Here is a 72,089-nt window from a genome sequence, read left to right on the forward strand (position 1 = left end):
ACCTTAGCTCCAAAATCATGTCTTCGCACAGGTCTGTTCAAAGCAGAAAGGACAGAGCAATGTAAAAAGAGCCTTTTTTCCTGTACTTTTACCATGTAAAAAGAGCCTTTTTTCCTGTACTTTAGCTCAATTGAGATGCATCCTTTACAACTGGATATAAGGCCTTCTTCCACTGGGAACTTGCTGCCTACGAAGTACACCAACTGTTTTCTTTTGATAAGGAAGGAGCAGGAAGAAGGAGGAAGAAAGGAAGATAACTCGGGCAATAATGATAATAAGTGGAATACAGTAACATTTACCATGAGCCAGACATTGGTCTGAGGACTTATATTACAATACATTAATTAATGTTGTACCCATAACATATGTTATGTTATACCCATAACAGTCTCATAAGGTAGGTTTTATTTTTATTCTCATTCTACATATGAGGAAACTGAGACATTTGTAACTTACAAAGTCATGCAGGTAGTATGTGGTGAGGCTTGGATTTAAACTTTAGTAAGTATATAGTACAGCAGAGTTAACAGTAGTCACCAGGCTGTCCATTATATCCCCAGAACTTATTCATCTCAAAACTGGAGGTTTATGCCCTTTGACCATTTTCATCCTTTCTCCCCATGTGACTAGTGGCTATCGTCTCAGAGAATGGAGACAGAACCAATCTATAATTACAGAAAATTCTATAGGCAGCACTGCCCTCAATCCCGCCTGCATGTTGATGTCTCCTTTTCTTCCCCTTTTCAGGGACAAGAAAGAGAAAATAGAAAAGTGAATAGAACTACTAGCATTTAGAAAGAGAAAAGTATTTTTCTAATGTCACATACTTAAGTCAACTAGCATTGAGGCAAGTTAGATGCATTTGTTTATGTCAGAAGTTCAACAGAATACATTTGTTATACATGAATATTCATGACAGTATTTTGGGGCAGACAATATAGTCTAATGTTTAAGAAATTATGCTATGAAGTTACGCTTCGTATTTGTATTCTACCTCAAAACAGATTTAAGGAATACTTGTTATCATCTTTTTCTTCAAAAATATTACAGGGATATGTTTTAAGTATGTATTGTTATGAAAATAAGGAAATAAAGCTTATAACAATTTCTAGCACATCTGAAATGCTTACTGCATCACAGAGAGATATTTATGAAAACAGGTTATAAATAAATGAACAGATAGATGATACCATGATTTTATTATACAGCTCAATTTCATTATGCCTGCTTTAAACTCTGAGGAATATTCACAGATTTAATATGAAGTTTATTAAAGGTGGCTTTCCTTGGGTATTCTGAACATTCTATATTTGATGCTATTTCTACATTTCACTTAAAGCAATTACTGAATGAAAAAGCTGCAAAGACCCAAAGGTAAGCAATTACTCTCAGGGAGCTGCTAGTATATGAGCAGAAGTCATGTTCATAAAGTATTATATGTATTAAACACTGCAGGGATAAGATCTATAATCTTCTGTTTCTTCATAAACACAACGAGGTTTGTGTTGTTTTTTTTTTTTAGTATTTGGTTTGTTATGAAAATAAACATAAAAATGGTGTGGTTTTGGTTACAAGGGTATTGTCATCAGAAAAACCTATAAATGCATCTTGCCTGAAGAAACTCTTGTGTTTTTTTTTTATTATAATGAAGAGCATATTTTACTTAAAACTAAGGCGGCCATGAAAGCAAACTAAAAATCATCATTACATAAAATGAAAAAAGATCACTAACCTATTTATTTACTTCTATGTACTCGAAACAGCAATATTTTCAGGTATCAAATATTTCAGAGGTCCTTTCGAGATCATTCTGTGATCATTGTGGAAATGAAAGTTGAAAGGATGTATCAAGTTAATTTTTCATACATAATATGAACAAAAATAGGTTACCAAAAAGGCGTCTTTCTTCAAAATCCAGCTATGTAAGTGATGACTTCTTGCTCAATATAACTGTCTATTCATATGTTTTGCACATTTTCTACTGAACTCTTCCTTATTGATATATAGTGCTTTTTATAAATTAGGCATGTTTGTCTTTTTATATGCGCTGTGAATTCTGATTTTGTTCAGTTTGTTCTGTCTTTTGCCTTTGGTTACCATGATTGGGAAGGGGGGTGGTTAAACACACATTCTTATTTATATCAACTAAAAAGAAATATTTTATTGAGTAAAGTTGAAACAACATTTTCTTCTATACTTTTGCTGGAGTACACACACACATATATGTATATATAATATATGTATATATATAGTGTGAATATATGTATCTTTAACTGATTTGAATTTATTTTAGTGTGTATCAATTGAATCCCATTATTTTTCAAATAACTACCCAGTTTGTCACAAAACCATTGATTTTAAAATTCCAAGACTCCCTGATATATTTGAAATGCTACCTCTAGGATATAGTACATTTCTTCTTCTTCTTCTTTTAAAGATGTACTTATTTTAGAGAGAGAGAGAGCATAAACAGGCAAGGGAGAGGGAGAGAGAGAATTTCAAGCAGATCCCATGATAATCACAGAACCTGACGATGGGCTCAGTCTCAGAACCCAGAGATCACCATGGGATATAATAAATTTATGTACAGATTTGGTCTATTTCTGAAACTTTATTTTGTTGGTCTGTGTATCCAGAAGTCATTAACTTAATTTTAAATTGAGTTTTGTTTTATAATAGCCCTAATCTAATCACTCTTGTCATCATTGTCACTCTTCTTTCCAAAGTTTTCTTGGATATTTATGCCTATTTGTTTTTCCCATATAGCCTGTCCATGACACCTTTATGAAACTGTCCTTCTGTGGTATATATCTCCATGTATTTCATTTTATGTTTGTGATTAAGAATGTTGAAAATATTTTCTCACAAAGATTTTTCTCAACTTTTTTTCCCCTAAACTTTTATTTTTGCAGAGGCCTTCTTTTACCTTTTATCTTCAATTGGTCATTGTGTGTATTGATGAAGGCTATTGATGTCTGTATTTTAATTTCACACCACACCACTAACTGAATTACTTTGTCGTCTGTAGAATCTTTCCACTGAAGTCTAGTGGAATTGCTGGGTTTAAACCATATCATCTGCAAATATTGATATTTTTAGTGTTCTTTTTCTGGTATTTATACTTCTAATTTCTCTCTTTTGACCAGTTACATGAGTGAGAACATCTAGTGCTGTGTTAGACAGTAGAGCTAACCATAGGACTTCCATCTTCTTGACTTAGCAATAAAGCTTTCAGTATTAGCCTGTGATGCTTACTTTTCACATATATATGATACACCTGATATATATCTAGTGTACATATATATACATACATATTTCATATTTCTATACGCATTTTACGTATGTGTGTACAATACACACCCGTACACACACAAACACTCAATTCTCATTTTTCCTGCTAATAATGTCTAAAAAATCACCACAAAAATCTATTATTAGTAAACACTGAACCATTGCTCCTAGGGGTATTATGTGTACACGTATTTTTGTGTGTGTTGTGGGTGTGGATAGAGAAATACCTCACTTATAATCTTAATTCCTAAAGTATTTCATCCTGAGGGATTATACTTGCTTTGTTTTACAGAGAAAAAAGTAGGTTTAGAAGTGTTAAGTGACCATCCCCATAACATTATCAGAGTTTACATTCAAACCCTACCTAACTGGCCATACAGCCTGTGTCTTGTACTACACGGTGCTGCCCCCTGCTGTCTCCATCCAATGGTCCTCTCCCTGCAATTGCTGAATAGGACAAGGCAGAGCCGCCCCTTGGACCCCAGCAGGGGATGTGCGCATATGGACAAATCTAATTTTTCACTGCTCTGTGTGTGTACGTGCCCTGGAATGATGGTGAAAAAGCCCAAGGTATTAATTTTAGGGTTACAAGTAGATTTTAGCCAGTAGGTGAAACTGCAGATACAAATTAGCAAATAACAGGGATCATGGTTATAAGCATTTGTAAGTTATGTTAGTGAACTCCTCATCAATTTCTATTAAGGTCAGTGTTTTTTTAAAACCAGTAATTAGTGTTGTAGACATTACTTAAAAATAAACTCTTAAAAATGTATATTTCTTATTTATCAATAACACAAATAATTCTGCAAATGAGAAAGCTGACTTGGGACAAAGTACCAGGTAACAAGAAGATGTTGATTATTTTATCTTGTCTTTTCTCATTAAACCCACAGATTCTCTGGCAAGATATATTAGTGTGCAGAGTTTGCAAGATACACTGGCTGTGCGCCTTCACGCTTCTTTCATTGGACAGCATTTTATCCCTTTTTTTCTTCTAGTTATTTCCTTTCTGTTCATAGGTCAACCCAAATTTCTTCAAAGAAACTTTCCTTCATCTCTCAAATTTTGAAATTCTCCCCATTTCATTCTCTCTCATAGCCCTCTCTGTGGCATGTATAATACTTTTGCTAGAAATATTAATTTCATAGAATTTAATATCCATACCCCCAGATAAAATGTAAGCTTCATGAGGGCAGGGAGTCTGTCCTATTAGTTCACCATGTATCCTCAGCACCGAGCAAAGTCCAGGCAGAGAAGGCAAGCACGTAATGCCTCCATGAGTGGACATGAAAACGAACGGGTGGGTGGATGAGCACACAAAGTCTTTCTCACACTGTTATGACACGTCATTCATTGAGTGGTCGTGTCTGATTTTATGGGACGGGCAGCCTCAGACTCTGCTGTGGAGCTACTTCGTTCTCAGGAGTTAGGCAGGAGCCTGGTGTGTTTGAGTCTTCCTTCATGAATTATATTCACCAAAGTTGATAACCCGCCAAATCAGAAATGACTGATTTGTGTGATTTGCATCTCCTGGTGATTTAAAGTCTCAGAGGGCAGCTTTGGTTGTGGCGAAGTAAACAGCCCATTCTCCCATGTCACCTTTGATTTTAACTGAAGTGGAAGTACTTGTGGCCAAACTGATTCCAGGTCAGATTCGAGGGTTATCAGCTCATAGCGCCTTCAGCTAGTCTTTTTGGGCGATTCTATTCACAAGCAAATTAATTTTTTAGAGAGTCTCCTAACTCTATCATTCCTTCCTTTCTTCTTTCAATTCTTTTCTAAATTTGGCTGGATTGGGAGCCCAAGTCTAGCTTTTAATGTTTTCTATAAAGGATAGTTGCAAATGCAGTTTTTCAAATATTTTGTATAAATTATATCTGTATGTGTATATACAGATATAGATATAGATATATATTTAAAGACAGTATTTATTTATTTGAGAGAAAGAGTGAGAGGGGGAGCCCGATGTGAGGCTCGATCCCAGGACCCTGGGACCACAACCCAAGCCAAAGGCAGAGGCTTTAACCCACTGAGCCAACCCTGGTATATGTCACATGCACCAGGCACCCCTGGTATATTTAATATATGTTATCATTTACAATTATAACTGTTACAAAATATAATGGTTACATTTGATCTGTGTTTTCACACAGCAAGGCTCTTGTGTTTTTCTGGTTCTCAGCTTTTTGGTTGTCCCATTTCTCTCTCCTTACTGCGCCACACTAGCTCTATCTCACCCTCTAATCTTTTGCACAGAATGCAGACTGATAATACTAACGTCTTCCCAGATAGATCACTGGCTCAAATAAAATTTCCAAAATATTTGGAAAGGACCATATATGCAAGTATTACGTTAACCATGATATAAAGATTCCTGATTCCTGAAACAAGCAAGTTAAGATTCATGCTTGTGAGAGACATCTAAAAGGGGGGCTGGGGGGAGTCACAGAATACCCATACAAAATTAAAACAGGAAAAAAACCAAAACTTGGATCATTAGGTTCTTTGACTGACAACTGAGTGGGAAGGAGCTTCATTTCCCAGAATCTGCCCGAATACCATTAAAGTTTACCTTGAAATTGCTTGAACATTTTATCAGAAATGCTAATTTCTTCTGAGAAGAAGGTTATGAATTACATTTCAAGCAAAAAGGAACTACAGATATGGGACATCATTTATTCTTCATAAATCTTCATTTTCTTCTGTAGACACTCCAAATACAGTATCTTATAATTTAATTCATCATTTTGTCTCATTCACCAAGTCAAATCTATACCAAATGTGTTTCCATTAACGGTTATAGCTCACCATTCACCAGGACATACACAGTTGAAATCTCAGAATCATTCTAGGCAATTTTTTGTTCATCTTCGACACCTGTATAATGTCCATGCCTGTCACCTCACATGTTAATTTTGTTTAATGCATTCACTTCACTCTGACCACTTCGGCTCTCCCCAAGCTCTCTTCAGGTACCTGCCAGGCCAGAGCAGCAGCCTCGTACATAAGCGTGGTACCTCCCGCAAATCTATCCTCTAAACTGCAGCCAGAACAACCTTGCACAGTTGAAATCTGACCCCTGAACCCTCCTTGTAACCAAGCAGAAGTATCTCCATGATCCACAAAATGAAGCCCATGTTTCCTTTAAAAGCTTCAGAAGATTCACAAAATCCTATCTACCTCTCTTATATCTAGTTTCTTTTAGTTTCATGTTTTATGATCTCTACGAATGTAGTAGCTTCTACTGGTACCTAAGTTACCAAAGCTGGCTGCATAAAACAGCAGAGACTGACTATCTTTGGGTCAGGAATCTGGGTCCTCTGGTCAACTTGTCACAAGATTGAAATTGAGGTGTTGGTTCGCCTGTGTGTTTCTTCTGCAGGTCGGTGTCCTCTCTCAAGCTCACAGGGCTGCTGACAGTATTCAGTTTCTTGCAATGGTAGCACTGAGGTCTCGTTCTCTTGCTGGCTCGTGGCCGGGGATGGCTCTGAGCTCTTTCAGGCTCTTCTCAGTTCCCTCCCCGGGGACCTCCTCCATAGGCCCTCTCACACCTCAGTCTCTCTTCAGGATGTCTCTGGATCCTGCTAAGGGCTTTTCTGGTTAGTCAGATATGCCCAGATGAACTCAAAGTCAATTGACTAATCACCTCATCATAGCACTGATATCTCATCATGCTTACATTTCTTTCTGGAACGAAGAGAATAAAGTGAAAATCTTAGAGAGGTCGTCTTAGACTCCTGCCCATCACAGGTACCGGTCACCAGTGTGGATTTACCGCCAATACTCACATTCGTGCTTATGCTATTTCTCCTGATGAAACGTTCCTTCCTAACTTTTGGTCCTGGTTGATCCTTGTTCACCATTTGAGATTTTGCTTAGGCATAATATTCTACAGAATATGTATTTCCCCTGAATTCACGACCTCAGCTAAGTTTTCCTCTCATAAGCTGTGATAGTGATGCCATGTGTGAATGTCTCCTAGCATAAGTCCTATTCACCTAAGACTGTGTTAACTGGTTTGTTTCCCAAGGGCAGATTATTAGGCACTGACGCCACCATAACAAAATACCATAGACAAGCGGCTTCAACAACAGACACTTAGGTTTTCAGTATTCTGGAAACCAGATGTTCAGGTTGCCAACATGGTCAGGATGCCAACATGTCAGTTTCTGAAGAGATTTCTCTTCCTGGCTGCTACAGGTTGCCTCCAACCTGCTGTGTGTTCTCATGACCTCTTCTATGTGAGCAGAGAGAGAGAGAGAGAGAGCACTCGCGCGTGTGCTCTGTTGCCTCTTCTGAATGAGGGCACTAATCCCATCACGAGGACACCAACCTTCATGATCTCGTTTAACCCTAATTACATTTTATAAAGGACCTGTCCCCAACATACAGGCACATTAGAGGGTAGAGTTTCAATATATGAACTTGGGGGACACAAACATTCAGTCCATAGCAGGTAGGGATGGTGACTACTTCACCTTTGTAATAAAAATGCACAGTAGCCTTTCAACAATATTTTTAACTGAACTGGTCTTGTACGGCCAAACTCATCATATTTGCTGTCTTTTGTCATTGATTACCTCTATCATCCAATTAGTTACCACTTCTTATGCTCTAATATTGCGATATACCCTTGTAAATAATTTAATGCCTCGAGGTCCAGCTTTGACCATACCACTCCATTAACTAATTAGTATACAAAAATAAATCCAATATTCCTTAACCTAATCTGGCTCCTGAGGTCCAGAGAGAGATGAAAATACTGAGATAAATATCTTCCTTTTAACTGCAACAGTATATCCTAAATCCAAAATAAAAAGACATAAATGTTCTATGATAGGGGATTGGTCATGCTAATTACATGTTAACAACAGTAAATAATGTATTCATTGAAATGATATTATAGAAAATACTAGTATCAGATAATAATCATGCTGGATTATTAAGTACAAAATCAATTTAAGCAAACTATGTGTTGTTATTGTATTACTTGTTTTCCTATCTAATTCCCTGGCCCCTTCACATAAACTGTATGATCCTTCAGGAAAAGGGCTGTATTTTATATATCATTATGTCTCTAAACAGTAAACAGACAGTAAACACTGAAAAATGTTTATTGCTTTGACTGAGTTGGCTGAAACCAAGTGGGAGAGATATAAAATGTGAACATATTCTTAGTAACACAGAGATACACATACAGAATACTGCCACGTCTTAGTGTGGAACAGTAAATATCAAATATGTCACATACACTTTGGAGCAAAATTAAAACTATCAGTGTAGTTATAAAAATAAATACACCTTTGGAGATGGAAGGCATTAAACGATTTCCTATGCCCCTTCTAAGTACAGGCAGCAAGTTTTATCATTTTAAAAGATTTCTTTACCTGGTATAGTTATAATATTATTTCAGTTTTACAAATAGGCTAAATGTATTCTTTTCAAAAATCTTTTAACTGTTAAAAAAAATTCTTTGACTGTTTTCCTTACTCTATATAGTTTATATTGAACCCAAACGCATTCTGATAGACCTCTATGAGCATCTGCAGGTGAACAGTTCTTTAAAGCCTGCAGCTCTAACGGTCCGAAGTAGCTAGAGAAACAGTTCAGTTAGTCAGAATGAACCATTCCAGTCCTGAAACTGGGCGATCATTTAGTTATGGATTGTATTGCCTGGATGTTCTTCCTTTTCCTACATAAAGAGGTTAGTTTTTTTCTTGCTGTGGGCACTCTGCATTTCCTGAAACAACTATCTTTTGACATGAAAAATAATGTCCTACACTACGTCAGCAGGACCTGCACGAAGAACAAAAATAAGTGATTGTATGTGACTTATTTCCCCAAAGTTCAGGGTGTGTGTGTGTTTGAAATTATCTATGTGTGCATGTTTGTACTTAGTAGACAACGGTAATTTTTATAGATGGAACAAACAAGACATAGCATCTTGCTTTATTTTGAGATCAACACAGAACTATCAGGTACAAATATTCATTTATCTATTTAACAAATATTTGTTGAATAGTCACTATTTGCTATCATATTATGTCAGAAAGTAACTTTAAAGTAGTGAGTGAGAAAGACATATAACATCTTCTCCAAAGCTTATTCTTTTTTTTTTTTTTTTTTGGTGCTTATGTGGCTAGAAGTCAGTGGTGAGAGGAGGTAAATCGTATTCTCTTAGCAAATTTCAGTTACATGATATTGTCACCAACGATAATCGCCTTGGTATCCATTAGACCTTCCAACTCGATCCTATAATTGAAAGTTTGTATCCTTTGACCAAACTCTCCCTATTTCTCTCATCTCCCAACTCCTGGCACTCACACAGGCTCACTAGCATTCTCCCAAGGCCCACTTTCTGTTTCTGGAAGAAGAATCTGTTTTTTTTCTTTTAATTCTTTATCCATAAGCTTTCGAAGTTATCCTTTCCCATTCCCTCTCCCCAGTTTTACCTAAGGTTTTCCCCCAAAGGCACAGGGGACTGGCACAGTAGCTGTTCCCCACCACGGCAATGGCACAGAGGTCACCCTTCTGTACCTGAGGCAGACCAGCAGTGGCACCACGAGGCCGGGCAGCAACAAATCTGTGGGAAACAAGACAAAAGCATCACAACACACATTCTGCCTCTAAGCAATTCCAAGTTTGACTTCAACATTAATTCATTCACTCAACCAACAAACACTTATTAAGTATCAACTAGGTTATTCATAATGAAAATTAGGAAATGCAACCTGAGTATCAGACCTTTTCCGGGGCTAGTGGTCAAACTGAAGGACCAAGCTGAGGGTCAGTTTCCATGATCTCTTATTCTGCTTTTCCTAACTTTAGCTTATTGATGTAAAGCAGAGCGTATGGTCGCTCACAGAGTACTTTCTGCTGTAAGTACAAAGTACAAAGCTTATCGAAGCCTTTCAAATGGGGTCGTAGAGGCTCAGGGACCTTATGGAAGCAGCCAGGTGAGGGAGGAAACAAACATGCATGAAAAATTTCATTTTTCAATGGTATGAACACAGTAAATGGGTGCATTTATTCAAGCAGCTGGCCCTTACTAAGTTTCAGCCAATAGCCAGAATACAGAAAAACCTCTTATCTGCTCCTCCCATCAGTTTTTCGAGCACCAGAGGCCATGTTGTGAACGTTGGGAGATCAGGATAGGACCACAGGTGTACACGGCCCACAAAGAGACACAGGAAGACTTATTACCAAAAGGTCAATCTCTGAGGGAACTGGACAAACCAAACACTAAGGTCACTTTAATTAAGAAACAGAGAAGAACATAAACTCAAAGCTAGAGAGGAGGCTGTGAGGCCCCTGTGATTCCACCTGGATACAGCAATGGCCACGGCACAGGAGATAAAAGTGGGGAGACCCAACGAGGATTCCATCTGGGACCTCAGAAGCAAGTAAGCAAAGAATGGGGCGCCAGCCTGTAGGACATGTTGAAACTTCCCCATGTTTACTACTTTTATTCCCCCTGTGCTCCCAGTGACTAACAGTAAAACCTTAGATTGAAAAGGGCCTGTCTCTGCATAGCCGCAAAGTGGGCTGGGGGCAGAGGTAACCTAAGGAGACCCCACTGCACTGCTGCAGCCAAGCTGGGGGAAGAAGAGCCCCAAGTGACAAAGACAGAAAGCAAAGATCGCGAGAGCCAGGTAGAGCCTAAGAAAAAATCCCGGTGAGTTATCTGCACTGAAGGACATCACGGGACAGCTGGGTATGTAGTTCCATTAACCCAGCTTCCTTCCTATTCAGTTTCTTAAGAAAATCCTGCTACTGATAATTTTAAAAATATTTTTTACATATCCTGAAATTTCACCCTTTTCGAGACCTCTCCTCCATCCCTACTTAACCCACGATGAACTATTATTCCTTTTTCTTAGAACATCCCTTGCCAACTACCCTCTTCCTGAGTTAGATCTTTTATTCTCCCACCTACAGCAGTTTTTGATCTTCAAAGACCCAATTCTAGGGACACTGGGTCCAAAAAGATCTGTAGGGATGACATTGGGAGATTCTGTACTTCCCGTTTTAAGTAAGGCAGGTTAATGAAAGAAAGGAGGAGAAACAGAGGTTAGGCAAGGATTACAGTAACGGTCCTCTCCATCCTACTGGCATACCTGTTGGGTATAGATTTTTCTCCAGTCCAAACAGGATGGGGTTACCAGCACACACATACACAGTCACCACATCCCCCCTGTGAGCATATAACTTCACAACGTTGAGCTCTTCCTTTCCAGGTACTAAGGCAGAGACCTGATCTGTTCCAAGAGTCGGGAAAGCAGCCACCACATCAGTCCGAAGCTTTCTCTGGCGGAAAGCAAACCAATACTTGGCATGAATCCTGCCTGGATGGATTTTAATAAATTCAAAGGACTCCGGAGGAACTACTGTAAAATCACAAGGGCCAAGGAAAACTGGTTTATGATGCCCTATATATGGTATATGATGCTCTACTCTTCCAAAACATCCTATCCTCTTTCTCATCAATGTCTCATGTAGTTTCACATATTCCTGGGGGCAGGTCTTTCCATTTCACAAAGGAAAAGGAAAACTGAGATCTAGTTGATGAAGTTCTAGAACCTAGGTGAGGTTCGGTGGCTGAGGTCTGGAGCTGATGACCAAGAAAGAATTCTTGAGACATCTTTGGTGCAAAATGGTGGTTTATTAAAGCACGGGGACAGGACCCCTGGGCAGGAAGAGCTGCTGCCTTCGGTTGGGGAAGGTGAGGGGAAGGGAGGTTTCAAAGAAGTTTTCATATGTTAAAGAGGGCCTACAAGGGGAGGGGGTTGCCCTTGTGGCTTGATCAATGTCGTCTTTAGGCCAGCCATTAACATCAAGATAATTGGGAGATTCTTGGTGGGGTGTTATGATCCTGCTATCATTTTACCTTCCCTTCCACCTCAGCCTCCTCCAGTTTCGTTTATGATGGGGAGGGAGACATTAGGGCTTGAGGAACTGAGAGAGTTATTTGTCTCTGGAAATTTGTGCTGTTGATAAGGTAACTTCTTTGTTTGTAGATCTCTAGGACATTTGTAGAGCAATGGAGATTCCTGTCTTGCAGGGTTGTGATCTCTGCAAGTTAACTGTTTATCATTTATGGCGGTCAGGAGTGCCTGAGGAATGCTACACATATTATGGAGGGGAGCAGGTGGAGGGGGGGGTGCAAGGCGCCAGCTTTTGCTTTGTCTTCAGCCAGCCTCCTGGTCCCTCATCATAGTGAGTAACCAAGTTAGCCTGACTAGAAACTCAGCCTTGCCCTCCGACCCACTCCTTTCTCTTATCTGCCTGGCAAGTCTGTCAGCTTGTGGTCAAAAAGCTATAGGAAGGTACCAGGAGTGACAACTAGGGAACACTGGTCCCAAACTTCGCAACGTGGTACCAGCATCAGCAACACTGTGTAGACACAGCAACACTGTGTAACAGACGCAGTTCTTAAAACGCGTCCCTTGGTTCTCGCCCACCTCACCCTCCATCCGTCTCTCCTGCGAGGAGTAGATCCCTTTTCTCCTGTAGTCGTAGTTTTCGGTGTCCCATCGGATTTTTGTGGAGGGCGGGCCCTGTCATTGTTCGTGTCTGCACCGCCCACACCTTATCTAGCCGCAGTCAGGAAGCGCTGACTGGATTACGTCTTCCTTTACTAGCCTGGGAGACACACTAAGCCTGTGCTCCGTCTTCGCCCTCAAAATGTGTCTAACCCACCCTGGCTCTCCGGGGTCCCATCCTGGCTGGACTTTCCCCGGCCTCCACCCAGGGCGGCGGACCCAGCTCAGAGAGGGCTGTGGGCCAGCCTGCACTGGGAGATGTCTGGGTGCCTGGTGGGCGGGGCGGGCCCCTTCTCTCCCTCACCTGTCCGACCCCTTGATGGCCGTGTTGGACTTGACCCGAAAGGCCTTGGCAAACATGTCTGCTGGAGTGACCTGGGGAAGGCAAGGCGCGCACAGAAGCCGGGGACTATCATGAAAACGAAAACGCAGCGACTTCCAGACTCGCAGCCCTGTGCGCAGCCATGTTGCGGCCCAGCTGGAAAATAGGCTCGGCTGGAAACCCGGACCACTCAGGTTCTGATCTACAGGCGCTGCGGGGACCTCGGCCGCCCCTAGTGGCAACGCCGGGAACTGAACCTGGGTGGGCGGGGCCTGGGGAAGGTGGGGCGGATTCCCGCGCTATCGCCGTACCTTGGCAGGCTCTGCGCCTGCGCGAATTGCAGGCGCCCCCGGGGTCCCGGTGACTTAGCGGTGGCGACCAAGATGACTTAGTTTCCACTCCGTCCGTATTGTGTTCCGTGAGAGTTTGCCCCGCATGTTATAAGGAGAAAACTACAAATGATCTTCAAGTCTATTTTAAAATATTTTTGGCCACTTTCATATAAATTTTTCAAAGCTTTATTGCTTTTTGAGTTCAGGCGTTATTTGGAGGGGGAAGTTTCCAAAACTAATGAAATAACGTTGCTTATTTAAAAAAAAAAATCTGTGAGGCAGATTAGTTTCAAATTATGGTTTGTCTTCTCCCTATGGATGTCATGTACACTTGGGTGGGGAATGATGCCAGACTGTGTTGTGGACTAGGTCGATTGAAACACAGCTACTTCGGCAGCCTCTGCCCAGGCAGAAGACAAAGGTTATTCAAGGGAATATTAGAAATAGATACAAAAATTAAATAAACCATAAGTAAATACGAAAATGGCAACTACAAAGGTGTAACATAATCTCCATTCTCTATTAAAAGAGATTAATGAACACTGGAAAGATGTCAGAAACCAATAAAAATGTAACTTTATGAAATGAGGGAACAGATATGATGAAAGTAAGATTACTCTGCATACTTCTCATATTACCTTGACTTTTGAAGCATGCAGGTGTTTAGGGCGCCTGGTGCCTCAGTGGATGAAGCGTCTGACTCTTGGTTTTCAGCTCACACCATACTCTCCCGGTGGTGAGATCCTGCCCCACATCAGGACCGTGCTTGGCTTGCTGTCTGCTTGAGTTTCTCTTTCTCTCTCTCTGCCCCTCCCTCCTTTCTCTCTCTCGCAAATAAATAAAGAAAATATTTTTAAAAAATGTGAATGTTTTTTATATATATATTTTTAAAAAGTTTAGCGTAAAAGAGGAAGAAATGAAATCTAAAATCGAAAAAAATACTAATGCAAATAAGTGTAAAACTCTATTAATTTGGTAGATGAACCAATCAGAGGTAAGGATTATTTCAATTCATTTTTTAAAAAGATTTTATGTCTTTATTTGACAGAGAGAGGGAGACCACAAGTAGGCAGAGAGGCAGGCAGAGAGAGAGGGAAACAGGCTTTCTTCTGAGCAGAGCGCCTGATACAGGGTTCAATCCCAGGACCCTGAGATCATGACCTGAGCCTAAGACAGAGGCTTAACCCATTGAGCCACCCAGGCGCCCCTACTTCAAGTAATTTTTGAGGAGAATACTTAAACTCAAGAGTCAAACCTCCTGGGACAAAATAAAGGCAAAGGCATTTTAACATTCATTCAGTAGTTTAACTGCTAATAGTAATGTTTGCATTATTATTTTTAAAAATATTGAAATATAAGGATATGTGAATAAATAGAAAAGACAGAAAATGTATTTAAAAGTTTCTTATCCCTGTATTATTTAAAACACTGAATGATAAGATCCAATAGGAGCCAATGAATTTTAAATTTCATTTCTACTTCAGCTTTCCCACAAGCAAAGACATTTAAATGTCCCAAAGACATTTAAAGACATTTCAACAGTATTGAACATTCCCATGTAGTACCAATAACACAATTCTTGTATTTTAAACAATATTTCCCAATAAAAAGATTCAGAACTTTTTGGAAAGCTATATGATTATGGGTATTAGTCAGGGAGGTGTACACTGAGCCTAGAGCATTGTGTTGTGCTAAAAAGAAATGAAACACTCAAAGACGAGTGGGTATAACAAAGCAATCAGGACAAGGTTCAAGAGGCACTCACTAGCCAGATTTGGGATAATTTGAGCTTCAAAGAATAATGACTATAATTATTTGTGACAAACTGAATAAATAAAAATTCCATGCTGATACATGTTGAAAAAAAGAAAAAAGAAAAAATCTTTAAAGCCATCACTGGTCACTTTCATCAAGTTCTTACTCTAAATATTGGAAATTAAAAAGCATAAATTAACACTCATCTTCACACCAGAATGACAATTAGTAAGTAAAGAAAAAGAATAGAATTCATTTTAAAAATCGCCAACAATGAAAATGATTAATTATACGCTATATTGATTACAGGTTAAGAGTCATAAATAGATTCCACAAACATTAGGTGAAAAGTTTTGGAGAAATAGTATATATAAACCAATATTAACAGCAAAGATAACTTGCCAATTGTAACAATGTTCCTTTCAATGTGAGAAAACTGGCTGTCGCTTGTGTTTTAGATTTAGATAAATTGACTCCATTGGAGACAACCAGTTTCTCATTCTAAGAATGCCACTGGATTTGATGCAAAATGAAGTAATAAGATATCACCTTTACCTTAATTATATCTTTATTTTCATCTTAAAGTTTTCATGGTTTTGTAGAAGTCAACTGATTTCAACCAATTATGTTGTTTGAAATGTATGAACATAAAAATCATATTTCAGACTCTTGTGGTTGAATGATTCCAAAACCCCCGTGAGCAGCAAAATCATGAGGATGTCATTAGACTTGAAGATCATTATCAAAAAGGTCCTCATAATTTTCCACATATACCATCTTACTTTTAATATATTCTTATTTTATTTTAATTTTAAAATGATTTATTTACATATTTAAGTAATCTCTACAGCCAATGTGGGGCTCAAACTCACGACCCTGAGAGTGAGGGCATACTCCACTGGGTGAGCCAGCCAGGCACCCAAATAAAATAACCATCTTTATTGTAGTTCAAAGGTGATACAAAGACAGAAAACATGGAAAATACAGGTGAGCATTAAGGACTTAAACACTAACTCTTTTTTTTTTAATTTTTATTTATTTTAAAAATTTCTTTTCAATGTTCCAGAATTCGTTTATGCACCATACCCAATGCTCCATGTAATAGGTGCCTTCCTTAATACCCACCACCAGGCTCACCCAACCCCCCATCTCCCTCCCCTCCCAACCCTCAGTTTGTTTCTCAGAGTCCACAGTCTCTCCCACTTCTAGTTGCCCCAACTCACTTCTCCTATCCATTTCCCAATGTCCTCCATGTTATTACTCATGCTCCACAAATAAGCGAAACCATATGATAATTCTCTCTCTGCTTGACTTATTTCACTCAGCATAATCTCCTCCAGCCCCATCCATGTTGCTACAAAAGTTGGGTATTCATTCTTTCTGATGGAGGCATAATACTCCATAATATATATGGACCATATCTTCTTTATCCATTCATCTGTTGTAGGGTATCTTGGCTCTTTCCATAGTTTGGCGGCTGTGGCCATTGCTGCTATGAACATTCAGGTACAGATGGCCTTTCTTTTCACTACATCAGTCTCTTCGGGGTAAATACCCAGTAGTGCAATTGCAGTGTCATAGGGAAGCTCTATTTTGAATTTCTTAAGGACTCTCCACACTGATTTCCAAAGTGGTTGCACCAACTTGCATTCCCACCAACAGTGGAAGAGCGTTCCCCTTTCTCTAAGTCCTATCCAACACATGTTGTTTACTGTCTTGTTAATTCTGGCCGTTCTACTGTGTAAGGCGGTATCTCAGTGTGGTTTTGATTTGAATCTCCCTGACGGCTAGTGATGATGAACATTTGTCATGTGTCTGTTAGCCATCTGTATGTCTTCTTTGGAGAAGTGTCTGTTCATGCCTTCTGCCCATTTTTTGATGTGATTATCTGTTTTATATGTGTTAAGTTTGAGGAATTCTTGATAGATCTTGGATATCAGCCCTTTGTATGTCTTCATTGGAGAAGTGTCTGTTCATGTCTTCTGCCCAATTTTTGGCATGATTATCTGTTTTGTGTGTGTTGAATTTGAAGAGTTCCTTATAGATCTTGGACATCAGCCCTTTGTACTGTCACTTGTGAATATTTTCTCCCCTTCTGTGGTTAACCACAAACTCTTAGCCCGGCATTTCTGAATTCAAGTATAATTATTATAAATATTTTATTGTACTTCCCGACAATCTTTGTTTTATAAACATTTATGTGGGATCAAGTTATACTCTGTGTATGTGTGTGTGTTTATACTTGGTATAGGATTTTTTGGTCACTTTTCATGTTATAGTATGCCAGTTATGTACCCAATTAGATTCTAATTTCTCTTTATGATGTGTTCAAATTTTTATGTGTGCTAGATAGCCATCTTGTAGAAGATCTTGCATTTCATCATTTGGTAGATAAGCAAAAGTAGATAATAACTACTGACATCTTATTACTTACAGGTAGGTACGTCATAGTTAGGCTTTTATGTATTTTTGAAGTGAAATTACCTTAAAGATGGAGAAAAGCATTTTCTCCCATTTCCTCTGAGCAGAGAGTCTCAGTCCCAGAAGTAATGGAAGAAGCTTTGAGAAAGTTAGAAGGAAAGATGGATGGAAGTATGCACTGGAGTGACTGAATCTAGTTTCTTGCTGTAAGTATTTTATGAGTAGAGCACAAAGCATTTTGGTTGGCCAAGTTTTAATGAGGTGCTTTTAAGAAGTGATTTATTCATCCCTCTTATTATCATATCATGCATATAATATTCAATACAAATTCTGATTTATGAATATAAGTGAGTTACACAATACTTGAAAAAATAAACTGAGAATTGGATTGATAATGAAAAATTCTGAGTAAATGTACATATTTTAATTTTAGGACTGCATCTTAATCATTGTTTTATTCACATTCAGGATATAACAGTTTCCCATCCTGACATATGGCTCGGAATGTATGCTCTGGTGTCTTTTTGCGATATCCATGAAGACAGACAAATTCAATCATATCCCCTGTCATAGAATATATTTTTTTCTCATAAGACCATCGAAATCTTATTTTATGTCTTCTCAAGATTTCTTCTGATACTGCACAGGGCACTAATATAAAAAAAAAAAAGAACATAAAACATTGAAAACAGAATTTCAGACTTTCAGGTAGAATCTTCTACACTGGTCCAGAGCTTCATTTCCAAAACCTTTTTCAAACCAACTCACTGAAAGACCATTGTGTCCATTTTAAACACTTTAAATGGTGAGTGATGCAAAATGAGGTGCTATCTTTAAGCTGTGATAATTAAATGTTATAATCAAAGATTCATAGTATCAATGAAATCAAGTTCTTTCATTAAAGGATCTTTTGCTTGAAACAGAGGTTTTTCTTCCCACTTTATTTTGTTACACATTAGTACTTGGTAGTCAGCATTCAATGAATGTTTGTTAACCCATGACAAGTCTACTAATAACAGCAAAGCTTCTATTATACTGATTTTCCCAGGATCCATGAGAATATTGAAATATTTACCTAAGCATTTTGGTGGTGATGACCACTTTCCATTTCTGCATGTTACGGTCCTGGGTCCCTGAAGTACATAGAAGGCCTGACATTTGTACTCTACTGACCATCCTGGAGCATATGCTGGTAGTGGGAATGAGGTAATGTCTCCATTGTCAATAGATGGAGGAGACACACATTTTCCACTAGGTTCTTAAAAAAAAAATTTTGATTTATTGAAAGACCAAAGAAAAACAGGTTAAAATAAAGCAAATAAAAAAAGCAATATCAAAACTTGTGATTTCTGCTGACAGAAATGATTCATTTAAGAAATTTTATTTTATTTAAAAAAAAGATTTTATGCATTTATTGAGAGAGAGAGAGAGTCAGGGAGACAGAGAGAGCACAGGCCAAGTAGCGGGAGGCAGAGGGAGAATCAGCCTCCCTTCTGGGCAGGGAGCCTGATGTGGGGCTCCATCCCAGGACCCCAAGATCATGACCTGAGTAGAAGGCATACCCTTAAACAATAAACAATGGTTAAGATGCAGTCCTAACGTTAAGATAGGTCACATTACATATGTTACAAAAATATGTAACATTAAAATAACCAACTGAGCCACACCGGCACCCCTACTGAAGAAATTTTAATCACTTAAACTGAGAATCACACTTTTAAACCTTTCCTTTCATACCACATAAAAGCATACATAAAGCATTAACAAATATGTTTTCTTTACCATATACTGGTGTTAAAAAGTGTTTTTCCTCCTGAATCAGTACTGGGCAGATGGATAGCTAATAGGAATAAAGAAACTTTCTTGTTACATATAACATACTGCAGTTTCTATTGGATCTCTAGTCATTGTTTATTGATTGTCATTTCTATTATAAAAGGAACATCAACTTTGTTAATTAAAGTGAAAGAATTACACATTTGTGTCATGGAAAAGGGAATTGATGGCTTGCTGTTCTGGACAGAATGAGGTAGGAAAATTTGTGCTTATTCCTTCTGCTCAGTATCACTAAAAATCCTGAACATATTATAAAGACCAACAAAAGAGATTGTGAAGGATGCAGAGAAGATGTCGATCTGATTTCAGGCTTTGGTATTCAAGGAATCATACTGCAGTGAGTTGTTTGGGTTTTCATGTTGTCGCCTATGGATCCTGGACTGGGCACTGAGGAAGACTGGAACCAGAGATGATATCAAGTTTAGGGGAAAAAGGTCCCAAGAATTGCCTAATTGCCTGCTGTCTTTAGTCAAAGGCTTAGGAAAGGAGTATTCTAGCAAGAGAGATTTTTTTTTTTTTTACAAAACTTGAATTACTCCTGAAGAATCTCCTAGAAGAAACCTCGACCAGCCCTCTCCCCATGTGGATCAGCAATCAAGAGTGGAGCCTTGACTTCCAGCCACCAGGGAACAAGACACCTCACTACTTTCCACGGTGTCAGTGGAGGCCAAGTGGGAAGCCTGGACTTGCACTCTGCAGTAATGGAGGCTTGATAAATAAGAAATTTCAATAAATCTAGAGTCTTAAAATATAACACCCGAAATTCTAAAATACAATTGAAAACCATTCATCATAGCACAGACCTGGAAAAATTTCAGAAGAGAAAAGATAATCAATAGATCACAACACTGAGATGATGTAGATATTGGCATCATTTGATGATGGTTTTTAAAAATATAGTTGGAATTATATTACTGAAAAATATAATAGTGGAATTAATAAAAAAAACTCACTGGATGGACTCAATTATGGATTACGGATGACAGAAGGCTAAATAAACTTGACTATAGAATATAAATGACTCACTTTGAAAATAGATTGAAAACAAAACCAAAAAAACTCTCAAAAATATGGACTGAAAGTTTCCCAAATTTTTACAAGGCATAAACATTCATATTGAAAAAGCCAAACAAGACAAACCCCCCAAAATTCATACCAACATACACCATAATTAAACTGAGGAAAAGGAAAGGAAAAGAAAAAATATCAAAAGCAGCAACATTGAAACTATGCAAACTAATAAGGGAGAAAGGATTCAAATGTCAGTGGGGCCCTCTTCTGTGACCTTCAAAGCAGAAAGAAGTGACAACATTTTTCAAGTGCTAGAAGACAAGAACTGTCAGCCCTGAATGCTTTCTCCCATCGTAGTATCCTTTGGGGTTTAAGGGAGAGAAGAAGATATTCTGAGACAAAGGGAAATGGAGTATTTATCTCCAGCAGATCTGTCTTTAAAGAATTGCTAAAGGGATTCTTCAGATATCAGGAAAAAGATAACACAGCAAGGACTGAGACTTCACTAAGGAATCAAAAACAAGGGACTGAAGAAATAAGGGTAAATATGATGAACTTTCTTTTTCCTAAGGAGTTTGTCAGGTTTGGTGTTTGTGGAACATTATATCATTTGATATGGTGCTCCATATATGTAGAAGAAATATTTCAGACATTTATGTTTGAACTGTGGGGATCTCATGGGTGCCTGGGAGGCTCAGTCAGTTGGTTAAGCTTCCACTCTTGACTTTAGCTCAGGTCATGACGTCAGGGTTGTGAAACTGAGCCCTGTTTCGGGATCCAAACTGGGCATGGAATCTCCTGAAGATTTTCTCTCTCCTCCTTCTAAAACTCCAATCCCCCCCTTTCTATCTCGATAAATAAGTAATAAATAAAATAAAATAAAATAAAATGTGGGGTGAGTAAATGGACCCTAAGTGGAAGTAAGTTTTCCTCATCACTCGAAGTGGTAAAATGTCAAAACCAAGGGGAGAAGTGCCAAGCTATATATGTGCATCTTAATACCTTGAGCAACCATGGATAAAACTATACAAAGAAATATGCACCAATACAATAAAGACACATGAAAATGAGATTATTTTAAAATATTCCCCCCAAAATCCACAGAATTGGCAAAAAAGGAAACGAGAGTGAGAAACATAGGAAAGAAACACAAGGCAAATAACAAAATCACTGACACAGCCATTAATCTATCAATAATTACTCCAACTGTAAATGGTTTAAATTCTTCAGTTAAAAGACTGAGCGTGGCAGAGTGGACACACAAACAAGAGCTGACTATATGGCAACTAAAAGAAACTAACTTCATTGTGAAAACATACGTGGGCTCAAGTAAAAGACTGGAAACTATATATGCCAGGCAAAATTTGATTTGAAAAACAACCAGCTATAATATCTCCTCTTTATAATACTTCTATCTCCTTATAATATCTCCTCCTATAATATTTCCAAAACTCTAAATACTGGAGTGTGTTATGACCAGGTTTTCAGAGTTTTTTCCTATATATATGAATTATCTGGTTGACCTCAGCTAGAAACCTACCTTTTTATAGTCCACATGCTGAAGAAGCCCAAATTTATATCACATTCCATGATATGCCCCAGCTGCTGATCGATTGTGTGTCTCAAAGTGAAGTAGCCCCCACCCCCAACATATGTTTAGTACATTTATTCCTCAGGAAATAACTGAGCTTCTTAACACTTAAGATAGAGAATTTTCTTGGCACCTGAGTGGCTCAGTCGATTAAACGTCTGACTCTTGATTTCTGCTCTTGTCATACTCTCAGGGTCGTAAGATCGAGTGTTGGGCTCCACACTCAGTGTGGCATCTGCTAAAGATTCTCTCTCTCCCTCCCCTTATTCCTCCCTTCACTGCTTACACTCATGTGCTCTCTCTCTTAAAAAAAAAAAAAAGAGAGAGGGATAAAGAGAGAGAGAGAACTTTCCATGACTCCAACTGTCCTAATGTGTTCAAATCTTCCATAAAATAAATATATATTATCACTATGCAGTCCACAAAAAGAAAAAAAATTGTATTTTAAGCACCACCATTTTATTTGAGATGAAAAAAAGATTCCATAAGAACTATGTCACTATATTTATTTATATTGACATATTTATTCCCTAATATATTCTCTAAAACCCGAGGGGAAATAAGATACTTTACCTGCACACCGAGGCGGTTGTGACCAATACCCATCTAAACATGTCACTTCTACTTCCCCAAGCAATTCAAAAGGTTTGATGCATTCATAACGTGCAGTCTGACCAGGTAGATACCTAGGCTTCTCATTTAGTATAATAGCATTTTCCACTTTGGGTGGATTCTCACAGGAAATAGCTGAATAGAAAGAAAAAAATAGCATCTCTAACGTAATGATCATTTTGAGTAGCAAATCAATGAACGGGATAAGGGAGATTTAAAATCAACACTTAATCTGTCATGAAAGAGTGCCAATTTAGGAAATTTACATATAAGATTGAAGAAAAGGAGATAAATATCTTTTGATAAGATTTAAGCTCCTATGAAAATGAGAATTTTTCTGGACATTTCCCATTTTTAGTAAAATCAATATTAAAAATTATATAAATTCAATATGAATTTGTACACCACAAGAAAATAATAGTGAAAAAAATCATTTGATGTCAAATTTTGGCTTGCAGTCATCCTGTTTATGAATGTGATTTTAGGCCCTTAGAAAAACAAACACAGTAGGCACTTCCTTAGACAATAAATGAAGAATTAACACACTTTGAAGAGTACTAGAGTTGAAAGGAGAAGATGATTAACTGAAGATCCAAACAGGAGATGAGGACACCCAAGTTATTCTGTATGAAGAACAGAGATCAAAGGGTCAGGTATAGATACAGTGTAAAAATTGAAAAGTGCAATCAAATACCACTTGGGGTTTTAAAATAAGGATAACTTGGACAAATTAGATACTGAAAAACTGAAAAACATTTGAAACTTGCAAGCATATATATCTCCATAAAATCTGTGCTATTATCTACTTGTTTGCTATGCCCCTTTCATTCTTGTCCTGTTCATTATGAGGAGTAAAATAGGCGGAAGCAGAAATTTTCTATGGTATTTTCACAACAACCCAAAGCTGTTGTCTGTTCATTTCACAGCAGAAGTGAAAGAATACTGATTGATTTACATGCTTAGTTTGTAATTTACTGCTTCGAGGTAAAGTGAAACAGATCTAGAGAAAGGCCTTCATGTTGTTCCTTTACACAAAGCACAGAGGAGCGTTAACCTCATTTGGAAGAAATGTTATAAAGCAAGTTATGGGCTACTGACCAGCACAGCGTGGTATTGACTGCCATCTTCCATTTCGGCACACAATTTCTTCTGCACCCTGAATTATATAATTGTCTTGACAGACAACAGATACTTTTTCTCCATCCTGATAATTCACCGTCGTTGCCATATTTTGAGCATTGGGAATCTGAGGTGGAGGGGGACACGGCTGCGTGATAACTTCTAAAAATATTAAAATTAGATTTCTTGATTAAAAGTCATAAGTTAAACATATTACAAAGATAATTAAACAGGAAACTCAGTAGTAATGTACCATTAGTGATCAAATAATGACATTATGGTCTATATCTAAACATGTTATGCTCATCAGCTTGTAGAGCACTTTCATATATCACATGTGGCTTATAGTCTCACCGTCTTGTAGTAACTGTTTTATTCTTTCTGTGATAAATCTTGCATAATTTATGTAAAACTTATTTTAATGATTTCTAACCATTTGGAGGTTCTAACTGAATTGTCCACTCAGTAAGAGGCACTAAATAAATACTGATATCCATAATCAAATGTATTGTGCTTGGATTAAAACCTTCACAAGATGTGGAATGGAAGCTAATTAGTCAGAGGAAGAATTACATATAGTTAACGATCAATTATCAATTGATATAAATTGAAATAATGACAATTATCAGTTACAGATTCTTGGCTAAGAAAAAAATTAAGAAAAAGAAAAAATCCTTAATGATTTATAGTGTTTTTGGTTTTGGTTTTTTAAGATTTTATGTATTTATTTGACAGAGAGGGACACAGCGTGAGAGAGAGGGAACACAAGCAGGGGGATCAGGAGAAGGAGAAGCAGGCTTCCTGCTGAGCAGGGAGCCGGATGTGGGGCCTGGATCCCAGGACCCTGAGATCATGACCTGAGCCGAAGGCAGACGCTTAACAATTATGCCACCCAGGCACCCTTAAACTGTGTTTTTAAAGTTACAAAACTCTCTGGAGATACTGTTTCCTAGCTTGCCTACACTGTTGAGAGATAGGAAGGTTAATGAAACGCACCCTCTTGAACAGATCAGACAGGCTGGCTTCAGTTGCATGACCAGCAGGGACACATGATTCCTCTGTAAACTTGTGTTTGAGCTCCCAAAGAACTGAGATACCACACATATATCGTGGCAGCTCTTAATCTGAAGACAAAGCATGTTTGTTCAAAACTGAGGGAAGACTCTCGATGGCTCTACTTGGAGGCTTTTGGACCTCTTTATGAGTCCTTGGTTTTGCTTTCTCCTATAGTGTGTTTATTTCATCAAAGGCCTTATGTGATTGTACACGGGGAAGTCTTGTCAGTCCCTTCAATTACCCGAGATTTTGTAGTCAATGCAGAGAAATATTTGACTGAATACAATTCATTCATGTAACTAATATTTTCTATTTCTATCTTATATTTTCTCTTTCTCATATTTTCTAAGTGTAGAAGTATTTTATATTTAATTAGAAACCTTTTTCTTATTTGTTCTAAATATCTTGGCATATTTTTTCAATGCAGTATCAAGGACAGAGTTTCTTCTGTATCTGATGTTTAACCACTTCTGCACTAATAATCTTTATTAGTACTTCCTCTGATACATTTGCCAGACTTTGGTCTAGCAACTAAATTTTCCTAAAGGCAAAATTACTAATCTGCTAATCATCTGTTTATGCTTTTTTTTTTTTAAAAAAAAGCTTCTTTATATTTTTGTATCTTAATTAATTATTTATATTTATTTTATTTCTAGTTTTTAAAATTATTATTATTATTGTCATTATTTTTTGCAGTACTTTGTACAGCAATCACTCCACCAAAAAAAGTCTTAAAGGAGAATGAATCTATTTAGAAAAAAAAAAATCTGGAAATTAAGAAAAAAAAAAAAAAACCCTGTAAATAACTGACAGATTAAAGAAGAAATCACAAGGAATATTAGGAAACATTTCAGATAGAATTAAATGAAAATGAAGTGCATGTAAAATTTTTGAGACTGCTACAGTAGTACTTGGAGGGAAAAATGGAGTTTCTCTTTAAAAAGTAGGATGGTTTAAATCCATGTTTCAATTTTCTACCTTAAGAAATGAAATATAAAATTAAAACCAATGTAATTAGAATTTAAAAAAAAAACAGTTAAGTCACAGAAGAGAGAGAATTGAGAAAGACAAATAGAAAAAAGAAAACAGAAAAGACCATGAATGTTAGTAAGGCTAAAAAATAGATGAGAGAGTAAATGAAGAAAACTAAGTGTTAAAATTGGTTATTTGGAAATATTAATAAAACTGAAGAAAAAAAAAAACCCAGGAAGAGTAATCAAGTATAAGAGAGAAACAAATATCAATGTCAAGAATGAAAGAAGTGGTACCAACAAATAAACTATTTAAAGGAAGATAGAATATTAAGTGACTATTAAAATATTTGTACACCAATCAACTTCATAAATTAGATAAAAGAAAGATATTCTTCAAAAATACAACTTCCTTGCACTGACAAAAGACAAGAAGAAAATCTGAATATTTCACTACTTACTAAACAAATTGAATTCTTCATCAAGAAAAACTTCCCCCCAAAAAGCAAATTATGTATCAGATGACTTTGTGGGTGAAGTCTATCAAACATTTAAGGTAAAAATAATAAAATAATAATGTGTTATAATAAAATTACATAAATACCTTCAGAAAACAGAGGAGCAGAAAGCAGTTCTCATTTTGTTTTATGAGGCCATGATAATCCTAATAAGAAAACTTGGGAGATGCATTTAAAGAAAAAGTAACTATAGATTTATATTCCCCATGACTATAGATGTAAAACTTAAAAATATATCAGCAAATTGAGTACATGAAAATGTAGAAAGAATAACATGTCACCATCTAGTAGAGTTAACTCTAGGGAAGAGAGATTTGTTCAACAACCCAAGATTCATGTCTATACCTCACTGTATTAACAGAATTAAGGAAGTCATATTATCATATCAAGAGATACATAAGAAGCATTTAAAAACATTCAACATTGGTGATCATAAAATTTCTCAGTTAAGTGAGAATAGAAGGCAATTTCCTTAAACTGATAAGGGCATTTACAGAAATCCTAAACTGACATTATATTTGTGGTAAAATGTTGAATACCCTCTCCCAGTGATCAGGAATGGGACAAAGATGTGTATGTTTTCGTCGCTTTGTTTCAACAGTTTACCAGAGGTCCTAGTCTGTAAATAAATATGAACCGGCAAAAATAAAATCTTGTATTTTCAGTGATATAATTGCTTATAGAAATTGCAACAGATCTACAAAATAGTACCTAAAATGAATAATGCAACTGGTATAGTGTCAGAGTATAAAATCAATGTGCACGATTCGAGTGGGAGGACAAATGCATAGGAAGAAACTGACCTCACTCCTCCCAGAGACTCACAGGTGTATATGGAACAATTTCCTCTAGCTGAATAGCTCCCTCACAATAAACAGTGAAAAGGCCACTTCCAGATGGGTATGAGAGTCAGAGACCCAATAGGGACAGAAACCCCACCCCTGGCAGGGCCACACACAGTCAGGTGTTCTCCCACACAAACTTCTCCCTGAGCAGAGAGAGGTCCGTGTTGCACATCAGCACCCCAAACTCTGGGACTGGCAAAAGCAAGATGAGCTCCCCCCAAACACCTGGCTTTGAAAACCAAAGGGTCTCACATCCAGGAGACCCAATGGGCTGCAGAGAACTGAGATTTCTTTTTTTTTAAGATTTTATTTATTTATTTGACAGAGAGCACAAGCCACACAAGCAAGGGGAGCAACAGGCAGAGGGAGAAGGAGAAGCAGACTTCCAGTTCAGCAGAAAGCCTGATGTGGGGCTCGATCCCCCCGACCTTGAGATCATGATCGCATTGGAAGGCAGTCACTTAACCCACTGAGCCACCCATGCGCTGTGAGTCAGGAACCTCAGGGGACCACGTGAAAGGAGGAGTTGGAAGAACACCTAGACACATGAGAAGGAGATTCATTTGCTAATCTTAAAACTACCTGAGGGGCAGGGGTCTGTTGGGACTCTTTCAGCCATGGAGATGCTGACACTTTTTCTCCTCCTTGGTACCACCCGTGGGTGCACTCCAGCCCAGGGCTCTCCTGGAGCCCGAGCCCTGTCTTCTCCTGCTGCCTCGCTAAAGCTGGCAAGCATGCTCAGCCCACAGAGGGGACGCTCCTTGATCTCCTGGCTCTCCTGGCCAGATGGGCTTGCCTTTCTGGGTCCCACAGGACTGTAACCCTGGGGAGGTCATTCATGACAGGCTACCACCTCCAGGGCATTCCTACCACCTCCAGGGCATTCCACAGACAGCGGACTGAAACACACCCCCAGGCTTGCTGTGACAAAGGCCTATTTACCTGTCCTGGAATGTCAGCTCCAGGGACAGACTTCAGATTTGCAGCACATTTGGAGGCTTCTCTGGGAACGGAAACTTGAAGGGGAGGAGGGGGACACCAACTTTGTGCCCTCTTCAGCCTCAAAGAAAACCCAAACGCTAATTCTTACAGCTACCTGACCGGATGTTAATTTAAGGCCACCACGTTTCTGGGTTTTGTTTTATAGCCGACTAAGGCACTGATGCAATTAATACTTAGGAATAGTGTTTGGGCTAGTTTCTGAATTTCCTCCCAGCTGAAAAATTATGTGTAGTGATACATAAGCAAAAAATTTTAAAAGACACAAAAGTACTAAAATTACAAGTTAGGAAGAAATAGAGTAAGTTTTTGAAAACAAGAGCTTATCTATGCAGCTTAGTTCGGAGTTCCATCGCCCATTTATGCATGTTGAGAGTTTCAGCTTTGTTGCTTCTCTGCATTTATAACTTACTTTCTCGTTATGATCATATACAGTCTTACTTAATGGTTATACCTCTTTTCTATTCAAGCTGTATTTATATTTTTCAAGTTCATCAGTTGCTATAAAATGAAAATATTCCCTTGAAAAGACTAATAAGAATCAAAAAAATAGCTTAGAGTCAATAGTATAATGAAATAAACATCTGAGCCCATAAATCCCACCAACCAGCCTACTACTGACCATATGGCATGAGATGGGCTCTTATGTATGAACGTAAGTCTTATGTTCAGTCCTGGAGATTTCTGGGACAATGTCCATCATAAATACCTCCTGCACTTTGGGGATTAGAAAAGAGGCTCACTTTTTAGGATGATCTATATACTGAACAGTCATCACCTTGACTACATTTGGTCCCACATTTATCTGTGGAAGTAGAATATATGAAATTGCTAGCTTAAATATATTTTTTCAATAAAGGTGATGTAATACAATATGAAAAGTACAGCTAAGATGTCTCTTACAGAATGTGAATATTTAAGTAGATCTTCTGCATGATGGCTAAAAAATAGGAACAGATTTTTGAATAAGTAATTGAGTGCTAAAAGCCCCAACCTGTTTCCTGTTTATATTCTTATAATCTTTGAAAAGCTATTTTATATACTGGATCACGTTATAATTCAACATTATAATGCTACAATAGTACATTTTTACTGACTCTGAGTTAAATATACCAACTTTTTATGTAAATACATATTTCCAAAATTCAGTGCAGATCGAAGTACATTTTGCATTTGATAAAATATGAGTTGATGTAGGTCTTTGTTAATGATTTGTTAATGGTTAGCCAAAGAAGTAATGATTTTGTAATAAAAAAATAAAACAAAGGAGACCAATTCAAAACACTCTAGAGGCTGAGAATTAGTCCTATTTTTAAGGCTTGTCCACAATGTTGAGGGAGATAAAACAAGATGTTCAGGTGATGGTAACTGAGGGACAAAAGGAGTGGTGGTGGTTGTTCTCATTGCGCGATGACTGATTGGTTTCTGAAAGAATTTCTTTGTTTATTAGGAGAAAATAAACATTGGGAGAAGAGTGAACAGCTAGACTAGCTGGAGGTACGATATTAATACTGAATGAAGAAAATTGGAGTAAGGGCTATGATAGGTGTAAGGGGATTATGTTAAGCTGAATATAGGTAGAAGATTAACCATTGGAAGGCAAACTCTGAGATCAGAAAAGAAGAATAATTGAAGCAGATAATTTAGAATAAGAGTGAAAAGTTGAACGTTTTCATGCCTGTTATAACTTTGGGTTTTTCCCTGATGTGAAGCAAGGGGTGATCATTTGTGGAGATAGAAGAGGACAAAGATGAGGTTTGGTCTTGAAGGACTGACAGTACGTCCAATGGGAATGTGTTTAGCAAAAATGTAAGGATTAATAAACAACCAAACTTATAATTCCTTCAACAAACTCCTGTTTAACGTGTGCTCTATGTCTGCCAGTCTTTTGGGTATTGGGAATACATCATGAACAAAAGAGGAGTAAATCTCTGCTCTCATGGACCGTGTGCCTAAGCCCTGCCTTCTCCTTGGAACAATTAATGCCTAGAAATCTGATGAATAAGTAAGATGGGACACTCAGAGCTCTCTTTGAATGTAGGACTTAGGAAAACTCTGGGAAAGAGCTCATTCCAAGAGAAAAATGAAAAGGGTCCCCAATATTTTCCATGTTAGTCATAAAAGACTTGGTTATCCAAAGGTCAGGATGATTTACATACATCAACCTGAGTGAAGTCATCCATCAGATTGGTTTCCTGGTCTAAGGCTGACTTCCTCTTTTGACGGAGTTCTCCTACTGATTGAGAGGGCCTGCAGCCCATCCACCCTCAGCACATTAACTTGTTGCTTTTGAAACAGATTGGGAAATTGTTAGAGACTTGGAGAGAGGCAAGATTCCTCTAGGAAGGTAGCAAGTGGGTATTAACTTCCTTTTTCCAGGGCCTGAAATTAAGAGTACCACCTAAAAACAAAAGTGGTATTTATGCAAATACAGTTCTATTTTCCTGGAAATTAGTACTCCTATTTAAATCATATGAATAACCATAAGTAAAATTTAGCTTCGTACTTAAAAACAGTGTTACTATCAGGGACAGAAACACTGATTAAATTCTATTGCTAATTTGTAGACATATAATGAGCTATAAGCAATGTCTGCTTTCATTATAATTGAAGAACTGACTTTTTTAAAATAAGATTTTATTTCCGTATTTGAGAGAAAGAGAGAGAGCATGAGAAGGAAGGTCAGAGGGAGAGGGAGAAGCAGATTCCCGGCTGAGCAGGGAGCTTGATGTGGGGGTCCAATCCCAGGACCCTGAGATCATGAGGTGAGCAGAAAGCAGAAGCTTACCTGACTGAGCCACCCAGGTACCCCTACGACTGGTCATTTTCAAGAATAAACCTCAATTTCAAAAATACGTTCGCAAATATAGCTTTTACAATAAAATGTTAAATTTCATTGACTGTCAATTTGAGAAGTGTCTTCTCACTAATGCACTAAGGAAGTGGGGTCCACATTCCATTAAGATATGTAACTGACTTGTGTCCAATCATTGTAAAGTCTTCCATGTAATTGAACTCTACCGAATCTCCATGGTGATAGGGAGGGGCAGAAGACTGAACAACAGAGCCATAATGAAGTTCAGGTATCTCTCTACATATACCTTCCACCTCTGTGAAAATTTCACAAAAGTATGTTTCCTTACAAAATGCAATTTATGTGTTTATATGAATACAGAGAGTGTTGATTTCTGTTTAAACATGAATATTTTTTATACATTACCAATACACATAGGCAAGTCTGTCCATTGTCCGTCAACACACTGAATTTTTTTAAAACCCTTCATCAAAAATCTAGTATTGCAAACATATTCCACCAAATCATCGTGTTCATAGATTTCTTTTGGTGTTTCTTTAACTTTCCCATTGAGGAGTTGAGGAGGTGGAGCACACTGTTTTGTTTGCTCTAGAAGAGAAATACTGTGTAAATAATGGTTAATTTATCTATTCTACAACTTAATAATGCATAAAATAGAAAATTTTAACATTAATTTATGTAATTTACAATATAATTTATTATAGCATTCTTAAACAATGGTGTTAAACCAGAAACATGTTTCCCAGTTTTATTACTTACACTGGACGAGTGTATTGGAATTGTATTTAAGCCCAGAAAATATGTTTAATAATCTAGATATTCTAAAGATGTATGCAAACCAGTTAATAAATGTGGTTGTGTAAATTACAGCAATATTCATATTTCATGGAAGCATTTTATTAGAAGTGTTTGAGAAAATGCCATGATTTGAGGCATTTGATCAAGATGTTTTAACTTTGATTAAAGCATACATGTGATTGAATTGACAATAAGTTGCTTGAATATCGTTTAGACACAATGAAACTTGAGGAGAGGTGCATACTATACAAAGTGTCCAATATTATTGGTGGAACTGTAGGCAAAAGGAAAAAAAACAAAAGGAATGTGAGACATCATATGTGTATCTATGCATACTTCCACTACATATTTCAAGAAACAATTGGAGATTAATTGCTTAACTAAGGGAGTCTGAAGGATCTACCCACCCAGTACATGTCCTGGCTTAATGCACTAGATTATAGACACACTCAAACCCAACAGAAAATCAAGAGGTAAAAAAGGCTGATATCCAAATCCTAATTCTTGTTTTAGCAATTGTAAGATAGATATTCACCTTTACATGTTGGAAAGTTAGGGGACCATCCAAAATCATAACATTGAACTGAGTCTGGTCCAACTCTTTTAAGTCTTGATCTGCAGGAGAATTTCAACACATCTTCAACTCTGTATTTGTCCTTTCTGGGGGTAACAATTAAGTTTTCTTCCACTTCTGGAAGCTTGCATTCTATTTCTATAAAGAAAAGGTCAAATAATTTGGTGAGAATATCTAATCAATCATCACCACAGTAAATTTTATGTGTCTTATAAAAATGAGGGGGTACGCCTGGGTGGCTCAGTGAGTTAAAGCCTCTGCCTTCGGCTCAGGTTGTGATCTCAGGGTCCTGGGATCAAGCCCCGCATTGGGCTCTCTGTTCAATGTGGAGCCTGCTTCCCCCTCTCCCTCTGCCTGCCTCTCTGCCTACTTATGATCTCTGTTTGTCAAATAAGTAAATAAAATCTTTTTTAAAAAATGAGGAAATGAATACATATAAAGAGGGGCATCAGTTAAATCCTCCTCCTTGGAAAATATTCCATATTAGATGTTACACACCTTCTAAATTCATAGAGGACTCAGGCATTGAATAACAATATATGTATCCTGAAAATTTATTTGTAACATCAACTTGCTTGTATTGGATCTAATTTTATAACTGCCATTTATTTATAAAATATGTGATATTGTTTTGTACTGTCAAAACATAAAAGTATTCTTTTGCATTAAAAAAGTGATGCTATAAGTTTAAAATTGCACTCAACTAATAGTTGGTGTTTTTGTTTCATGTAAATGTAATTGGAGAACCAGAACACATGTAAGGTATTTCTAATATGGTTTAAAGACACTATTAAAATTCCTTAATTTATATTATATCATGTTGATTATATTAGTAAAGAAATAAAATTGAACCATAAACTGAAACATGAAACAAAATAAAGAAACATATTCAAGGCCACATAATTAGGCATATTCTAGGTGTCCTGAATATTTATATAACATACAACTATCTATTCTTATTGGACTATAATGTATATCATCTATTAATAAACTGTTGATTATGATGATTCAATTTCAGAATATGCAAATTATCCTTTTAAATTTATCAAGTTTGTGACATTTGTGACATTTATGAAATTCCTAAGTATTATAAAATATTTTTCAAATATGGAACCTTCCTATCTTGCTAATTAATTTGCAAAATTAAAACCTGGAATTTAAATATTAGAGTCATACTAAAATGGAAAACAATCCTTTGACATATTAAAACATTTGTAATTATTAAAACATTTTGCAGATGAGGAAGAGTGAACAAAACTCCAAATAAGCTTGGCTATTACCTTAGGATACATGTTTAGTCAATGATGGAACTGGAATTTAGTGAATGAGGGAATTGGAATTTAGTGAATGAGGGAATTGGAACTGACCAGGCTGACTCCACAGGATTCACGTACACCTCCTCATCCTTTAATCACTTCCTTCTCTTCACGTCTATGAGAACCGTCGTTCCAAGATGTTTTCTTCTCCCTGTTCTCTGGGTCCTCCTTTTTTCTAGCACCTTTGCCACCTATTTCTCTTCTGCCTGACACCTAAACGTTGGAATGCTTCAGGGCATACTGTTTTCTCGATATACCTACATGTTTATCCCATGCTTATAATAAAATAGGCCATTACAGATGTATCAGACCTTATCTAGCAAATTTTGTGAATTAAGTTGCCAGACTCATTAGCACTGTGACAAATAGGCCAGATTGGTTGATTCAAGATTAATTTTCAACTGTGCAAGTAAATTTTTAAACATTCTATAAAACTGTACTTGACAACATAATTTCTAAAGTTCATATGCTGATTTTCTTTCTCAAATATATTCCTAATGGTTGTGTATTCTTTTAAATTTACCACGATCAAATAGAGAGATAATTCTATTTTTTTCATTATAAGGAAGTAAAGTGTTAAAAGTCTCAATTCTTGCTAACAGAATACTAGAATGATGTTAATAAAGGTTTAATAATTCATCTCAAATGTTATACTGTGTTATGTAGGCATCTACCTTAAAGCTTAAAAAAGAAAGCAAAGCTATACTAGTGGAAAATGTGAGAGAGAGAGATTTCTCTTTCATAATAAGAGTGTTTTAATGGATAACTGATTACAATTTAGTATAAAATGAGTTCGATATGGGAACAAGTTTATCATTTTTTTCCTGTGGCTAGTGCCCATAGTAAGCATGGGAATTGAAAAAAAATAAGGAAATGGAAACAGTAGAAACGGATATTCAAATATCCACTTTACTTAAAGTGAATATACTAAATATCAGTTCACACTATCGCTGTGTAGCTTTGGAGGATAAGATAAACTGAGCAAATTGTTCTTAAAAAATCTGTATCTAGAGACAGGGAAATCTTTCAACACAGCTGCATTTGGTACTATCTGGAAACATTTCTGTCTCAAATAAATAGATGCTTATGATCTTTCCCAAGGGAGAGGCTTTTTTAGAAGTGGGCCTACCCTGAATTATCAAACATGTAAATTCTATAGGTTAAATTAAAATTATGCACTATGGACCCAGATCTTCACTTAAAAAATATAAATTTTATGTCTAGGAACAAAGACTGACATAAAAGTTCAGTCACTTTAAAACAGGTACAGTAGGCACAAGGATGTCAGCTAAAAATAAATGAGTTTCTAGGAGAATACACATAAGGCTCTCTATCTAGTTTCCAAATCATAGGATGTTTTATTTTAATTAATTGATTAATTAATTAAATCACAGGATGTTTTAATGTAAAAGAAAACTTGAACTGAAAGATGGACTGATATGCCACCCTACAAGTGATTAATCTTAATAGTAAAAAATATTACATATTTTTTCATTTATCTTTTCAAATAGGAACCACGTAAGCCCTTGCCCACAGAGAAGAATTAAGTTAAAGTAAATTTTTGCATAACAATCATCAGGATAATGAATATGAACATGAAATTACTTACTAATACATGTGGGTTGAGGAGACCATCCACTTTCCAGACATGTAATTGATCCTGAAGTTTTACCATCTGGTGTTACATATCCTGATTTACACTGATATTTTGTTTCTTTATTCAAGGGATATGCAAATTCAGATTCAGAAAAAAATCCATTTTCAATTGATATCTCTGATTTTAAACATCTTTCTGAAAAGGGGAAAGTATAAGGAAAAGATAAGCATATAAATAAACATTTTATGAAGTCTTAAGTAATACAACAATATAAAAAATAAGAAGTCATTTATAAATGAAAGCCTAGAAAACCCAAATCACCTAAATTCTTGTGACAGAGAAAATAAGCCATGAGGTATTAAATCAGGATAGTTCATTAAAATTTCTTTTGGAGTAAAGAAGCAATATTTAAAATATCCAGAATCCCTTCTAGGAAATTATTAGAAGTTTGTTTGTCTAGTGGATCTGGAATCCTACAGCATGCCAGAATTACACTGGCAACGGATCCCTTGCAGGCACTTGTTTTAAATACTGTGTACTCAGGATCTCTTTAGCAACCCCAGCATTCAGTTAACTAATTGGGGTATCTCAGATCAGGTGATGATCTCAGAGAATCTGTCACCATAGCTACTACGACTCTGAGAATTTGAAATGTTTGCCATCATAACCTGGTGCTTAAAACCATACAGATGCATGGAGTTTGATGAATATGACACAGATTAACACCTTACATTCATTTATCTTCTAAGACCAAAATGATGATTCTCAAATTATGTATAACTTCACTTGAAACAATAAAGAAGACTTCTGTCAGTTACCAGATCTATTCACAAAATTCAGCTTTTGCCTAGCCCATGGATAAAGAAGAAATCAAAGGAGAAAACATGAAGTATATATATTTTCATTATTTTATTTTATTTCACAATTCCATTTCATAATTTTATTCCTTCTCTTGGGGTACCTAGTAGACTGGATATGGGATACTTGGAATATTAAACACTGACGATATGGAATTAAAAGTATATAATCTTTTTTTTCTTTTATTTATTTTCAGCATAACAGTATTCATTATTTTTGCACCACACCCAGTGCTCCATGCAATCCGTGCCCTCTCTAATACCCATCACCTGGTTCCCCCAACCTCCCACCACTGTCCCCCCCCACCACTTCAAACCCTTCAGATTGTTTTTCAGAGTCATAGTCTCTCATGGTTCTCCTCCCCTTCCAATTTCCCCCAACTCCCTTCTCAAAAAAAGACATTAAAACAGCACCAGTGTGCTTTTGTCAGTTGAGCATCTGACTCTTAATGCTCAGCTCAGGTCTTGACCTCAGGGCTGTGAGTTCAAGCCCTGTGTTGAGCTCCATGCTGGGCATAGAGCCTAGTTAATAAATAAATAAATAGAAATAAATAAACAAATAATAAATAAATAGACATTAAGTTCTTTGAATTGAATAAAAAGAAAAACATTTTAAATAAAATTTTGTGAGATGATACTGAAGTAGTGCTGAGAGGGAATTTTACCATTGTATAGGTGTAATAGAAAACAATAGACTGCATATCAACTCATTGTTTCTGCTTTAAGATATAAAAAGGCAAAAAGACCCAACATCCATATAAATTTGAAAATACAGACTATTATTAGGGAGATGGTAGAAGAGGTTTTTTTTATTATTCTCTATTTGATTTATCTGTGCTCTAATCTTTATTATTGCTTCCCTTCGGATTTGGTTTGTTTTTCTAGTTCCTTGAGGTATAAATTTAGGTTGTTTATATAAGATTTTCTATTTCAAAGTAGGCATTTGTCACTAAAAATTTCCCTCTTCCCACTGCTTTTGCAGCATCTCTAAATTTTGTTATATTGTGCTTTTGTTTTCATTTGTCTCAAGATTTTTTTTGTACTTTTCTATTTTTTTAAAATTTATTTTCAGCATAACAGTATTCATTGTTTTTGCACCACACCCAGTGCTCCATGTGATCCGTGCCCTCTCCAATACCCACCACCTGGTTCCCCCAACCTCCCACTCCCTGCCCCTTCAAAACCCTCAGATTGTTTTTCAGAGTCCATAGTCTCTCATGTCTCAAGATATTTAAAGAAAATTCTCTTGCTCTCTCTTCTTTGATTCCATTGTTGTTTGAGAGTGTGCTGTTTTCTTTCTACTTATCTGTGAATTTTCCTATTCTTTTTGCTGTTACAGATTTCTAGTTTTACTCCACTGTGGTTGAAAAAGATACTGTATAGAATCTTTTACGTGCAGTTGAGGAGAATGTACTCTTCCACTGTTGGGTGGAAAATTTCATATATATCTATTAGGTCCATTTTGTTTATATTGTTGTTCAAATCTAGGGCTTCTTTCTTGAATTTCTGTCTGGGTGTGCTATCCATTATTCAAAGTGGGGTATTGAAGTCTCCTAATATTATTGTATTGCTGCCAATTTTTCTTCTTTAGATCTGTCAATATTTGCTTTATATGTTTAGGAGTTCCAATATTGGATTCACATATGTTGAAAATTGCTACATCTTCCTTTTGAATTGACTCCTTATTATTACACAATGACCTTCTTTGTTTCGAGAGACAGTTTTAGATGTAGTCAGTTTTTTTCTGATAGAAGTGTAGCTCCTCCAATACCTTTGATTGCCATTCACATGAAATATCTTTTTCCATTCCTTCACTTTTAGCCTATTGTGTCTTTAAATCAAAAGCGAGTACTTATTTGTTTTACTCATTCAAGTACTATATTCCTTTTAATAGGTAAGTTTAATCCATTTACATTGAAAGCAATTATTGATTGGTGAACACTCATTCCTTACATTTGGATAACTGTCTTCTCTTTTGTGATTGTTTTTCAATCTCTTCCACTTTTGATGACTTCCTTTATTATTTGATTATGTTTTATAGTTATTCACTTTGATTCTTATCTTTGTACATTTATTAGTTTTTTAATGGTTTTCTTCCTACTTAATGAAGTATAATTGACAAAATTGTATATATAAAGTGTACAATGAGATGACTTGGTACACCTATGCATCTGGAAATTATTTTCAAAATTGATTATTCACCTCATAATTACTTTTTATTTTAACATGGAATGCTTAAGATTGACTCTCTTAGGGGGGCACCTGGATGGCTCAGTGATTAAGTGTCTCCTCTTAGCTCAGATCATGATCCCAGGGTTCTGGGATCGAGCCCCGCATCAGGCTTCCGCTCCATGGGAAGCCTGCTTCTCCCTCACCCACACCCCCTGCTGTGTTCCCTCTCTCACTGTGTCTCTCTCTGTCAAATAAATAAATAAAAATATTAAAAAAATATTGACTCTCTTAGCAAATTGCAGATATACAATACATTACTACCTACTATATTCATCATGCTGTACATTAGATCTTCAGAATTTTTCATCTTATAACTGAAGGCTTAAGCCCATGGACCATCATCTTCTCACCCCCCCATTTTCAAGCCACTGATAATTACCATCCTACTCTCTGCTTCAGTGAGTTTGACCTTTTCTTTTTTTCTCTCTCTTTTTGATTTTATATACAAATTAAATCATGAAATATTTGTCTGTCTAGGACTGTCTGTCTTATCGCATCTAACATAATATCATCTAGGTTCAATCATGTTGAAGTAAATAACAAAATTTTCTTTTTTCTCATGGTTGAATAATATTCCATTGTACCTATATATATATATATATATATTGCATCACCTTATCCATTCACCCATCAATGGACAGAAGCAGGTTGTTTCCATATATTGTCTATTGTGAATAAAGCTATAATGAACATAGGGTGCAGATATTTCTTCAAGATATTGATTTCATTTCCTTTAGATATATACCAGAAATGGGATTGCTGTGTCTTATGATAGTTTCATTAACTTTCTGAGAGCTTCCATATTGTTTTCCATATGCATATCACAAATTACATTTCCATCCAAATATACAAGTGTGCCTTTTACTCCACACTGTCACCAACACTTGTTATCTCTTGTCTTTTTGATAAAAGCCATTTTAACAGCTGTGAGGTGATATTTCATTGTGGTTTTGGTTTGAATGTCTGATGTTTAGTGATTCTGAATATCAACTGAGAATTTGCATGTATTCATCAAAAAGGTATTCTAAGTTCTGAAGAGAAAACTATAATTTAAAAAAGAGACAAGTTACCTGTTCTCAGGTATTTCCATTCTCTTCAGGAAGTTTGTTATTAAATAAGTAATTAAAGAGATGTATTATTTGCATTACAGTAGATAAATTCTATTTAGAAAAATAAAATACAGCAAGGTGATACACATTTGAGTGGGAACATTCCAAATATGGTGGAATAGGATGGACCAGAACAACATTCCTAATGCAAATTGGAAAAACAACAAACTCACGTGTGTGTATGTGTGTGTGTGTGTGTGTGTGTGTGTACGTTGAAAGGAACTAGATGTTCTGAGAAAAAAAAAAAAAAGGATTAAATGACCTAAACCAAAGACAGAGAAGGGCCTGTTTCATGCAAACATATTGTTTTTCATCATTTATTACCTGGTTGTGTTTGCCAACTCTGGATATGGATTGAAGATAAGGCTTTGCCTGAATGTGTGACTGTGATGAGAAAAAGAAAAACTAGGCAAATTTTGGAGGAATGTCTAACACGAAAAGTTCTGAAACCCTGCAGAATAAGCATGCTTTCCTGGAGCCTAAGTAGTTTCTTACAAGTGGAGTAACAAATAGCATGGAGGACAAGGGGAGATGGAGAGGAGAAAGGAGTTGAGGGAAATTGGAAGGGAAGGTGAACCATGAGAGACTATGGACTCTGAAAAACAATCTGAGGGTTTTGAAGGGGCGGGGGATGGGAGGTTGGGGGAACCAGGGGGTGGGTATTGGAGAGGGCACAGACTGCATGGAGCACTGGGTGTGGTGCAAAAATAATGAATACTGTTATGCTGAAAATTTAAAAAAAAAAAAAAGAGTGGAGTGGAAGTTCCTATAGTCTCATAGAGAAAGTCCTAATAAGAGAAGACTCTTGTTTCAAATACACAACTGTATTGCCATCAAGACAGTTGCTACCTTTGAAAGTCACTCAGAATGAGACTTAGAAGCAGAGGTCAAAAAGTCAGAAAAGCAGGATGAATCTCTCAGAGTGCTTGGGATAGGGGAAGAGAGACCAACCAGGTTCTTGATAAAAAGCCAAGAAGGTCTCTACCTTGAAACTTTTGAAACTAGTAGTGGACTAACTCAAAATAGAAGTGCAAACCAGACCCATCAGAGTTCGCTTCTTGGCTAAATCAAGAAAGAGAAAACACCTGTCAATGGGAGGTAAACAATATAAACATTATCAGTACATTTATTTCATATGAAATGTATGGTTTTGGGTAAAAAAATTAAAAGACAAACAGAGAAGCAAAAAAAAATGATAAAAAATGAAACAAAAATAAATGGCTCATAGAAGAAGACACTCAAAACCAGATGTTGAAATTAGTGTCAAGTTCTATAGCTATTATGTATGTTAAAGGAAAATAATAAAGTGAGAAAAAAGATAAAGATATTCCAAAGAGAAATGATGCTTTAAAAGTAATCATGTGTTATACTAAAAATACAAAATTGATGAAAACCCTCAACAAAGTAGGGACACAGGGAATGTATCACAACATCATAAGTCTGAATACAAAAAAGCCACAGCTAACATAATTCTCAATGGGGAAAAACTGAGAGCTTTTCCTCTATCAGCAGGAACAAGACAGCAATGTCCAATCTCACCATTGTTATTCAACATAGTACAAGGAGTCATAGATTTCAGCAATCAGACAACAAAAAGAAATAAAATTTCCCATTCAAATTGGGAAGGAAGAAGTAAAACTTTCACTATTTGCAGATGACATGGTACTCCATGTGGAAAACCCTTAAGACTCCACTAAAAAATTGCTAGAAATGATACATGATTCAGCGAAGTTGTAGGATACAAAGTCAACATAAGGAAATTTCTTGCATTTCAATACACCCATAATGAAGTAGCAGAAAGAGAAATCGAAGAATTGATCCCATTTATAATTGCACCAAAACCCATCTGATACCTGAGAATAAACCTAACCAAAGAGGTAAAATATCTGTACTCTGAAAACTATAGAATGCTCGGACACCTGGGTGGCTCAGTTGGTTAAGTGGCTGCCTTCAGCCCAGGTCATGATCCCAGCATCCTGGGATCTAGTCCCACATCAGGCTCCTTGCTCAGCAGGGAGCCTGCTTCTCCTTCTGCCTCTGCCTGCCATTCTGTCTGCCTGTGCTCACTCTCTCTCTCTCTCTCTCTGACAAATAAATAAAATCTTTAAAAGCAAACAAATAAACAAAAAAAAAAACTATAGAATGCTGATGAAAGAACCTAAAGATGACACAAAAAATTGGAAAAACAATCCATGCCCATGGATCAGAAAAACAAATACTGTTAAGATGTCTATACTACCCAAAGCAATCTACACATTTAAAGAAATCCCTATCAAAATACCACCAGCATTTGTCACAGAGCTAGAACAACCTACCTAAAATTTGCATGGAACCACAAAAGACCCCCCCCCCCCAATTCCCCGCAAAGCCAAAGGAATGTTGAAAAGCAAAGCAAAGCTGGAGACGTCATGATTCTGGACTCCAAGCTGTATTACAAACCTGTAGTCATCCAAACAGGTTAGTACTGGTACAAAAACAGATACATAGATCAACCAATGGAACAAAATAAAACCCAGAAATGGACCCACAAATGTAAGGTCAACTAAATTTTGACAAAGCAGAAAAGAATATCCAATGGATAAAAGATAGTCTAGCCAACAAATGGTGTTGGGAACACTGGGGACAGCCACATGCAAAAGAGTGAAATTGGACCACTTTCTTACACCATACACAAAAGAAAATTCAAAATGGATGAAAGACCTAAATGTGAGACAGGAAACATCCAAAATCCTAGAGAACTCAGGCTGCAAATTCTTCCTAGACACATCTCTAGAAGCAAGGGAAACAAAAGAAAAAAAATAAAACATTGGGCTTTATCAGATAAAAAACTTCTGCACAGTGAAGGAAACAATCAACAGAACTAAAAGACAATCTTCAGAATGGGAAAGATACTTGCAAATAAAATCTCTGATAAAGGGTTACTATCCAAAATATATAAAGAGTTAATCAAACTCAACATCCAAGGAACACATAATCCAATCAAGAAATGGGTAGAAGGGGTGCCTGGGTGGCTCAGTGGGTTAAGCCTCTGCCTTCGGCTAAGGTCATGATCTTGGGGTTCTGGGATTGAGTCCCTCATCAGGCTCTCTGCTCAGCAGGGATCCTGCTTCCTCCTCCTCTCTCTCTCTCTCTCTCTCGCTCTCTCTGCCTGCCTCTCTGCCTATTTGTGATCTCTGTCTGTCAAATAAATTTTTAAAAATGGGCAGAAGACTTATGAATGAAATTGAAGAAGACAAAAAGATGGAAGACCATTCCATGCTCTTGGATGGGAAGAATAAACATTTTAAAATGTCTATATTGCCTAGAGCAATCTATACTTTTAATGCCATTCCGATCAAAATTCCACCGGTATTTTTCAAAGAGTGGGAGCAAATAATCCTAAAATTTGTGAGGAATCAGAAGAGACCCTGAATCGCTAAGGAAATGTTGAAAAACAAAAATAAAACTGGGGGCATCACACTACCTGATTTCAAGCTTTACTACAAAGCTGTGATCACCAAGACAGTATGGTACTGGCATAAAAACAGACACACAGACCAGTAGAACAGAGTAGAGAGCCCAGATATGGACCCTCATCTCTATGGTCAATTAATCTTTGACAAAACAGGAAAAAATATACAGTGGAAAAAAGACAGTCTCTTCAATAAATGGTGCTGGGAAAACTGGACAGCTATATGTAGAAGGATGAAACTCAACCATTCTCTTACACCGTACACAAAGATAAACTCGAAATGGATAAAAGACCTCAATGTGAGACAGGAATCCATCAGAACCCTAGAGGAGAATATAGGCAGTAACCTCTTCGATATCAGCCACAGCAACTTCTCTCAAGATATTTCTCCAAAGGCAAAGGAAACAAAAGCGAAGATGAACTTTTGTGACTTCATCAAGATCAAAAGCTTCTGCACAGCAAAGGAAACAGTCAACAAAACAAAGAGGCAACGCTCGGAATGGGAGAAGATATTTGCACATGACAGTACAGACAAAAGGTTGATATCAGGATCTATAAAGAACTCCTCAAACTCAACACACACAAAATGGACAATCATATCAAAAAATGGGCAGAAGATATGAACACTTTCCAATGAAGACATTCAAATGGCTATCAGACACATAAAAAAAGTTCATCATCACTAGCCATCAGGGAGATTCAAATTAAAACCACATTGAGATACCTCCTTACACCAGTTAGAATGGCCAAAATTAGCAAGACAGGAAACAACATGTGTTGGAGAGGATGTGGAGAAAGGGGAACCCTCTTCCACTGTTGGTGGGAATGCAAGTTGGTGCAGCCTCTTTGGAGAACAGTGTGGAGATTTCTCAAGAAATTAAAAATAGAGCTTCCCTATGACCCTGCCATTGCACTACTGGGTATTTACCCCAAAGATACAGATGTAGTGAAAAGAAGGGCCATCTATACCCCAATGTTTATAGCAGCAATGGCCACGGTGGCCAAACTGTGGAAAGAACCAAGATGCCCTTCAACGGACGAATGGATAAGGAAGATGTGGTCCATATACACTATGGAGTATTATGCCTCCATCAGAAAGGACGAATACCCAACTTTTGTAGCAACATGGATGAGACTGGAAGAGATTATGCAGAGTGAAATAAGTCAAGCAGAGAGAGTCAATTATCATATGGTTTCACATATTTGTGGAGCATAACAAATAGCATGGAGGACAAGGGGAGATGGAGAGGAGAAGGGAGTTGAGGGAAATTGGAAGGGGAGGTGAACCATGAGAGACTATGGACTCTGAAAAACAATCTAAGGATTTTGAAGGGGCGGGGGGGTGGTGGGAGGTTGGGGGAACCAGGTGCTGGGTATTATGGAGGGCAGGGATTGCATAGAGCACTGGGTGTGGTGCAAAAACAACGAATACTGTTACTCTGAAAAAATAAATAAATTTTTAAAAATGGGCAGAAGACATGAATAGGCATTTTCCCAAAGAAGACATACTGACAGCTACCAGACACTTAAAAAAATGATCAACATCACTTGTCATCAGGGAAATACAAATCAAAACCACTATGAGATAGCACCTCACACCTGTTGGAATAGCAAAAATTAACAACACAGGAAACAACAGTGTTGGAGAGGATGTGGAGAAAGGGGAACCCTCTTACACTGTTGGTGGGAATGCAAGCTGGTGCAGCCACTGTGGATAACAGTATGGAGGTTCCTCAAGACATTAAAAATAGAACTTCCCTACAACCCAGCAACTGCACTAGAGGTTATTTATGCCCCAAATACAGATGTAGTGAAAAAAGGGGCACCTGCACCCCAATGTTCATAGCAGCAATGTCCACAATAGCCAACCTTCACCCCAATGTTCATAGCAGCAATGTCCACAATAGCCAAACTGTGGAAGGAGCCAAGATGTCCTTCAACCGAAGAATGGATGAAAAAGATATGGTTTATATATGCATGGAATATTACTCAGCCATCAGAAAGGATGGATACCCACCATTTCCATAGACATAGATGTAACTGCAGGGTATCACCTGCAGGAAGTAAATAAGTGAAAATAAGTAAAAGTGAAGTAAGTAAATCAGAGAAAGACAATTATCTTATAGTTTCATTCATTTATGGAACATAAGGAATAGCGCAGAGGAACATAGCAGAAGTGAAGAAAAACTGAATGGGAGTCAGAGAGGGAAACAAACCATGAGAGGCTCTTGACTTTGGAAAACAAATTGGGGGTTACATAAGGCAGGTGGGTGGGGGGATGGGGTAACTGGGTGATGGGCATTAAGGAAGACATGTGATGTGATGATCATTGGCTGGTATATGCAACTGATGAATCATTGAACACTAATGATGTACTATAGTTTGGCTAATTGAATTTAAATAAAAAATAAAAAAGTGAAATTCAATTATTCTTATCACCATACATATTTATTATTACTTTAATTGCTAAACTCCTTTATTTACTTGGTTTTATGACAATCATTTAACAGTCCATTCTAGAATTTCTTTTTAAAAGGCAAGGGGCAAATAACCAACTGAGCTGAATCCCATCATGGAACATATTCATTATGAAAATGTTTATCATTTTATTCAAGGTCCATATAAAATTGTGCTTTTGTGTATTAAATAACACCTGTGTTGGATTTAATATATAGTCATTTTTCCTTGCAGTTTTAGCAAATTATTAGCACATTTATATTAGGGAACTTTTAAGAAAAGATTCCACAGTATAATTTTGATTGTTTAGAATTTAAGTGAACATACTTTTATCCACTAAATAGTGGTGATGGCCTAACATAAAACAACACAGATCCCAACTTCCCACATTTCTACCCCCCGACCAAAAGCCAGATTCTTTTGGTAGTTGTTAGTTTTAAGTTTAGTGTTCATGTTTTCATAGGAAAATTTTATGCTTCATTACAGGCTAATATGTGTGCTTTTCAGTTTAGAAATTCAGATCCACCTCATGGCATAAAGATTACTGGAAAAATAAATTAGTTAAATTTCAAATATGTTGCTATATTGTGCATACAGAAATATTTTTCATTAGTATATTAACATTTTGATAGAATTATTACCTATCCTACTAAGTTAATGCAAGGGAAGAGTAATAAAGGGTTTTTTTTATCAATTAATTTACTCAATTTAAATTATTATTATTTTTTAAAGGATTTGTTTATTTGATAGAGAAAGCAAAGGAGCACAGGCTTGCATGGGGTGGGGAGGAGGGGAGATGGGGAAGGGGGAAGGGCTGAGGAAGTGAAGGACAGAGTGTTAACCTGACTTTATGCTGAGCTCTGAACTCCACAGAGGGCTTGATCTCAGGACCCTGAGATGATGACCTGAGTCCAAACCAACAGCGAGGCGCTTAATGGGCTGTGCCATTCAGGTTCCTATTAATTATTTTTTAAAAAGTAACTAATCTACCAAAGGAATAATCCATCCACAAAACAGCAATCAATACAGACACATACACATGGGATCAGCCCATTAGCTAGCCTGAGGCAAATGCATTCCCTCTTGGTTGTATTTCAAGATAATTCTTGATTTTTCAATTTTATTAATTTCAACTTTATTTATCTGCTTTTAGCAACCAGATATAAAAGACAGGGACATATCTCTTTGATGTCGTCTTCCTACCACCTTCTCATGGTATTTACTGTTATGTATGTTTACTACAGAGGAAGAGTTCTATTGATTAGTCTTTTTACTTCAAGTAATTCGTAAGAATTTCCATGAATTTTAAATGGCAGCTCTTGACTGTAAGAAAATGGTATCACCACCCCCTATTTGTCCTAACCTATTTGTCCATCCTTCTACTGCCATCTCCAGAATCTCAGCTCTGATTATGATCCTTTGCCACCTTGACTGGGAAACAGCCTGCTAACCAGTCTCCAAGCCTCCGTCCTCGCATTCTCCACAGGGCTACACAGGAGTTACTGCAAAATTGGTCACACCGCTCCTGTGTTTAAAATTCTTTGGTGACTTCCCCTTTAACGTGTAAGACACTCCGAACTCCTTACTCTGCCCTGGGAACCCCCTATCTGGCTCTTGCCATTCTCTCTGGGATCATCTTGTTTCCTCTACCACAAATTCATTGTGTCAAATTCTCCCTGGTTTCTTCATGTTTTGTCCAGCATCTCAAATGTATTTTTTTCCTTTAGGTCTTTTGGTTGTTTTCTCTCTTGCAACACGTGCACTGGAGACTTTTCGTGGTTGCCTTTGTCTCATCTTTCAGGTTCTGCTCAAATATTATGTCCTCAAAGTGACCCACTTCAGACCAGCCCAGCTAAAGGCTCTTACCCCACTACCTCGTCTCTGTTGTTTTCCCTCAGCCCCTACTTTACTTCCTTCCCAACATAGTTCACGATTCATAATTATTATTCATAATCTTTTTACAAGGATTTCATCTATCCTGCCAACAAAATGTAAGCTTCCTGAGAAGAATGACAATCTCCATCCTGTTTTATAGAAGGAATGATTCTCAGTAATACTCAGATCCTCTAACCTCAAATTCACCTCCTGTCTGCTTTGGTTCTAATCTTAAACACGCTGAGCATGATCAGCTCATGTCATAACAAAATATTTCAATGATTCACTATCTTGTGTTCTAACAGGAATTAGGCATATCTTACAAAACATGACTTTTATTTGTCTGAATTGACCAAAAAAAGTAAAGTTTACTTAAACTACTTTCTCAAAAAATTTTTTTAATTAGACAAAAAGAGTAATTTCAGCCCTTGCAGTCAAATTATTGGCATGAATTTACAGCTACCACTATTGTTTAAATTAAGTTGGCAGCTTTAAGTAGGTAACATAAACGTATTTCAAAGGCATACAGACATTTTCAGGGAGGTCTTAGCTGATGACTCTATTTTTTCTTTTCTTGAAAAATATCTCTATTCTCAAGTTCTAAGTTAATGAAATGAATGAACTAAACTTTCTATTGTCTTACATACTATTTAAGTTTAAACAACAAATATTTCAACTTACATGTTTATGTAGTCACTTAAATTTGTAAAAAAACATTATAAAACTATCTGGTGAACATTTTATTCTCTTGGCCTGATTTTGTAATTTAAAATTATTCTCCCCTTAAATAAGAGTGTGAATAGTTTTTTATTGGATAAGACTGGGATTCATTTTGCTTCTATTTGAGGGACATAGTTACAAATAATTTCTTTAAGTTAAAAACTAGTATCCTTGATAATTTAATAATCATTATTTATTTAATATTTCCAATTTCAAATTTTAAAGGGATACTATTAACATAAAACAGAGAGCTAATTACTTGGATTTTGTTTGTTTGTTTGTTTGTTTGTTTGTTTTTTTAAAGATTTTATTTATTTATTTGACAGACAGAGATCACAAGTAGGCAGAGAAGCAGGCAGAGAGAGAGAGGAGGAAGCAGGCTCCCTGCTGAGCAGAGAGCCCGATGGGATGCGGGGCTTGATCCCAGAACCCTGGGATCATGACCTGAGCTGAAGGTAGAGGCTTTAACCCACTGAACCACCCGGGGGCCCCTAATTACTTGTTTTTAAATCAGTGTATCTATAAACTGTTATTTGATAAGTATTCTTAATCAAATGAAATAAATCATGATAAATTATATATTTAAGAAAATCTTAATGAGATGTGTACCAGATTGCTTTGGCAGACTTAAGTTGTTCTCTTCATACAATTAGTCTGTTTTTCTAAAATAATTTGGGGAAAAAAACCCAGGAGATTCTATCTTTCAGCTAGTCTAATTTTAAATTTAGTAGATATTAAAATATATTATTAAGAAAACTAAAAATCAAATTAGAAAAAAATTAAATGGACAAAATGGAAATAACAAAAGTAGATATTTTATATAAAAATTCTTTTCCAATTTCTCATTGGTATATATGCATATTAGTTATATGTGCATATATATACGATCCAATTAGCTTTTTAAAATAAAACATATTTAAAGTATTTTGTAAATAACATGAGAATAATTAAAGGTATTTGGCCAATTAAATATATATCTATATAAAGAAAACATCAGTTGTAGTGAAGGTTTTATTTTTTGTTTTAATTTTTTAAAAGAGTTTATTTATTTATTTAGGAGGGGAGCACACTTGTGTGCACATGTGAACAGGGGTAAGGGGTTGGGGGGAGGAGCAGAGGGAGGAGAGCATCTCAGCCCCTCTGTACTGAATGCAGAGCACTATTCAGGGATCGATCTCATGACCTTGAGATCATGACCTGAACTGAAATCAAGAAGTGGTTTCTCAACTGACTGAGCCACTCAGGTGTCCACAAATGAAGTTTTAAAAATTAACTCTAGAAAAAGAGAGATTATATTGCACTATTAGGGCATTTGAAGAAATAAAATAATTTTAAAATTTGGAAGTATGATTTTACAATTTCTTCAGAAATTTTAACCATGTAAATACCATGAAGATAATTCCAGGGTTATGAAAAAAAAATGGGAGAACAGGTACTAGGAAAAACAAGTCAGGCAGAAAACAAGTATGCAGTAATGAGGGCTGAAACAAGCTACTCTCAGGATACAGCTTGAATACATCACTGAAATCAAGTTTCGTGGAATGTGTAGTGTTTGAATCACTAAAACCTAATGCTGATTATTGTTCAAGTCAAAATGGCAGCTTTTTAAAATAGTCTATACCAACTGGTTGTTGTAAAATGGAGCTGGGTCAGAGGGTGACAGTAATTGAGGACCTTTGAAAACTCTAGCAGGAATGATTTGGCATCTGAATAATTGTCATGACAATCTTTTTTGTTGTTGTTCAAAGTATGTTTATTTTTTTTCTTTCATTTATTTATTTTCAGCATAACAGTATCATTATTTTTTCACCACACCCAGTGCTCCATGACAATCTTGAAGGATAAGTATTGAAAAAGAAAAAGAAGAAAAACAACACACACTATACCCAGTTACACCTGCAGCACTTGTGGAAATGCCATTGATGGAAGATTTAGAAATGTGGGGGCTGATCTCAAGCCTCCATTTTTGCAGATCTACTGTTAGTCTTTTGTACACCAATTGATGTTTCTTCAGTCTTAAATGTCCTCCTTCCTATCATCCTTATCTGGTTAACCCCTATTCAACCTGCAAAACCTACCCAAGATGCCATTGTGATTTCCCTCTCTTCATTCAGGCTCTCACATATCAACTCCTCAACCCTATCCCACTCCATCCTCTCATTCCTATTTGGGTTTCTTGCCTCCTCTAAATGATCCTATCGTCTCTCTTTTGCTTATCTCCATCACAATACCTTATAGGATAAGATACATATATTAATAAAATACAATAGCCATTCCTTTTGATTTCCCTACTAAAAATGGTGTTTTGGAAAATGCTGGTCATGAGGCCTGGCACTTAACAGTCATTCAAAAAATGATCATTGAATGAACAAAGAAACGAAATAAGAAAATGAATGGATGACTAGAGAATTCTCATGGAGCCTACCCATTATATCTGCAGATTATAGACAACCTCAGGAAAGAGCATAGGGATGGTAGCAAATGTAATAGATAAGACTTGGGAACAAATATTTAGTGATCTTACAGCTCTATGGCATAAACTCAAGAAACTCTGATATCTGTAATTCCATTGTATGTCTTGTCCACATGTCCTAAATTTTAACTTATAATTCTGAAGTCAGGAATGATTTTAGTTTAGTTCAAAAAATAAAAACTTTTGAGAGTCTATGAAGTGAACATTTCAGTAACCACTTTTCCGTCTATTACATTTTTGGTCAACAAGGTTTGAGAAACTTGGTGCGCTGCGTTAAAATGTCAAAGCAAATAGCAGTGCTCTGTAAAATCTTTTTACCCTTTTCCTTCTGTTATTTTTGTGATTTTTTTCCTGTTCTATTACATTAATTTCTCTGAGCCATTTTTATAATGTTTCCTTATAATATTCGGCTGAATTGTAACACTTCCTCTCATCTCCAATTACTTCATGTCCTTTTTATGCGCCATATTCTGGAACCAGTTAAAGTTGTTAAATGGGTAAAGTGAGCACAGGAGAGATGGGTTTGCAAGAATCTCACAGGTCTGGGCAGGTGGGGGATGGTGTGTGTAGTGAGGAGGAGGAGGCATTGCTGGGAAGAAGGTAAAGTGCAAAGGCTGTCCTACAATCAGGGATTGAGCAAAGAAAAGTGGATCGATTTAGACTTTGGCTCAAGCCCTAGCAATCAAAGGTCGAAAATGAAGACTTTTACTAATTCGTTGTCATTTGGGAACTTACTTCTGGCTAAGAATAATTTCAGTGATACTCAATAATTCAGTTGTAGTCGAGCATTACGTGCAGGCGGAAGAGTAGCATGCGCGTTCTCTAGACATGTGTACGTTAAAGTAAGGTTTGCTTCGGCTGACCTCTCCCTCTCATGACATTCTGGGGCATCTGCTCTGACTCTTCTCATGGGGCTCTCCTGCTCGGATCTCCCCTCCTCAGGAATACCCCACGTGCCAGACTTGCTTAGTCCAGTTCTTCACCCTCATCTTCCCTTTCTACCTTTCCTCACTGAAATGCTCCAGAGAACTTACCAACTTTGATAATTCACAGTGAACTGCAGTGAGGAACACTAGCTTTCACTCTTCTAAAGTATTTGTTCCGAGTATTTGTCATTCCACATAAACTTCAGGTTTGTTCAATCTGGTGATCTCATATTTTTGAAGAAGAGAGAATATTGAAGGCAGTTGGGTCAATGCACAACTTTAAGTCACATCATAAAGGTAAGCACCACACAACTATCTCTGAAAATGGGGGGTTCTGGTGAAGGGAGAAGGAGAAAATTTATTATAATATTGGAATGGAAACATAGAATTTTGGATTAAAAACCTCTACCTCAAGTTGTCTGGCTTCGATAACCATGTATTACATTCACATATAACCTCATAAAAGAAGATAGTTTAGAATTAATTCTTATGATTTATAACGTCAATTATTTTTTCCTTTTTAGGATTAACTCAAATTTGAAACCATATATAAAGTTCCTTTTCCTCCTCTACTGATTGAAGAGAATCATCTAGCTTTGATCTCTAAGTCCTAAATTAAAGAACTTTTTTGCCCTTTAAACTTCCAGAATTAGATAACACATATATCTCTCCACAAAAAATAGCCTGTGTATACATGGACATGTTTCAATGGGCTTTAATTTCTTCATATTTATCAGTCAGGAATTTCTGGGCTGTGGCTAATTTCAAAGAGTATGTGGTATGTTTAAGGGGCTGTTATTCTCAACTCTGACCTGTAAATCTGACCAGATTCTTAGCAGCCTGTGGGGACTCCTGCAAACATGATGTTTTATAAGGAAGCAATTATACAAATGGCAATGGGAATGCAGAGAGCCTATCACATTAAAAAGGTACTAGTTGGTCTCTGAGAAACTTGCGCCAATAAATTCTTGCTATTGTCTGTTATTCCTCTTTACTGGTGAGTAGCATTTTTTGAGGAATGTTCAGTTTAAAACAGACCAGAGGCTATTTATGAAAGCTAAAATGCCAAGCTCCTTTGAAGAAAGCAGGTTGTGATAGTATTCAGGCCAGTATTCAACTAGAAGAAACCTATATGATAGTTAAACACATTTTGATGAAATACAAAATACAGATAAAATGAGTCAGCTAGAATCAATTATGTAAGTAAGGAGTTTAAATCTCTATGATTTAATTTTTATTACATATTTCACAGATTTAATTCCTATTCTACTTTGTAACCTCTTAAACCGTTTAATTAAACTTGGCCTCAATTCTTGAGTTTTAAACATGAACTACAAATAAAACACATCTTACTTATGTGACAAATGATATCTACATAAAGCCTCAGCAAACAATATGTAAATTTTGAGACACTGAAAGTATTCCTTTTAAAGAAAAGACAAAAAACACTTAGGTAAAGAAATAGAGGTTTGTGGGGTTCCTGGGTGGCTCAGTTGGTTAAGTAAGCATCTCCCCTTGGCTCAGGTCATGATCCCAAGGTCCTGGGACTGAGTCCCACGTTGGGCTCCTACTTAGTAGGGAGTCTGCTTCTCCCTCTCCCTCTGTCTGTTGGTCCCCCTGCTTGTGCTCTCTTTCTCTGTCAAGTAAATAAATAAAATCTTTTAAAAAAAGAAAATGATATTTGGTATGGTTGGTAACTATAACAGGGTTCTGGAAGTCTTTGCCAATACAATATTTTACTTTTGAGTACTAACTATAAAATTTATGTGTGCAGAGGAACGATGGAATACCTAGTTGAAAAGGTGACTAGATTTGAGGTTTCCAAGGTAAAAGTCAAGCAGTAGTATATTAGAATGCAAAACTGAAAAAAGGCTCTACCCTAGATAAAAATTAAATACATTTGAATAAACCTTACAAAAATGACTAAAGGATATAATTAAAGCGATATCTACCTTTATTTTCTAGATTGAAAGACGCTCAGGGAGAGAGATTTTCTGTTATTTGCTAATGTTTCTTAATGCTTAGAGGCTGACATGAAGTAAGGGTTCAGTCAAAACTTGTTGACTTAGTGAAAAGTTTCGGAAATTGATGAATGATAGGTAACTAATTTGGTTTAAAAATGTCAGTCAAATATTATCACATAACTTAGTTACCTATCACTAATTAGAAACCAAATTTCTTCCAAAGAAACTTTTTAATCTATTGAGAAGGAGGGTTAGAATTAGATTTAATTATAAATCTGGCAATTGTCTTATGATACCAGAAAAAAAGCTTTCTACATTCGTATTCACTACTCCTAAAGACTGATCTAGAATATATCTCAAATATACCACAGGAAGAAACCCTTTTGAATAACTCAGTGTTACACACATTGCATGTTCAAGTTTTTCAAATTTATGTGATATTTTCATTCTAATGATACAAGTAATGCCTCCTTGTCTGCAAGACTTCTAACGCTTTGGCAATATCAATTGTAAATGATACATGGATTTTTCTTTAGAGAGAGTTAACAACAATCTCTGAAATAAATCCCATCATTGGATGATTTGACGGCTTCTATTGTCTAATTTCTGTTCTGGTTCTATATATGTTCATATACTTCTTAATACCTTCACACAAAACATTTTGGTCAAAATTCGAAGCAGAAAAAATTATGATAATTTCAACGGAAATTATTATGATAATTACAGTTTCCAAAATGTTTATTAAAACAGTTTTTGAGGGGTACCTGGATGGTTCAGATGGTTAAGTGTCTGCCTTTGGCTTAGGTCATGCTTCTCCCTCTCCCTCTGCCTCTTCCCCTGCTTGTCCTCTCTCTGCCTCTCTCTTTCTCTCTCACAAATGAATAAATAAAATCTTAAGAAAATCAAAAATTATGATAAATAATCATATCATTTAAATAAGCTACTTACAATTTTTTAAACTTAGTAATGTCAAAAGCCACTCACACACATGAAGCTAGAGAACAGTAATTAAATGACATTTTCTAGACCAAATTCCTATTATCACAGTGAAAAGCATATTAGCAAATATTTTATAATATAGGAAAAAGTTTTCCTTCTTCTACCCTTACCTTCTGAAACACAAACAGCCCACAATATAAGCCAAATGATCTCCCCTGGAAATCTCATTCTGAGGATCTTTGAGGGGTACATTTAATAGCTGAGAGTGCTCACACGATGTCAAGTTCTCTTCCTCTACGAAATGTGATTAGCGCAGGAAAGCACTTGCTCAAAAGGAAACTGAAACACAACTCGGGAATTAAAGGGAATACCAGATGCTCCGCCCCTCAGAAATTTTGCAAGGTAGAAGAAAAAAATTAACCCCAAACCCCACTAGTGTCAGAGTTTGAATCTGATTCTTCCAGCATTCCCACTGAATGTTAATGCTGTGGCCTGCTTTTCTTTTTTTCTTTTTTTTTTTATTTATTTTTTATTTATTTTCAGCATAACAGTATTCATTATTTTTGCACCACACCCAGTGCTCCATGCAATCCGTGCCCTCTATAATACCCACCACCTGGTACCCCGACCTCCCACCCCCCGCCCCTTCAAAACCCTCAGATTGTTTTTCAGAGTCCATAGTCTCATGGTTCACCTCGCCTTCCAATTTCCCCAACTCCCTTCTCCTCTCTATTGCCCCATGTCCTCCATGCTATAGTTATGCTCCACAAATAAGTGAAACCATATGATAATTGACTCTCTCTGCTTGACTTATTTCACTCAGCATAATCTCTTCCAGTCCCGTCCATGTTGCGTATTCGTCCTTTCTGATGGAGGCAAAAAATTTCCACAGCGTATATGCACCTCATTTGTTTCATTAACCCAGGCATGTTCTCTGCTGGAACACGTTCAAGTTCTTGGAATGTACAAAGCAGTAACTGCTGATATCCTCTGGATTTCATAAACCCTCAAAAGATAAAAGAATAGAAACTCTTGGTGGGGGATGGGTGAGCCTGGTGGTGGGTAGTAAGGAGGGCACCTATTGCATGGAGCACGGCTGTGGTGCATAAACAATGAATCTTGGACACTGAAAAAATAAAATAATATTGAAAAAAATCATTTACAAAACTGGAGTGAGTCAATGCTTTCAAAACAAGACCCAGACCAGTGTGAGCAAACTTTGCCTAGAATGTAGTGCTGGCCTGCTTTTCCCACAATCCAGGAAATTATTCCTTTTGGGGTTTCTTAAATATGTGTGTGAAGCAACAGGATCACTCTCCTTGGTCATAACTGCATTTAATAATTCAAAAATCAAGAAATTTGAACACTGAGTTTTTAAACCTTTTATTGAAACATAATATGCATAAAGAGCATATAAACAAGTGGGTTGATGAATATTGAGATGGTTGAGATAAAGACAGCTCTGTATGAATTATGCTTGATTCATTTTTCCAAATATATTCATAAAAAGTCCAACTGACAAAGGTAGCCTGCTTTTGAACTGGAAGTTTTTCAGAGGGTTCAAATCACAAAGTTATGCTGAGTCACTGGTATGTCTAAGAGAAAACAATTCTGGGTCATTAAGACCCCTTGCATGTTCATTGTTCTAGCTATAGGAGAACATTTCCTTGTAAAGGTCACAGGATATACATTTGCAATGAAAAAAGAAAACAGAATGTTTGGAGGTTAAGAAGAAACTATATTTTTAAAATATTAAAAAAGAACAAATTTTCAATTTTTTTTTTCTACTGGGTTAGCTTATTTTGTGAGCTATTTAAGGATTCTTTGCCAAATCCTAGGGTACAATGACACTTTCCTCTAAAAGCATTTTTTTCTCTCTCACATTTAAGACTTCATTTGACTTCTATGTATGATATAATGAAGGGCGACAGATACATTTTTAAAATATGGCGATCCAATTCTTCTGGCACTGTTTACTGAAAATATCATCTCTTTCCTAGGACACTGCTTTATTCTGACTTTCATCATAAATCAGACAACTGGATATGTGAGAGTCCATTTCCTTATCTCTTCTCTAGGCTTAGTGAATTCACACAATATTTACAAGTCTCACTTTAATTTTTAAAATAACAAATAAAAAATAAGAAAATAAAATTTCTGAGGAAGTGTCAGTTTCTGGGAACTGGAGATTTTCTAGTTATCTTTTAAGTTGATTTCTTATAAGGACAATACTGTATGATTTCACTTATATGAAGAATTTTAAAAATGTAACAGATGAACATAGGTGGAGAAAAGAGTGAGGAAAACCATAAAACAGACTTGTAACTGTAGAGAATAAACTGAGGGTGGTTAGAGGGGTGGTGGGCAGGTGGATGGTTTAAAGGGTGATGAGCATAAAGGAGGGCACCTGTGATTAGCACTGGGTTTATTATGTAAGTGTTCTTGTTTAATTTTGTTGTGATCTAAAGATGTACTCTCAATAATTCTATTCTTTCAAAATCTGACTATATTAATATCCAAAATGTATAAAGAACTTCTCAAACTCAACAACTCAAAATGAATAAATCAATTAGAAAACGTGCAGAAGGCATGAATAGGTACTTCTCCGAGGAAGACATGCTGATGGTCAACAGACAAATGAAAAGATGGTCAACATCACTTATCATCAGGGAAATACATATCAAAACCACAATGAGATGTCACCTCACACCTGTCAATGGCTAAAGTCAACAACACAAGAAGTAACGGATGTTGACAAGGATGCAGAGAAAGGGGAACTCTCTTGCCCTGTCAGTGGGAATGCAAAATAGTACAGCCACTCTGGAAAACAGTACGGAGGTTCCTCAAGATGTTAAAAATAGAGCTGCCCTACCACCCAGCAATTGCACTACTGGCCCAAAGATATAGATGAAGTGAAAAGACTGGGTGCCTTCACCCCAGTATTCATAGCAGCAATGTCCACAATGGCCAAACTGTGAAAGGAGCTGAGATGTTCTTCAACAGATGAATGGATATGGAAGATATGGTTCAGATAAAATGGAATATTACTCTGCCATCAGAAAGGGTGACTACCTACCATTCCCATCAACATGGATTGAACTGGAGAGTATTATGCTAAGTGAAATAAGTCAATCAGAGAAAGACAACTGTCATAAGGTTTCACTCATATATGGAACATAAAGAATCGTGCAGACTATAGGAGAAGGGAGGGAGAACTGAATGGGAGACCTCCAGATTCCAGCTTTCTGTCTCTCGTTTTTCTTAATTCCCCACAGTTCTCTCTCAATCTTCCCTGCGACTTCTTGCAGTGACACGGACTTCTTCTTCTCCATGACACAATACTATCTGTGATTTTAGGCATCCACTGGGAATCTTGGAATGTAACCCCTACAGATAAGTGGGGCTACCCTATTCCGAAACTTTATCAATTTTTGCTCTGGACTGAGGAAACTCTTAGAATTAATCTTTTCCTTGTCTCTAATGAAGATTTATGGAACACAATTAAATGTAATGATACTATGCCGTATTTGGTAGAATATAATTTCTTTTGTTAAGCTATCTCTTTCTAGAAATATCTATTATGTACTGCAAGAGGGAAGTGATCATCTTGGGGAAAATAAAATAAGTCTTAACTATGGTGTGTAGTTAGTTGAAAGTAAGTGGTTAATAAACCAGTTAATATAACTCGTTAAGTCAGCTTATATGTCATCATTCAAATGAAATTCAAACATAAAATGATACCTGAGAACTTCTGTTTAGTTCAGTTTTGACATGTATTTAAAAATCAAAGGGAATAATACATATGTAAAAGTCGCTGAGTACATGACCGAGTTTTGGTAGATTAGATATAAGGTTCTATTTATATCATAAAAATGTGGTTGCTATCCGTTGCACGTTAAAGTTTATACTCTGTTAAGAAATCCTGTTAATTAGAAATTAAACATCATGCTATAATATTTCTAATGTCACTAGCAAATCAACAAAAATCCAATTGATTATAAAACAGATTTCTTTTCTTCTGGTATTCTGGGAGAATAAAATTCCATTCACAAAGTATTTCTCAAAAGTTAATTTATAGTAATCATCTCCAAAATTTAACTCGTAGAAATACTATAATTTATTTTTTTATTTTTTATTTTTAAAAATTTTCTAAGATTTTATTTATTTGTTTGACAGAGAGAGATCACAACTAGGCAGAGAGGCAGGCAGAGAGAGAGAAGGGGGAAGCAGGCTCCCTGCTGAGCAAAGAGCGCGATTCAGGCCTTGATCCCAGGACCCTGAGATCATGACTTGAGCTGAAGGGAGAGGCTTAACCCACTGAGCCATCCAGGCACCCCAAAATACCATAATTTAAAAACCAACCCATAGCATAGTTTCAATAAACAAAAAGATGGGATATATTTTCAATTCCTTCGGCTCCTCCTTAACGGTATTCTAGGTTTTATTTTTCTCTGTAAAGAAATAATCAGAAATAAATTGAAATGATCAGAAATAAATTTGAGTGCCAAGGTTATGAAGATCCCTTTAGATTGTATATAAAAATCAATTTTTTAATTGTTCATAGATTAAAATTGTCATTTCCTGAAGGGTGTAATTCTGGGGTCTTATATTTGAAAAATAGTTGAACTGCTGAAAAAAATAGTCAACCATCCATGTCTCATTTGTTATCTTTGGTCCTGTTATCTTCAGCTGTGGTGTAAACTGAGGCTTACTGCAATGTTCTGTTTCATGTGCCGTGAGGGTAAGAATGACTGTTCTGCTACTGACATCTTGACGTGGTTACAGCATTTAATTTTAAAAAGGCATTAATACTGGCTATACCCAGACAGCCTTATGATAAGTCTTGCTGGCGGGGAGATGAGAGGGGCGTGGGTTAACTGGGTGATGATCTGCAATGATGAGCACTGGATGTAACAAGTAAGTGATGAAACACTAAATTTTATTCCTGAAACCCATACTACAGCATATGTTAGCTGACATGAATTTAAATAAAAATTGAAAAAAAAGATTATGTAAACAATAACTTTCACTTGTTCCTAGAAACAGTGGTCAAAGTTAGCTGAGGTCTATCCTTAATGAAAAAAATGGCTGCTGCTAGTTTGGATATAATCTCTCTACCAGCAGTACCCATCTGATGGCAAACACAGTACAGGATTCAGGGTTAGTGGAGCCAAATAGAAGAATTCTTTTATTCTTTATGTTGATTTAAGATTGAACTACATATTGGCCTTAGTAACAAGAAATGAAATGGTATCTTGATTCTTTGTTCATAGAACTGGCTGCAAAGAAAACCTGAATCAGAGTACACAGCAGGGAAAGGAAAGAAAGAAAGAGACTCAAAAGAAATATGTCCTACTTCATTATGAATTTAACTGTGAAATTCGATTATGCATTACTGGCCAAAATAAATTTACGATCGAAATTTCTAAAATGAGAATAAATTTGTGAAGTTACAGATGCTATGAATTTTTATGTTAAAACCATTTCAAATTGGTCAAGAATGTCATCCTAATTCCTAACCCCCCAATAGCACACTAAAACATGCTGTTAAGGATTTTGCTAACCTTGCAAAATTGTTTAATACACAAATTATAAATAATTATTCTAAGTGAAAAGTATAATTTAATTTTGTTTTGATGACTTCAAAATTCTGAAGTGATACTTTTTGATTATGAAATTAATTTCTTCACCACTCACATAAATCCCAGCTATTCATAATTTTGGTTTCTGTCTCTCATCTGAAACAGTTCTCTTGGAGTGCTCCCAGTGAGCTTCTTAATCACTTATTTAGTCCTTTTCAGTGTATTGTTTCTGTAGGGCTACTACAACAGATTACCACAAACTGGGTGGTTTAGAACAGAAATTTGTTTCCTCACAGTTCTAGAGGTCAGAAGTCTGAAGTGAAGGTGTTGGAAGGGCCTCACCATTTCCAGAGATACTAGAGAGTAGCTTTCTATGCCCTTCCTAGCTTCTGATGGTTGTTGTCATCCTTGTAGTTCCTTGTTTTGCAGGGGCATCACTCCAGTCTCTGCCTCCATTGTCATGTGGCCATCCTCCTCATGTGCTGTTTCCATGTTTCTGTGTCTAAATTTCCCTCTTTCTTTTACAAGAACACCAATCAATGATTATGGACCCTAGTCTTGTATGACCTAATCTTACCTTGATTATATCTGCAAAAGATAATATCTCCAAATAAAGTCACATTCAAAGTTACAGGAGGTAGGACTCGAACATACTATTTTGGGGGACAAAATTCAACCAACAATACTCAATCTTATATAAAATTCCCCATAACCTCTTTGATGTTTTTGTCATTATTGATTTTTTCCTTTGAAACCTCCTCTTCTTGTCTTTCATGATACTGAATTATGCTTGTTCTTAAATTTCTCTAGCTTTGTTCAGTTATGTCTTCTTGTTTCATTTTCTGGTTGCTTTTTCATATGGGATTCCTATATTATTGTCTCTAGGTCTTTCTTTTCCATAGTCTCAATCTCCATGTATTAATAAGGACAAACTGGTGACCATATGTACTTATGTTAGCTGGACGATGACCACGAACAGAAAAATAATTATAGCTCCTACTTGGGAACTTATGGTGAAACAGAGGAACACAGGTAAACATACCAATAAGTGTAACACCAAGTAGAAAAGGAACATACATCATGTAATAGGGAAACCTTCAAAATAGAGAAGATACTCTAACGGAATTTTGAAAAAATGAGTAAGGGTTACACAGGCCAAGTTTCATGAATTTCTATTCCACTTTCTTTTCTTGGTGGAAAGGTTTTAATTATGAAGTACCTTTTTAAAAAAAATAGACATAAGAATATCCATATTGCCATTTCTCCTAGTGCTAAAACTTAATAGACTTTCTTTAGAATAATTTCCAACTTAAAGAAATGTGAATATAGTGCATAGAATCCCTGTTTCTATTCAGTTTCCCCGTGGTTAACATTTTACATTACTATGGCACATTTGTCATGACTAATGAAACAAGAATGATACACTGTAATTAACTAAGCTCCATGCTTTACTCAAAGTTCCTTAGTTTTTATCTAACATCCCTTTTCTTTACAAAATCCCATCCAGAGTAACACATCCCATTATATTTAGTCATTATGTCTTCTTAGTTTCCTTGACAATTTGTTCAGCAACTTTAAAGGGTCCCTCAGTTGCAGTTTGTCTGAAGTCTTTTTCTTCATTTTACTGAGGTTATGTGTTTTTGGAGGAGGATCACAGAAAGGAAGTGTCAATCTCATTACATCATATCAAAGTTGCATATTATCAACATGACATCATTGATGATGTTAACCTGAATTACCTAGATGAAGTGGTGTTTGTTGGGAATTCAGAATTAAGCTCCATCACCTTATGGGGAGTTTTTACATAAATCACTTAGAATTCTTCAGTATGGAAATTCATTTCTTTACTTCCCATTTATTTACTCAGTCATTTATGAGCATCTGTATGGATTTCTAGATGTTTGGTTTATACTTCAAGTGATAAACTTATATGCCAACCTGAACACTAGAAACCAGTTCGGGAAGCAAAGCTTTTACCTGGGACCAAAGAATTGCAATTTGGGTTACATCGATTTAGGTAGGAACTCAAACAGTTTACTGATTACAGAAGGTGGACTTAGGAATTTTACAGGAAAAAAGAGGAAGATTGAGTAAGTTGTTTTTGAAAAGAGTTCATTGGTGCTGAGAAATATTTGTACTTCCTTGATTGGTCAGGCAAAGTGATCACTAGACAAAAGTTCAATTTTATCAGTCTTCTCAAACAGGGTATTTGCTTTCCTGCTGACTTTCTGGAATGCTGGTGTTTTAGTCCAATTCAAAGGTTCAGAAAATTGGACATGTAAGGCATTTCCTCTGAAATGGCCTCTCTGGCTGCATTTCAAAATGGCTTTACTTATGTCTTATATTCATGAATGCTACATTATTTATTTTGTTCTCAAATCCACCTTTTGAGCCATTTTGAGCTCTTTCAGGTGACTTCTGTGTACATTTGGCACGTGCCTATAATTTTTATTTTGTTTAGCACTTCCTTTTTTTTTAACCCTACAAAATGGACTCAGGATCATCTTGTACATTTCTTTCCCCAGACTTAGAAACAGCCATTTCTCTGGGAGTCCTGGGTTCTTTTATTGAGGACAATGTTAGAAACCAAGATCCAGAGGCTGACATGCTTGTTGTTACTGGGGTTCTTGCTTGTGGGCTCTCTCAGGCAGCAGAGCCAATAAATATATGAATAAACACTAGTCTGTGTATATACATATATTTCCATATCTCTCTGTATCTACATGTTCAGACCACTGGCTCTGACTCTAACCCAATACTCGATATTTCATTCTAGTCTTCCTCCTTACTTGTAAGCTCCCTTTCTAACACTAAGAAGTTTGGCTCCTACTATTTCACACTGATTTCCTTGTGTTTCATTCTAGTATACATATATAGTACTTGCATATTTATTGATCAACACCCACATGATAAATAATTTCACCAACTATAGTATTCCTTATGTTCAGCTCCTTTGTCTTTAGTCTTACAGTCCCATTAATTTCTAGTTATTTAGGCCAGTACCCTCTTTCCCTCCGTCTTCACTGACATTATACTATGCATTTATAATACCATTTATTTGTTTTGTTACATTTTGCATTCCATCCTGAGATCCTTCAACCTCATAATTGATTTTTAAAACTTTGAATATATGAATTCTTACTTTTTGTGCTGTAAACTTTTATGAGTTTTGACAAATGTGTAATGTCATGTATCCACCACTCTAGTACCATACAAAAGTTTTACTGACCCAGAAAAATTCTCCTGTACTTCACCTAATCAAATTGTGAATTAATTAATTTTTAATTAATTTTTATTACCTGTCTCCCTTATTCTCCAGTAAATTTCTTACTGTTTTGGCTAATGCCCTGAATTACCACTCTTCTGGACTGTTATGATGGAGGCTGGAAGAAGAAGGGATTATAACAGGGAAAAATTCACTTTGTTAAGGAGTCTTAGCTCTTCAAAATTACTTTTCTTCAAGTTCTATTTCTTAATGCCTCAATGGGCTTTTTCAATGAAACAAATCTGTCTAGATCTTAACACAGTATAATAAACTTGCTACTATATCTGCATTTTATACACTTCTATGTATCTTAAATAATTTTGTTTGTCACAACATTAATGTAATTGTGGCTGAAGTGTTATAACTTGACATCACAAAAATTCTTTCAATGTTTCCTCATTAAAGAGCAGATTTTCATCTATTCTTATTTAATTCAGCTTCCTAAATAAAGAAATGACTGCAAATTTTGCCAAATTTCTTTTTATGATATATGGCAATATCTGGAGAACTTTTTGTTTTGGTTTATTACCATACTTATGTGAAGACACTCCCCATACTGGGGCATCAGTAACTGGTTAACACTAACAGGCATTTAGAACCTAACACACATAAAACAAAATTCATAATTCATCACTCCATCCACCAAAAAAGCCTACTTTAGCCTTAGTCTTCTCATCTCAATGAATGTTAATCAGTTGTTCAAGGCCCAAATCAAGGGGCCATCTTCAATTTCTCATTTTCTTTTTTATACCACAGCTGATGCATTATAAGACATGTCTATCCTATCCCCAAAATATATTCCTAACCCAGCCCCTTTCACTTATTCCTGTATGCTGCTTCATTTTCCTCCATAGTGCATATATATTTACATACATAAATCTCCACTACATTTATTGGTATATTCATTGGTCTGTTTGGGTGCTTTTCTCTGTAATGCCTTCTCATTAGTTTGCCCAATTAAAAAAAAAATAAGTTGTATGTCTCTTCTATTATTGATTTGTAGGAACTCTTTATAAGATGATAACATGTTACTAATTGCTTTTACCTCTGTGATTTTTAATATTTCATGTTTTTGGAGTCCTTTTATCAATAGAAATTTTAATTTTATTAAATATGATCAATATTTATTAAATACAATCTACATTTGTAGGTGATTTCGACCAACAAATATAGATTAGGACTTTTTGTTTGTACATGAAGTAATTCCTTACACTGAAAGCACAGTGATTCTTGTAAAAGTTTCAAAATATTCATTTCATATTTATGTCTACCTAGAACTATGTATCTATAGATAGTGTGAAATCAAATACAATGTGATTTTTTCCAATATAGATAACCAATTTTCCTAACATCATGGACAAGATATTCCTTTTCACATTGATGGCCAATGTCACTTTCATTATGTCATATTTGCATACATAAATGGCCATATGCAGGACACTGAATTTTATAGTCCAGTGAGTAGTTTTTGTTTTCCCACTGGCAATATCCTACTTATTTAGTTATCACAACTTTCTGACAAATCTTGATATTAGATAAAAGAATTCCTCCACTTTATCCTAGAGTATTCTAGAATCTTTGCTCCTTCAATAATTTGAATCTGCTTGAGTCAATTAGGACATTTAGTGAAACTACACTTAACGTGTATGTCAAATTACATTTTTTTTCATTTCCACAAATATGGTAAAATCCCTTTCAGATTTCCTTAAATTCTTACAGTAAAATTTAATTATTTTATTTACACAGGTTTTCAGTCATTTTTCTTATATTTGTGCATTTCTAATTTATGTAATTTTTTAAATTACATTTTCTAAAGCTCTCTGCTATATTGGCACAGATTTTAAAAATTATTTATTTTTAATTCAATTAATTAACATAAAATGTATTATTTGTTTCAGGGTTACAGGCCTGGTGATTTATCAGTCTTGTATAATACAGAAAGCTCATTACTACACATACCCTCCCAATGTCCATCACCCAGTTACTGTATCACTCCACACCATCCCCTCCAGCAACTCTCAGTTTGTTTCATATGATAAAGAGACTCTTAGGTTTGTCTCCCTCTCTGGTTTCATCTTGTTTTATTTTTTCCTCTTTTTCCCTATGATCCTCTGCCTTGTTTCATAAATTCCACATAGCAGCAAGATCCTGTGGTAAATCTTTCTCTGATTGATTTATTTCACTTAGAATAAATCATGTCACTGGTAATTGCAAGATTTCATTTTTGATGGGGGTATAATATTCCATTGTATATATCACTTCTTCTTTAACCATTCATCTGTTGATGGGCATCTAAAGTCTTTACATAGTTTGGCTATTATGGACATTGGTGCTATAAACATTGGGGTGCATGTGCCCCTTCAGACCACTAAGTTTGTATCCTTTGGATAAATACCTAGTAGTGCAATTGTTGGGCCATATAGTAGTTTTATTTTTAACTTTTTGAGGAAACTCCATACTGTTGTCCAGAGTGGCTGCACCAGCTGGCATTCCTACCAACAATGCAGGAGGGTTACCCTTTCTCCACATCTTTAACAACATCAGTTGTTTCCTGATTTGTTAATTTCAGCCATTCTGACTGATATGAGGTGGTATCTCATTGTGGTTTTGATTTGTATTTCCCTGATGTTGAGTGATATTGAGCACCTATGTCTATTGGACTCTTAGATATCTCCTTCGGGGAAATGTCTATACATGTCTTCTACCCATTTCTTGATTGAATTATTTGTTCTTTGGGTGTTTGTTTTTTGAGTTTGAAAAATTCTTTATAGATTTTGGATACTAGCCCTTTATCTGATATATCATTTGCAAATAGCTTCTCAGTTGTCTTTTGGTTTTGTTGACTATTTACTTTGCTGTGCAAAAGCTTTTTGGTGAAAAGCAAAAGCTTTATCTTGGTGAAGTCCCAATAATTCATTTTTGCCTTTGTTTGTTTCCCTTGCCTGTAGAGACATGTCTAAGAAGTTGCTGTGGCCAGGGTCGCAGAGGTTGCTGCCTGTGTTCTCTGCAAGGATTTTGATGGATTCCTGTCTCACGTTAAGTCTTTCATCCATTATTGTCTATTTTTGTGTGTAGTGTAAGGAAATGGTCCAGTTTCATTCTGCATGTGGCTGTCCAGTTTTCCCAACACCATTTGTTGAAGAGACTGTCTTTTTTACATTTGACATTCTTTCCTGCTTTGTGGAAGATTAGTTGACCATAGGGTTGAGGGTCCTTATCCTAGGTCTTTAGCCACTTCTCTTATATTTATGCATTGCTAATTTGTGTAATTTTAAAAATTACATTTTCTAAATCTGTTTGCTGCATTGGCACAAGTTTTTAGAACAACACTGATAAAAGCTGAGTAGATATTCTTTTTTCTTTTTCTTTTCTGATGGTAAAGAGACTGAAATAAGTATGGCTTCATTAAGAATGTTTGCTACTCTTCCACATTGAGGTTTCATATATTGCTTGTTTTTTATGATTTTTCTACCTTTAATGGGTGTTAAATTTTATCACTTTTTTCTTCACTTATTCAGTTAAATACACAGTTTCCTCCTTTTAATCTGCTATATATTTATAAATTAAAAAAAATCTATAATACCAACATAACCTTATATTACTGGAATATATTCAAATTACTCATGTTGTGTTAACTCTGATTTATATTTTTGAGCTGTTTTTTTTTGTAATTGTTTTCACAATTGACATCAGACTGTAATATCTCTTTCTTATAGTACCTAGATGTAATGTAGATAATAATTATACCAGGTTTTTAAAGTGACACTTGGAGTTGTCCATTTTTTTTAATTTTCTGGGAAAATTTGTATAAAATTGGAAATATCTATTCCTTGATAGTGGGGTAACATTTGCTCTAAAATCATCTGGACCTTGGGATGTCTGGGTGGCTCAGTCAGTTAAGCCTCGGTCTTCAGCTGAGATCATGATCTCAGGATTCTGGGAATGTGTCCCACTTTAGGCTCCTTGCTCAGTGGGGAGCCTGCTTACCTCTCTGCCTGCCACTCCCACAGCTTGTGCTCTCCCTCTGACAAATAAATAAATAAAATCTTTTTAAAAATTAAAAAAAAAAACCTTCTAGATCTAGATCATGTTTTTTCATGTTGGTTGAGTTTTGACTGCAGATTCAAGTATCTTATTTTTTATTGGGCTATTGTGGCTTCCTCTTGATTCATGATTCAGTTTTATCAAAATTTTTGCAAACTTTCTGTCAGAAATGTTTATATATTACTGTCATCATTGTCAGTTATAGCTGTAGCTGTAGTCATGTCCCTTTTCTTCATTCTCAACATTGCATGCATGTTCTCTTTTTATTTGATCAATATTGTCAGAATGTTAATTATATTCATCTTTGCCAAAAAAACAACTTTGTCTTTTAAGAAAATGATTATTTCAGTATAATTTGTAGCCAGTGAAATTCATGCAATTTTAGTGTATAGTTCAATGAATTTTTGGAAATGCTGTCATTTAGCTACCACTACAATCAAGATAGAATATTTCCATCACCAAATGTGTTCCTTAGTGTCCTTTTATGTTCAGTATTCTTTCATTCCATTATTTCTCAAATATTAATTTTATTGCTGTCCTTATAGGTTTCTTTTTATATAAATTTTCCTATAAATAAAATTATAACATATATAGTCATTTGTTTCAAGTTTTTTTTTTTTTTTTTTCATTTAGAAAAGTGATTTTGTGATTCATCCGTGGTATTGAAACATGCCCTACAGGGTTAAGGTGGTTAAAACTAGCAGAACGTTTAAAGCATATTTTTCAGAAAACTGAATCAGAATCCCCTAATCAGCTATTGTGTTTTTTCAGGCCCCACTAACACATCCACTGGCTATTTCTGCAGAAGCCGGGATTCAGGGTCAGCTGGTATGATTCCAGCTTATAAACAAGAAGGTCTTGCATTCCTTATCCAAAAAATAAGCCCAAGACTCCAACCAGCTTATACCTGCTCTCAGAACAGGCCTATAAACACTTCTCTTAGTCCTATGTTAACCTCCCAATGTCAGGGGCCAAATTTTGCCTCCTTCGGGAGTTAAGTCTCCATCTGAAATGAACGTGAGATGTAGGTTACATCTATGTTTGCTCAGTGCGCATGCTCCATCTTCCCTCATGATTTACACCTAAATTTCCCTGCTCCTTTTCATCAATATGTTTGTAATCTCCCACCCTGAATTTCCCCTGTTAAAGTGCTGCTCCGTAACCCAGAACTCCAGAGGTGATCCTTGGACATCCTTCAGCTGTTTCCCAGGTTGCTGGCCTCCTGAGTAAAGCAACCTTTCCTTTCCAACCAATACGTGTCTCTTAAGTATTGACTTTATAGAGGTGACCAACAAAGCTCCAGTTTTAGTAACAATGTTGCACAGACCAGTGGTCCATTTGTTCTTACTGCTGAGTAGCATTCAGGTGAATAAATATATCACAGTGTGTTTTTCACTTACCAGTTGGCAAACATTTAGGTTATTTCCTATTTCTGGAGATTACTAATAAACCTCTTACAATCATTTGTATACAGGTCTTTGTATGGACATAAACAATCTCTTTTTCTTGGGTAAATACCTAGGGGTGGAATTGGTGGTCCCTACATTAAGTGTTTGCTTAAGTTTATAAGAATTTTCTAAATTGTTTTCCAAAATGGCTGTACAGCTATCAGTTTTTTATATTATCAGTCAGGTATAAGTTCAAGTTTTAAACAGGTTTGTCAATTTAAATTAAGACTTACTGAAAATATAACATTTGAGCAAGGCTTGAAGGAGGGAGAAAAATTCATGCAGATGTCTGTGCAAAAATACCCAGGATGTACCCTGAAGCAGGAAGGTGGAGGAAGACAGTAGTGAGACATACATTCAGAGAGGGAACAATATCCCCTGGGGCCTTAAAGACCTTAATAATAACATTGACTTTTACTCTGAGTTAAGTGGTATTATAGCATCTTAAGCAATGGAAAGGAATGGCATTATCTTACTTATATTTTTAAGGATTTCTCTGGCTGTTGGGTTGAGAACAGGCTATGGCAGGTCAAGGAAAGAAATAGAGGAAACATTAAACTGAGTGCTAATGGTTGATCAGAACAGAATGTTAGCGCTAGATGGCATGAGAGGTGATATGATTCTTTTCTTTTCCTTTTTTAGATTATGTATTTATTTATTTTTGTGAGAAAGGGAAAGAGAAAGAGAGAGAGAGTGCATGAGGTGGAGGAGGTGCAGAGGGAGAAGCAGACTTCCTGCTGAGTAGAGAGCCTAATGGGGGACTCAAACCCAGGACTCTAGATCATGACCTGAGCCCAAGGCAGATGCTTAACCAATTGATCCACCCAGGCAGTTGAGATATGGTAGGATTCTTGATACAATTTTAAGGTAAACATAACTCAAATTCCTAGTCAAAGAGATATAGTGAGTAATTGGAAAATAGGTGTAAAAAATGCTCTATAGTTTTTTGGCCTAAGCAACTGAAAAGTTAGATTTATCCTTAAAAAAAATTGGATTTAGCAACATTAGAATCATTGATCACCTTGACCAAAACAATTTTTGCTGGATATAGAATTCTAGGTCAGTAGAATGTACTTTTAGAACTTTATCTCATTCTTCTCTTGCTTTTGTAGTTTCTGATGAAAAGTTGGCCATAATTCTTATGGTGATTGTGGCTCATTATTTTTATAGGAATGACATTAGGGAAACATTACAATTCTAGTCATTTCTCATAAGAATTTTAAAAACAAAATTTAAAAAATTACTCAATCATATTTTAAAATTTTAAAAATTATGAAAGCATTATATGGAGTTGTGGTAGGCATAATGTATGGAAACATGAAATTGTACAGAAAAGGCTATGAGAATCATAAAGTGTATGAAGAAAGTTTTATGTGAGGATCAATTGAGAATATTAGGAAAGTTTGCAGATAAAAAATTATATATAGATTAAAGATTATGGACAGAGTGATTTCAGGTCTCTTAAAATCCTAATCATTAAGGTATGTTCTTTAAGTTGTATGGGGTCTAGATAGACAAAAATGATATTTATGTACATAATCACATATATAACTAATTTTAAGAAATGGAGTGAAGATTTATGTCATAGGAATGACATTTCCTTTTCATAAAATTTATCTTGTGACAGTGCTTTATCATGGCTGGAGAATCCCCTTTAGTCTGATTGATATATAATGATACATTTCTACATAAGAATGAATAAATTAATGTAGAGATTGATCTTCAGGATCATTTTTTTTTTAAAGATTGCGTCTTCAATAGTTCATGGGTCACAGATGGACTAAGGAAACTGCTGAAAGGCAGGGTTTCCTAAGAAGCTTAGTTGTTTTTTAAACCACTTCAAATAGCAGTAAGAAAAACATCTTGCCCAAGTAATTTCTACTGTTCTTCATGAATCAGCTAGTCATTTTTACATTTCAAGCATCTAGCATGCAAAATAAGATATTTGTGACTTTACTAAAAGGACAATTGTTGGGAATACATATGAAAAATCTGGTGATTAGTCATTTATTGGATTAGGGTATGAGTAATTTTATTTCTAATTACAATTAGAGCTAAGTTAAAGGCTTGTGCACTTGTCAGTAGATCAGCTAGTACCAAGATGATATCTGTGTCATTCTTTTTATACAAAGTGAGAATCATGCAACTATTATATTTGCTAGTCATAAGAGCAGGAAACTAACATGCACTCAAGAGGTTTCAGTGAACAAGCTTGTTCTGACCTCTTTCTGGTACCTAAAATAGAAACATTTAGATGGGTGGAGGGTGGAGGGGCCAAAATCTCACTGGAAGCACTGTCTGTCTCACATCCTCGTTCAGACTTGGCAATCTATACAACCTCAGCTGCCTTTGCTGGATCTTTGAACAAGATAGCTGATGCTACCTGAATAAGTGACAGGATTCAGGATGTTTCACTTTCAAAGAATAATAAGATTTTTGCCAAGGATGATGGTTTGATGACATTTTCTAAAATCAGAGGACTAAACTCAATTTTCTAAACCGAAATTTATCGAAACCTAACACTGTACTAAAGTTTTGTGATCAATTCATAGGTTAATTATACATAGTCTAGTGTTGAAAGTGTAACTTGTTTCTAAAAAATGTGACATTTTTTAGAAATGAAAGAATTGGTCAATTTGGCTAATTCAGGGTTACAAATAGAATGATTGTTAAATATTTGATTTTATTCTGTTCTTATGATGAAAGTGGGAAGTCTGATCTAACTGCATTTATTAATAGAGTTTTCTTTTCTGTTTTTGGATCCTTTCTAGGTCCAACAATCTCCAGCCTTTTTCACACATGTCATATATACCTGCTCAGGATGTACATTCAGGGATGGTAACATGAGGACTGTTGAGAGACTGTGACATGTTGAGACAACTGGAGACATAGTGGTGACCAAATGATTGGCATAAGATGTCAGCTCGATGGACTGGAGAATTAGAGTAGTTGTGCGTGTCCATTGTTACTTCAAGACACTAACACATGCTCCTTCTCGAAGAGCTTCTGTTGCTGAGACATCACCACCTGCAGAACCATCTGTGTGCTTATCAAATCTTATTTAAAATTCATATATAGATTTATTTTAAAAATCTCCTTTGGCCTGTAAATTTGGTTTGCTTGTAAACATATTATACCAACACAACTGATATTTGTAAAACCACTCAAGAGAAACAATTTATTTTAAAAAAGAGAATGCTTTCAAATGACATTTGCATATTGACCTGGAAATACTTTTTTTTTCTAAATAGGGAGTTTTATTCTTAGAGTTGGTAAAGGCCTATATACCAGTAACTGATATTAACTTTCTATTTCTTATAATCACTGTTCTCTTTACCCTTTCTTAGGAACTTAAAATATGTGGGCATGCACATGTGTGTGTGTGTGTGAATGTACATATACACATAATCTTTAAAACTAGGAACC

General features: G+C 36.2%; 2 protein-coding genes across 2 annotated transcripts; both read right to left on the reverse strand.

Moving 5' to 3' along the window:
• Positions 1–5,953: 5,953 nt before the first annotated feature.
• LOC116576100 (eukaryotic translation initiation factor 2D-like) lies at positions 5,954–13,238 on the reverse strand. Its single transcript, XM_032317915.1, has 5 exons — positions 13,138–13,238; positions 11,409–11,599; positions 10,382–10,465; positions 9,829–9,874; positions 5,954–6,978 (listed from the first exon to the last, which is right to left on the reverse strand). Exons 1-5 carry the CDS (start codon positions 13,191–13,193, stop codon positions 6,942–6,944), a joined length of 414 nt encoding a protein of 137 aa, XP_032173806.1. The 5' UTR covers positions 13,194–13,238; the 3' UTR covers positions 5,954–6,941.
• A 4,625-nt stretch (positions 13,239–17,863) lies between these two features.
• Positions 17,864–54,677, reverse strand: LOC116576093 (complement factor H-related protein 5-like). Its single transcript, XM_032317905.1, has 8 exons — positions 54,495–54,677; positions 35,334–35,516; positions 32,370–32,546; positions 31,442–31,624; positions 23,812–23,994; positions 22,675–22,848; positions 18,739–18,921; positions 17,864–18,314 (listed from the first exon to the last, which is right to left on the reverse strand). Exons 1-8 carry the CDS (start codon positions 54,574–54,576, stop codon positions 18,118–18,120), a joined length of 1,362 nt encoding a protein of 453 aa, XP_032173796.1. The 5' UTR covers positions 54,577–54,677; the 3' UTR covers positions 17,864–18,117.
• Positions 54,678–72,089: the final 17,412 nt, after the last annotated feature.

Source organism: Mustela erminea, chromosome 17 (genome assembly GCF_009829155.1).
Source record: "Mustela erminea isolate mMusErm1 chromosome 17, mMusErm1.Pri, whole genome shotgun sequence".
Classification (NCBI taxonomy): Eukaryota; Metazoa; Chordata; class Mammalia; order Carnivora; family Mustelidae; genus Mustela; species Mustela erminea.

What these genes read in the sequence shown, in the direction of transcription:
- LOC116576100 (XM_032317915.1), bottom strand. Translation starts at nt 13,193, where the DNA reads ATGTTTGCCAAGGCCTTTCGGGTCAAGTCCAACACGGCCATCAAGGGG. An exon ending in GCCATCAAGGGGTCGGACAG is followed by an intron (nt 11,600 to 13,137) that starts GTGAGGGAGAGA and finishes TGCTTTCCGCCA; the next exon opens with GAGAAAGCTTCGGACTGATG. An exon ending in GAAAAATCTATACCCAACAG is followed by an intron (nt 10,466 to 11,408) that starts GTATGCCAGTAG and finishes GTCTCTTTGTGG; the next exon opens with GCCGTGTACACCTGTGGTCC.
- LOC116576093 (XM_032317905.1), bottom strand. Translation starts at nt 54,576, where the DNA reads ATGTACCCCTCAAAGATCCTCAGAATGAGATTTCCAGGGGAGATCATT. An exon ending in GGCTGTTTGTGTTTCAGAAG is followed by an intron (nt 35,517 to 54,494) that starts GTAAGGGTAGAA and finishes TCCCCTTTTCAG; the next exon opens with AAAGATGTTTAAAATCAGAG. An exon ending in TAACTTTCCAACATGTAAAG is followed by an intron (nt 31,625 to 32,369) that starts GTGAATATCTAT and finishes TTTCTCTTCTAG; the next exon opens with AGCAAACAAAACAGTGTGCT.